Source organism: Peromyscus eremicus, chromosome 3 (assembly GCF_949786415.1).
Source record: "Peromyscus eremicus chromosome 3, PerEre_H2_v1, whole genome shotgun sequence".
NCBI lineage: Eukaryota > Metazoa > Chordata > Mammalia > Rodentia > Cricetidae > Peromyscus > Peromyscus eremicus.
Window position 1 is genome coordinate 113,808,266 of NC_081418.1, and position 72,089 is coordinate 113,880,354.

The window sequence follows — 72,089 nt, forward strand, 5'->3', positions numbered from 1 at the left end:
CATGAATGAATGAACTTCACACAAGATACTTCCCACTACACAAACCTTAATAAAGAAAGCATGAGGAGCATATGTTGGGAGACAAAGATGTGAGGATTTAAGCCTCTGGAAAGGTTGGATGGTGCATGTTACAAACAACTTTGATGTATAAATCAAGACTTCAAGGGATGGATGCTTGGCAGACACTGTTTTTCTGGGGTTACAAGCTGGGTGGCATTTGTTAAGCTCCGATTTTTTATAATCCTCTCATATCTTTTGTTAAAGGGTTTCACCATGTAAAAGTGGTAACATGTCTGTTTTGTACAATGTTTTTTCAATTTTAGTTAGATTATGGGAGTTTCTACAAACCTGGTTCTTCACATATAGTTTTGGGAACATTCTACATATCTGTGCGTTGTTCTTGAAAAACATATTAAAAGGAAGATACGATAAACTAATTTTTGAAATGCCAGCAATTTGACTGCTTTAGGGGTCAGAACAATAGTTATTATTTTAGGAAACATTTGGAAGAGGAGTGGCATATGGAGTTTGTGACAGTCACGCCTCCTATCTTTGATAAGTGATTTAGGAGTTGGTGCTGAAGTGGAGCTATACTCTGCTGTGGGATGGTCTGTATGTCAAGTGTGTTGCTGATTGTTCAATAAATAAATCACCGATTGGCCAGTGCCCAGGCAGGAAGTATAGGCGGGACAAGGAGGAGAATAAAGCTGGGAAGTGGAAGACTGAGTCAGAGAGACACTACCAGCCACCACGATGAGAAACAGCATGTGAAGATGCTGGTACGAGCCACGAGCCATGTGGCAAGGTATAGATTAATGGAAATGGATTAATTTAAGCTGTAAGAAAAGTTAGCAAGAAGCCTGCCACGTCCATACAGTTTGTAACCAATATAAGTCTCTGTGTTTACTTGGTCGGGTCTGAGCGGCTGTGGGACTGGTGGGTGAGAGAGATTTGTCCTGACTGTGGGCCAGGCAGGAGAAAACTCTAGCTACAATACTCCCTATTGTTCATGGTAAATAAAATGGTAAATCCTGTTGCATGGTTAAACAGTGGCCACAACAATATTTGTATTCCATTTTTTTCTATTCTAGGACTTTGGTGTTGTCTATTTCCTCTCACCTGAACTGAGAGCATGTAGATGACCACAACTTCTCATATAGCATGGCCAAGGTGTGGGACTTCTCTGATTAGCTCAGATTTGTTCTGGCTAACATGTGGGATACTGAGTTACCTTGAAGCCCTCATACTGGAGCCATTATATTGAGAGAACAGAATATTGATCGATGAGACCAAAACATTATAGTTTCCAGCTGATTGAGTTTTCCAAGTTCAGGGACAAGATGTTTAAGTGACAGAGCTTTGGCACAGAGAGGTGTCATATTCAAAGGACCTTAACACAATTGTAGAAACATGAAAAAAAGTTATTTTAAGACACCAAATTTTAGAAAGATTACTTTGCAGCTTTGTATAACAAGAAGAGAGCCAAAAATCTTCAAGTGACAATAAATGTTATTGATCAGTGACAGGAACATTTTCTGACTACCTCACATAAAATATTGACTCTTTGATGCCATTCTTTGTATATGTTTACTTTTCAAATGATTTTGCTCCATTGTAATTACCACTGCCTTGTAGGATTTATGTACTTGATTAGTTAGCTATTGTTGCTTTCCTAAATGAATAGAGTAAATTCTGTTCACACAAATACAGATTTTTGACTGGATCACTATAAAGATGTAGAATGTACCAATACACGACACTATAGTGTAGTATATGTTAAAGATAATTTATCCAATATTCATTTTTATCATAAGAGGAAAAAACAAAATCATTTATGAATTTCATGTAACTTCTTTATTTCAGATTGTAGTTGGAAGTTTTCCAGTGTCCTACCCGGTCCCACAGCTGCTCAAACCAAAATAAACACATTACAAACTGTATGGCCATGGTCTATGGCTCAAGCTTCTTGCTAGCTAGCTCTTACATCTTAAATTATCCAATTTCTATTAATCTATAAGTTGCCACAGGTTCCATGGCTTTATCTGTGTGCCATTACATGCTGCTCCCTGGACAGCAGGATGGCGTTTCCTGCCTCTCTTTTCACTTTTCACGCTCTCTCTTGGATCTTCTCACCTGGATCCATCCTGCCCTGCCATAGGCCAAAGCAGCTTTATTTATCAACCAATAAGAGCAACACATATTCACAGCATACAGAAAGATATCCCAGAACATCAGATTGTTTAAGCAATTAGGGTCAAATATTTGGTATATGGTCAAAAGATAACATTCTTAAGCAACTCTATGATAACAAAAATGGGTGAAATAAGACTCTATTTTGACTAATTTTTTCACCCTTCAATCCTATGATAACTACATAAACAATTTGAAAAGGTTTCTTGTCTCTTACATTAAGAAATTTGATGTTTTTTTTAAAGTAAGTATGCCAAATTTCTCAAGAATCTAATAAATGAAATCTTTATAAACACATTAAAGAAACAAACTATTGGATTCATAAAGTCTCACAGGAGCCCTGGGACATTCTAGCTCATGCTACTGGAACATTCATCACAAGAAATGCTTCACAGCATTACACATGAAATTTATGTGTATAAATCTGTACAATATATCAGTAAAGGAAGGCTCAGAGGAAAGTATTGAAATAATAAACGATCTTATTTTTTTCAATTTGAAAATTATATTTATTTATTTAGTTTGTGTGTGGGCATGCATTTATGTATGTGTGGGTCAAAGGACAAAGTGCAGAAGTCATTTCTCTCCTACCATGCTAGTCCTTGGGATCAAACTCAGGCTTAGTAGCAAATGCCTTTATTTGTTGAGCCATCTCTCTGGCACCACACACTCTTATTTAACAGTGACATAAAGCCAATTCTGTTCAATTTTCTTTTCTGATTTCAAATTTCTCAACATTAAGCTCCAAGTCTTCAAACGTTTGCTGAAAAGACTCAGCTAAGCAAGGCTATTAAACTAGAATGGGACAGTTATTTCTTCTGCGTCTGATCTCAGTCACTTCAAATTTTTAGTTCTACTCACAAAGAACAAATGGATAGGTCAGGAGCTTGAAGTAAAGGCTCAATTTTCAAGCCAATGGCCCTGGAAATGATTAAAAGCTTGGAGACCTTTTAAAGGAACTAGGACACTGAACAAGTGAGAATTTGCCTGTGTATGTGTTATTCATACATCACTATGAAGCTTTTAAATTTTATCTAATGCTACTGAGTAATATTGCTATAGAATTCATGATAATGAAATATAAACACTATAACAATTATATGTGCAAGTCATGAGACATAAACCTCAAGGGTTTTATATATTTTTATATTTGGAAACATAAGAAATCAGCCCAGTTTTCTGATTATGCACCCATAACCTTTTCTTGTTTCCTATTAGAAGGTTTGAACAACACGGGAAATTCATCTCCCGAAATGCTGACATAGCATTCACACCCACGCAGCTACTTTGTGAAGGTTAGTAACAACAGTACAAAAAATGACAACAAAATCTTGGAGGAACCATTAATTCATAGATCTTTGTGTTCACTCAAGTTACTTTCACTAGGGAAATTCAATTCCTTAAATTAAAAAAAAATAATATTGTTAGAAATGGGTGTGGTGGCTCATACATGTAATCTTACTAGCTGGGAGGAAGAGGCAGAGAGATTCCATGTTGGAGGCCGGCCTATGATACATGGAAAAATTCTAACTAAAAAAATAAGGTTGATATTTTTAATTCTTATAGCATATTTTCAAAATCCTTTCCAGCTACATATTTATATTTGTTTTTTATCCACAGTGTGTTAGTAGTGTCTACAAAACCTGAATGCTATCAGTATTGAACATCTGCTGTGGGATGTCATTCTGTATGCTGTGAATATGTGTTTCTCTGATTGCTTGATAAATAAAGCTGTTTGGCCAACGGTGAGGCAGAATAAGGTTAGGTAGGACATTCCAACTAGAGAGAGAGAGAGGAAGGAGAAAGTCAGAGCTGAAGAGATGCTGCTAGCTGCTGCCAAAAGAAGCAAGATGTAAAGTACCGGTACACCACAAGCCATGTGGCAAAGTATAGATTTATAGAAATGGGTTAATTTAAGATGTAAGAGCTTGCTAGTGAGAAGCTTGAGCCATTAGGCCATATAGTTTAAAAATAATATAAGCCTCTCTCTATGTGTTTATTTGAGGCAGGATCAGGCAGGACACAGGAAAACTTCCAGCTACAAACATCATATTTTAAAAGTAATTTGTCTACTCATTTAATAATTTCTATTCCTTCACTTAATAGTAAAATGTAACATTTTTACTCTGTATATTCTTAATGACCTTATTATGTGGTAAATACATGTAACATGGGTTACCATTTAACCTTCTCTCTCTCTCTCTCTCTCTCTCTCTCTCTCTCTCTCTCTCTCTCTCTGTGTGTGTGTGTGTGTGTATGTGTGTGTGTGTGTGTGTGTGTGTGTGTGTGTGTGTGTGTATGTGTGTGTGTGTGTGTGGCAGGATCTTTCTACCTAGACCTGAATGTCCTGGAACTTACTACGTAGACCACCCTGGCCTCAACCTCACAGAGGCAGGTAACACGAATTGTTAGAAGGTCTTATTAATAAAAACAAATCCAGAGCCAGGTATTGGGTTAAAGCTGGAAGATCAGAGAAGCAGAACAAGCCACAGATACCTCAACTTGCCGATTCCTCAGCTGATCCTGTTTCCTCAGACTGGAAGCCTCTGGGTCCTCATCCAGAATGAATCTCAGCTGAACTGTTGCTAAAAGCCTAAAAGCTTAACCGACCCTAGTTCCTGGTTTTCATATACCTGCCTCATATACTTTTCTGCTTTCTGCCATCACTTCCTGGGATTAAAGGCGTGAATCACCATGCCTGGCTGTTTCCAATGTGGTTTTGAACGCACAGAGATCCAGATGGATCTCTGCCTCTGGCATGCTAGGATAAATGGTGTGAGTGCCACCATTTTCTGGCCTCTATGTCTGTCTAGTGGCTGTTCTGTCTTCTGACCCCAGACAAGTTTATTAGGGTGCACAATATTTGGGGGAACACAATATCACCACAGAAGTAGGCCTGCCTCTGTCTTCCAAATGCTGGGCTTGGTGGTGTGCACCACCACACTTGGCTGCCATTTAACTATTTTTCAACCATCAGCACCATTCATTCTGAGAACCCTTTCCCTTTTATCATTTCCTACATAAATCTTGCTCCCATTAAATAATAATTTCCCTTGACTACTTCCTCTACCCCCATCCCTAATAGCCTTTACACCGCTTTCTATTGCTGTAAGCTTGCCTACTCTATGTTCCTCATATAGGATTTATAATATTTATGATTCTATGTGTGTTTATTTTACTATCGTGTTTTAAACACCCATCTACTTTGGGCTGTAGATAGAACACAGTGGTGGAGTGCCATTTTCTGGTATGTATCAGAATTAAGGCTAAATAATACCCATTGTATGGATTTATTACATTTTACTTAAATTAAATCAAGGAACATGAGGAGGATGTCCAACCACAACTCCTGAGGGAAGAAGTTTGCTTCTGAAAGGGAAGGAGATGAGTGAATAGCCTGGCTAGCATGGGGAAACCAAGTAGGAAAGATCAAATCTAGAACAGCTTTGTATTCAGTCATATAAGAAGTGTCCTGACTGGAGGACATTGGACACTTTATGAATGGAAAATATTGCTCATTTTAAAACCCTATTTCAAGTTCACTTCTTCTCAACAAATCAAATACCCATTAGAACATGGCATGAGTGTCATTATTCATTCATTTACTTACTTTTTGGTAGTTAAGATGGGGAATGGACTGGACTTTTCTGTCTAATTCTGATAAAGACCTTAAAGAGTTGACCATGAGGTAGTCATCTAATAAGATATTGGAGAGGGTACTGTAGTGAAAAGTCATGGGGGTTAGCCTAATCACGTTAGCATAATAGAGAAATGCATCAGTGTAGCTAGAGTTTTCCTCCTGGTCCACAGTCAGGACAAATCTCTGACACTCGCCAGTCCCACAGCTGCTCAGACCCAACCAAGTAAACACAGAGACTTATATCGCTTACAAACTGTATGGCCATGGCAGGCTTCTTGCTAACTGTTCTTATATCTTAAATTAACCCATTTCCATAAATCTATACCTTGCCACGTGGCTCATGGCTTACTGGCATCTTTACATGCTACTTGTCCTGGCAGGGGCTGGCAGTGTCTCCCCCCACCTTCCTCTTCTCTCAATTCTCCTCAGCACATCAGAGAACTAATATCTAAATGGCAATGCATTTGTGCTTGTTCATTTTGACATAGGGTCATACTATGTATTCTTGTCTGGTCTGAAACTTGCCATGTATTCCAAGATGGCTTCAAATTTAGAGAGATCTACCCATCTTTGCTTACCAAGTGTTGGGATTAAAGGTGAGAGTCACTGTACCAGACTCAATGCATTCTATAAAGGGATGGTTTTTGAGGAATCATTCCACCAAACTAAACTGACCCTATTAAAAAGTTCTTCCTACTTGGAATGCTGTCTACAAGAACCTGAGGGTTGCTGGGGAATGTCCCCTTTAGAGCTCATGCAAATATACTGGGACTTTAACAGTCAACAACACTGGGATTTTAGGAAAATTCTCCTGGCATCTGCTACAAATATTGTTTTGAGGAACTACTCCAACTCGTGTAGTTTTCAGCAAGCATTTCTGGCGCAGAACTCTAGAGCACTTCCTCACAGAAATAGCCTGGCGTGTGGATACGTGTGTGCACTGTGAGGAGAAAACAAAGATTGAGCCAGAGGTTGGCTGAGAGATTACAAAATCACAGGGAAAATACTACTTGATTAGTGACTTGCTTCGGGTTAACCTATTTTCAAAGGGCTTTCACCTCAGTGATGAACATTGTCTGGATATTCTCCTAGTTGACATTTATAATCATTGACACAGGCTTTCTAACTCCTTTTCTCTGTGCTTTTCAGCTTCACACACGTCTTCACCATACGTGCCCCCCCCACATGTTCACACACACATATACACACATTCACACATACACACATACACATACACACTATCACACACATACATACTACATTCTCTCTCTCCCTTTCTCCCCCCCCCCCCTTTATCTCTCATTGTCCTACCCTACGTCTTTGACTGCTTCTTGAAAATACACTTATTCTTGTTATAATCTTCCTCTCTTGTGAATGAGAAAGAATATAACCAGTTAAAATATTGATTTGGACATCATTACCAAGGGGGCCTTGGTGACTGGCACATCTGTACTCACATGTGACTCCTTATCAGCAATCAGACTGATGAAGGGAAGAGGAATTGGGACAAATAAATGCAGGACCTCATTACACTATTTGGAAATGGGATTTTTTGAGTCCTATTCCCAGCAGGCATATTATGGGGCCATGTCACATATTATGTTTATCATCTGCTGCTCTGGGTTAATGTCACTCTCATCCTCAAGTATGGCTCTGAATTACGGGAAAGGTAAGCAGATCTGATAGAGTCATCAGATGCTTTTGCCTAGTGTAATTACTTGACCTCATTTTAGAGTTATTCCTGTTCGGATGACCTTGCTGAATCCCCAGTACACAGCGTAAGTGCTCCCTGTCAGCTGACACACACACCTGAAGAATTCCCACACTGGGAAGAAAAAGAACATAATAAACTGTCCATGACACCATGTCATCTGCATTTTTGTGGTGCATTTCTGGACCTGTATGGCTAGCTCTTAGAGCTACTAGAATGCAGACTTAGGGAAGTTCAGGTTTACATATTGCACATGTAAACTAAATTTCTAAAATCTAAGTAAGTAAACACTTTTCAGTGGAATTTTTTTATCTAGTCTTTTTTCTTTGTCCAGAAAAGATATTAGCCTTTCTAGGAAATATTTAAAGTATTCCCTTTTCTTCTCTTCTATTCCTCTTATAGAAACAGAATATTGAGGCAAATATTTCTATATGATAGGTTCTGATAACTGCTAAGACTGAAAAGCCACACATAAAAGGGGCTGGGAAAAATTACCAGCTGGAAAAGAGCTTTCTGCAAAAGCATTAGGACCCAAGTTTGTCCCTCTAACACCCATGAAAAAAGCCAAGCACAGCAGTGCACACCTGAAATTCAATGTTGAGAGGTAGATTCAGACAGATCTCTGGACCTCACTGCCAGCCAGTCTAGTTAACTGATGCCATACAGGTTCATTGAAAGGTACTGTCTCAAAAACTAATGTGGAAAGCAATCGAGGGAGTCACTCTATGTCTGTCTCTGGCCTCTGTATATATGCACACACATATACATGCACATTCTTATGTACGTGGGGACACACATACACGCAAACACAAAAAAGTCTAATAGTTGAATCTAGGTTGGTATGAAAGATCTTCAAGTAGATCAATTCATCCCACAGACTTATCTTTATCTTATTAGTATTCATGCTTTTCCATTGTCATTCTTCTTTATATTTATTTATTCATAGATGTGAATACAGTTGTCCCTTTGTATCTGCAGGATATTTTTTTTAGGACTCCCCCACCATTGCCCAAATCTGGGGATACTCAAATGTCTTAACATAAAATGGCACAGCATTTGCATATAACCTACAGATGTCCTCTCCCATATACTTTCAATCATCTCTAGATTACTTTTAGTATAAAATACAATGCAAATGCTATGTAAATATTTGTTATACCTCATTGTTTTGACAAGAAAAAGTCAATACATGATCAGCACAGATGCAACTTTTTCTCAGATTATTTTAAATCTAAGATTGGTAGAGTTCACAGAGGAGGAACTTGCAAATACCCAGAGCTGACTGCATAATGTTCAAAAAGAAAGACAGTCACTCTCTTCATGGAGTTGGTAATCTAAAGATAAATAATAGAAATAATTTGTCCCAGAGGCATTTAACATTTATTATTGATTTCATGCTAATATAATCTCAAGTCTAACAATAATGAGGGCTCATATTTCATACACAATTGGCATGAATCTTGGCCCTGGGACTTGGATCTGGGGCTATAAATATATTCAGCTGTTACAGAAATTCCAATATGTGCATTTTTATTATTCTATCTTTTTATATCTGAGAAACTGAGGAAGAAGGTGGTAAACTCTGCTGTTGTCACATACCCCACAAACAGGAGGAACACCCCATGCTTCTATGAATCTAGGCTGTATAATGCTACCTAGTGGTTCATCTGGACTCTCACTATGATGTTGAATATTGTTAACCTTGAATCTGTTTCTTCTTCAAGTTCCATGTTGATTGCAAAGAAGACAGGACACCCAACATCATCATAGAATCTCTAAATGCGGAGACTAACTCAGGAAGCAGTAGAAATACTCAGCAGACAAAATTAAACAGAAGAGGGAAATAGATTTTCATTAAATTTCAACTTAGAAGAAAATCTGAAGATGCTCTATTGTATTTAAGTGGTTATTGAAAACCATCTGTGATTTAACATCTCAATAAATGAAGACCATCTGTGATCTCACATCTCAATAAATCAGGGATATCACTGTGAGCCTCGATTTACCAACAATGATCTTACAGTTACAAAGAGAAAGGAACTTGTTTTAATTCAAGGTCTTGTATCCAGGCAACATTTCCCATCACCCTCTTTATTATGAGACTAGGCATTCTAAGTTTATCTTTGCCCCAGAGCTTTCGGTGACATTGTTGAACTTAAATTTTCTGAGAAGTTGGGAACTCAACCAAATTCAGAGTATTGTATCTAAAACTTGACAAGGTCCATACCACCCACACAGGGTACGACTGACAGAAAGCAAAACATGAGTGGTTTCCATTAGAGGAAACACTACAGCATGCATGAAATTATTTAAAAAGCAAAGATATGATCTTTGCCTATGAGTATGTCTTATGGTAGCAAGCAGACATGTTTTTAAGAATAGGTTATTCTCTTCTATTTCTGGCATGGCAGGCTGGTTTCTTTCTGCATGGCAACTTTGATGCAAACTTAGAATATTTGTGCACGGTGGAGTTGAAAAGAAATATGAGCACAAAAGCATGAGCAAAAGGCAATTTTCAATATTTGTCATAGTTTCCGGATGGCATAGTTGCTCTGGCTTGAATACTGTTTGTCCCTGAAACTCATACATTGAAACTATGAGCCCAAGGTATTGAGAAGTGACTATGTTGGAGGGTTACGACCCCCCTGAGTAGAATTCATGTTCATGGAAGGATACAATAAAAGTAAGCTGTGTGTGATGTGAGATCCTCAAACCCACTCCACTCAGCTTCCTATCACTGTGACAAACCATCTAAGTGGTGACTTGCTTGCTTGCTTTTCTCATGCCTGTGACAAAATAGCTGACTAAAGCCAGCTAACCCCTCACAAGCACAGCCAGAAACTGACCTCATCTAGAGAAAGCCCATCTGCCTGCCTTCTGCGTGATTCTAGAGCCTGTCAACTTGACAATCAACATCCTAGGTAGTCAATTGAAAACAAAGACGGCTATATTTTGGCATGTAGTTCAGAAGTTTCAGTTGATGGTCAGCTGACCCTGCTAGTTTGGGTCCATAGTTAAACAGTATATCACGGTGGAAGCCTGTGGTAGGGAAAATCACCCACTTCATGCCAGTCCTTCAAAATGTACCCCCAACACCCTCCATTCCTTCTACCAGACTGCACCTCCCCCTATTCGTATCATAGGCTAACAAACCTTCCAACTTAAGGCTTGTGTGTGACATTTATGAATTAGTCTAGACAAAGCAACTTCGTCTTGGACTTATCACCCTCTAGAACTTGGAGAAATAAATTGGCATCCTTTACAAGCTACTCTCATCACCATATTTTGTGACATCACCTGGAACCAACTAGTATACTGGCAATAGTACGTAGTCTACAGACTCACTAAGCCTATTCTGTGTCACCAGAACAAAAGACGACTGGCTAATGTATGTTTTTAAACAAACGACGTCTTTCAGAAGTTATAGAAACAGAAATGGCTTCTCTTTTCGTCTTGATTCTGTGACACAGACGTGAAGACAGATGAAAAAGACATTCAAGGAAGTGAAACATTCCACAGTGGGCTCTTTGGGTCTGTAAATTTTTTACCAATGGGACTGTGAAAGGTCACCACAAGTAAAATTTAACCTCAAGCTTATGAATGGCAGCTCTGGGGCTGCAGAGGTGGCTCACAGGTTAAGAGCCCTTGTTCCTCTTTCAAATGAACTGAGCACCCATTTTTACCTGGCTCACAACTGTCTATAACTCCAGCCGCAAGGGGTCCAATGTCTTTCATGGGCACCGGCATTTACATGTGCGCATATGCACACATAGACAGACATACACATAATTAAAAATAATGTATATCTAAACCAAGTAGCAGCTCCATTAACAACTGGAATCTGTGACTATGATAATTATTTTGTTTCCAGTTTTGTTTTGTTTTGTTTTGTTTTGTTTTGTTTGGTGGGGGGAAGGCTCTCTGAGTAGCCCTGGCTGTCCTGGAACTTAGTCTATAGACCAGGCTGGCCTCAAACTCAGAGATCCGCCTGCCTCTGCCTCCCCAGTGCTGGGATCAAAGGTGTGTGCCACCACCACCAGCTATTTCTAGGTGTTTTAAAACTAAATGCACATAAACAGCCTCTCCATTGCAATTTACAGCTACAAAAAGTACAATCAAAGTAGCAAAATAACCAATTTTTCTAGTAACAAAGCCTATATTCCAAGTCCTCTAAAAAGCCTACTGGCAATTCTTGGGGAACTGAAAAGCAATGCAGAAATAGACCAGAATCCTCATTTTACTGCATCATACATGGTGCCAGAAACACACCACAGAGGAAACAGTTCACCTCACTGTATCCAGGAAGCAAGCAAGAGAAAAGGAAGGGGTAGGGTGTGGGTAGGGGTGGGGGATGCGATTTCCCTTCAAAGGCCCCAATGATCAGGTTCCATCTCTTAAAGATAAAGGTTCTTTGAAATAATAAAGATCTTCTGCATAGTATTATTTAAACTATTTTCATCACAATTGTTTTAACCAAAAAGTCCCACTTTCTTGTGGATGTAAAAAGCTTGCAATATGCTGACTTCATGCCTATGCTAAAAGGGAGAAACTGTGGGTGTAATGGTGACATTTCTCCAGCTCTTTGGTATTTTGTCCATTTATATATCATCACCATGGCTACTGTGATAACATTTAAAATCATTCCAATGTAAATCTGACAGCACCTCATTAGGTTCCCTCAGAATCCCATAATTAGGTAAGAAAAGACTGCTGATTGAGAAGGTTAGGGCCAGGCAGGACAGGCTGCATTCCACATTAACAATCACAATGTCCCTTCTCCAAGGTTTTCCCTGATGTGGCCCAGGCTTCTTTCAGGCTGGAATCTAGAGCCTGTGGTTTCCCATGGTTTCCCGGCTGAAGATGTCAGTAGGGGGGAAAGAGCAACACTGAGACTCCATATTCTGTCTTTAGGTGCAGGGAACTAGAGTGAGATTTCCCTTTTCTGCCCCCTGAGTAAGGGACTTGAGGATGCTTCAAAGCTGCTTTCAGAGAAGTTTCTCAATCCAGTAAGGGTTAAGTCCCTGGATCTTATTATTGTAATTTGCCATGTTTGTTTTTCTTTAACAAATGAACATAATTATGAAAGATAAGAGTGCTATTAAGTCAAGATTCTTTCTGGACAAAAAGGCCACCTACCAACAGAACTGGAATGAACCTGATTCATACTCTTAATAACGTTTAAATCTATGGCCCCCAGAGGTGAGTTTAAGTAACGTACAATTTTTACACAAACATATTCTGTGTTCTGATGAGGTGAGCCACATGAAAGCTATTTAAGCCACCACTGCAGCTGAGTTGTTTGCAAAAAGACATCATAAATGCTCAGTTTGACATTCTTTGGGGTTTTAACTAGGGGAGGATGTTTACACTCTTGAAGTCTTCTGTAATGAGGAAGAATTTAGACTAATTGGCAAACCTAATAAGGGAGCTGATTATTTCATACAAATAGTTCAACTCCATTATTTGACACAGAATTCACAACTGTGTCCTGTTTCTAAAATGTTCTGTGCAATTTTATAAGAGAACGAGAGTGAAAGAGAGAATAAACAAGACGGAAGAGCACATGGGCAGAAGCAGTGATTCGTTGGTTTTAAAGGGGCTGTTCTTCACCATGGAATGGCCTTACATAATTTGTGCTTAGAATCAAATTATCCAATCTGAGAGAGGAATCTGCATGGATGCAGCACTCACAGCATGAGAATGAACAGAGGAACTGGCCAAGAATCACACTGTGGTGTGCATGCATAATAGTCAGGACTTAGTGCTTTATATAAAATTCATATTAAGACAGAATGCATTTCTCATTTCCAATATCACATTATTCCCTGTTCTTACTCAAAAGAAGTATGTATTCCCCATATTCACTTACAGAATTTAGAGACATAAAGGCTTGCGATTTTAAACATTTACAACCATAATTGCATTTAACCAGTAGTTAAAGAGAATGTACAATTTGATTATTTCCAGAATTATATTTTGTTGTTACCACTGGGAGAGGTAAATCTACTGGTATCTTAGGTGCAGAGGCTGTGAGTGCTGTGAGACATCCCACAATGTCCAGAGGCAGCCCTGGTAATCTGAAGGCTCAGATCCCTGGAAGCCTCAACAATCTGCCAGGGAACAATATTCTTACCAAAAGCACCTTGTGCCGTGGGAGGCTTTGCTGCTATTCCTCACAAAGACATGAACAAACCCAATTCTAAGGCAAAAGCCAGCTCAGGTGAGAATTTCTTATAATGACTAGAGACAGGTCAGTGGACAGCCTTGAAAATGCCACCAATGATGAGTAGAAAGTGAGAAATCAAAGCAGAAAGGGTCTTTGTTTTAAGACCAAAGGAAAACATCGCTGAAAAAGCACATTGGAGCTGTCCACACATCATTTCTGCTCCAAGACAGAGATGAATCTGATTTAAACCAAAACACTGGGGGAAACGGATGGCTTACATGTCACGACAAACATTAAGTCAGAATAAATTTACTCTTAACACAGCAAGTTCTGTGCTAGTGATTAAATGTGTCTGCTGCCACAGGTCACACCATTCAAATTAACACAAATATGCAAGTATTAAATTATTTCATGAGCAAGGTTAAATAGGTACTGGAAATAGGTACTCGGATCGTATATCTACCTATCCCACCTAACTCCCTGACAAAATGGTTTAGAGTCCACAGGAATTATTGCTCCATAGAGAGGAGGCTTATGAAGTAGGTATTTTAAATTCAAGACTGGAATTAACTTAGCTCAAGTTAATGTTTCAGGATTTATACCAACACTGGTTTCCAGAAAAAGCTGAGCTCACACTGCAGACTGCATTTTTTTATGAAAAAACAAAACAAAACAAAACAACAACAAAAAAACCTCTGTTATCCTGAAAACACAAAGCAGCTCTCTTTGAGCTATAGCTCAAAAGGGTAGACCTCATGCACATAGCTAGATTCAGAAAATGATTAGACTCTACAATGCAAAACTAAATCTTCCACAAATTCAACCATCGTTAAAGCAAAAGGAATAAAGCCCAAGGTTTGTACCCACTGTTAAAAATTAATGGGGTGGTGGTGATAGGAGGGGACAGCTAGATGGCTCATGGGATAATGGCTTTACCAAGCAAGCTTGAGAACCTGTGTTCAGTCCCCAGAACTCACATAGTGAAAGGAGAAAACCAATTTCCACAAGGTGTTCTCTTAGCTCCATAGGTATCCCATGGAATATCTGCACCTTCCACTCTCCTAAATGGAAAATAAAATAAACTATTATACATGGAAAACAATTAATGGAATGCCACAGATTAGTGACTAGCAAGAGTTTCAAACTAATCTCTCTACAAGAGAGCATTATTGCTTCCTCAACTTACCCTCTACCTACATCTCATTACTGTTCTGCAAGCTCTCACTTTTCTCTTTGGCATGGGATAGCTTGGATCTTACTGGACAGGCTTTGCTCAGTTGGAAGAATGAAATTCTTCAGTGTGCAGGCAGCCATGCATTTCTATGCACTGCATTGCACCTTCTTTTCAACACTGTGAATAACACTTGCATTCTGTTACACATTTATCTGACAGTTTTTACAGCTGTAATGGAAGTGCTAGTAAACATAAGAATATGACAAAGGGGAAAAGGAGAGATTTTTACAAAGAAGTGTGGCAATGCTCTTGTAGACCCTCTGACCATGACTAGAAACAAAGATTGTTCTTCCTTTCTTCATGGTGCACCAAGAATATGGGAAGCCTTACTAATGTGGCTGCACATCCGTAGTACAGATGTGCTCTACAACAGGAGGTTGTGTGAAACATTCAGAAACTCAGCAATAAGCTCTACTTTGTTTTTCTAATGGAAAGTTAGCATTGCCCGGGTTATCTGATTCTATGAAATCTTTTCATGCCTTTAAACTACTGCACAACTCTGTGAGCTGTAGAATACCGATAACTGCAAACCATTCCTGTCCCATAGAAATGCAAATTTTGTCCAGTGGAGATCGATTTGATTGTTGTTTCTCTGTGGCTACTGACTGAGCTTACATGTACTAAGCAAATTCATTCCAGCATTTCTGATCTGTGTGTGGATTTCCTGTATGGATTTTCCTGTGGATTAGTAGTTACATGTTATGCTTCTCTATCATTCAATTAACTAAAATATCTGACGTGGATTCATTTTATGTATGCACAACATTTATGGCTACATTTTTCTTTTATAATCATGTTTTAATACAATCAGCATTTTAAGAATGGATGACAGTATCTTCAATCAAGTTTAACATCTCCTTTAAAAAAATCAGGAGTTTTAACAATCAAAAGTGGGCATTTTCTGATGACATAAGTAAGTTTTTCTTGAATGATGGGACTTCATTGTGGGGTGGGGGTGGATACCTCCCCTGCTTTCCACAATCCCCATTAGAATTTAGGTTGTAAAGGTTTTTCAATCTTTATATTCATGTGTGTGTATCTATGTAAATATATGCTACACATGTTAGGGTACCTGCAGAGCTCAGAGGAGGGTACTGGATCCCCCTGGAGCTGGAGTTGCAGGTGGTTGTGAATCACCTGAAGGATGCTGACAATGGAACGTGGGTTCTCTGCAAAAGCAGATGTTCTTAACCATTTGAACCACCCCTCTAGCCACAGTACTATTTCAGTTTACGTACATGGCTTTTCACAGTCAAGATGATTCTCCATTAAAGTTTTAGTTTTAAAGCAAATTCTTTGGCCTTTAGATACACAGAGTTAAGTTCCTTATCTGTTGTGAATTCAAAAAACAGAAGCAACCATCGTTCTCTTCTCTTTTGTTTTAAGTAACACACATTACATGTCTCTATCCTGATCCCCTAACTTTACCTGTGGATCTCAGGCCACATCCTGCTCTAAGTTACTTCATCTTGTGTGGAACAATGGCTTTTAGGCTGGCCCTTGCCCTAAATGATTCTGCTTTACAAAAGAGAAGTTGGCTCCGTTTTGAGTGTGATTGCTGAGACGGAATGTTTCTGTATCCTGTTTATGCAAGTAAACAGCCTCCATCTGTCCAACACAAGTCACAGCACATACTCACAGCTAATTTATTCATGCAAGCATACTATTACCACCTATGAACTCACAGAAGTAAATCAGGAACACATGGGCACATAGACATCAAAACCATATGAAAATTAGGACTTGAAAGATACAACTCTCTCTCCTAGATCATACAGAATGAAGGTCACTAACACCGAACATCAAATAGTGCAGAGCACCTGTCATGAGGTTCCCTAGACAGGTCATAGCATCTCCCCTCTTTACTCGCCATTTTAACTTGAATTTAACTTCCTGCCTTAGGCAGCCCTGTGCATCATTATGTGAACTGGCCTTACCTTCCATAGAGTCTGTTTCCTCCAAGACCTGTGACTAGATTCATTAATAATTTAGCCAAAAACTCACAGTGGCTCTTTTTATCTGTATCAGTTATCTGTTTCAGTAAAGCCTTTTCAAACCCTATAGCCTTTATAACCCTTTCCGTAACACAGACATGTATACACACAAGCACATCACTTTATGAAGTGTAATAAATAGTTCAAATTCATTTTAGTAACTATGATTTGAGTAGAAGAGACTGTGGTCTCCAGTACCACATATAAAGTAAAATTGAGAATACTTGGTGAGATACAGCCCAAAATTTAATATAGTTTGTGAATTTATTGCTATTCAATAAGTGACAACATCGAAGAAGGACATGACATATCTATCCATCTATGTTTCTGACATAGTATTCACAAGACAGCAAAGGTAACCCTTCTAACTGTATTTAACATCCTTCTAATCCACGTTTACAGATTTACTTAGCTATATGGCTCTTTAGATGTATTCATTCAGATATACGGGCACTTGGCAAGGGACATAATTGTCCTATATATAGAAATACATAAATGATAGCACAACACAAATATCATTTTAGAGGACTTTAAAAGACAAATTTCTTTTGAAATCTGTATGGCAGTGCATAAAGTGCATGGTCATGACTGAGGAATAACTCTCTCTATTAGACATACACATTTCTTCCTATCTTTCTCTAGAAACAGACATGAAGTTATCTGTACCACACTGTACTGCATCATCATAGGACATCATAGCACTTGCTGCAGATGTACAGCAGACAGGAAATTCTGTGCCTAGTGGTATTCTTACATGTTATTAGTCTTAGAACAATCAGGTAGATTTATATTAATTAGATACAATTTTCCAAAGTGCACTATATGAGCATCCTAGATCCCATAGTATTTTCAATGACATAAAACTTTTATCATTTTATTTTTGCCACATTTATAATTTACTCAATGGCAACTTTTTTCTGTTTTAATTTGAATTTTCTTTATCTAATTCAATTTTTTCTTGCTCTTAAGATAATAGAAGACAGACAGAGAAGAGAGCTAATAACTGAAAAAATACATACACATCTTATTCAATAAATTAGTTTCCTTCAAGTTTAAGAGCAAGGAATCATTGGTACTATTTTCTTGGATCAGATCCCAAAAGATACAGACTATCTGACTTATTCATTGAAAAACAAAGAATGAAAAAAATACACTTATTTTAAAATGACAGGCAAGTTTATCAAGTATTTAAATATTCTACAAGTAGCCATGAAAACAGATGTAGTTGTATTTTTCACATATTGTGCATACTTATTATACTCTATTTATGCTCATTTTACTATCAAATAAGGTCAACTCTCCCATCAAGGTAGAAATGTCTTTTTTTAGGGGAATAAAATAAATCCTTTTAATTTACACACACACACACACACACACACACACACACACACACACACACACACACACACACTAGGAGGCCTGCTCTTTTTTTAAGGGAAATGAGGAGGAATGGATCTGGGCTAAGGGGATATAGGAAGAGAGGAGGTAGGGGAAACTGGTCAGGAATAATACATGAGAGAAAAATAAATAAATAAATACATATTTTTTAATTGAAGAGACTACTTTAATATATGATTTATTTTTAAAGAGAAAGGGGGCTAGGAAAGCACATGTGCCTATTCCTATACAGTGTAATCATGTGTTATTAGATAATATGGCCATGATTTTATAGTACCATAAAAAGTTAATAATTTGATTGACTACAGAGATGTATAGTTCTATGTGCTTACTTTTATGATATCTGTTTATGATCAGAAAAGCAATTTGTGAGATCATTATTTTTATGGCAAATAAGGTCTCATCTATAACCATATCTCATAAAGCATACATTTTCTAGGAATCTTGTTCAGGGATGCCTGGGTTGGATTGTCTTCAGGGCTTCCTGGTCTGAGGTGCAGCCATACCAGAAGGCAAAGTACATGTCTTTATTATAGAAAATTCTTTTGAGATTTTTTAATGCAAGGTAACACATGACATGTGGATACATAGTATAAATAGTTCCTTGTATGTGCCTCTAAAACCCCTAAAGATTGGCACTTTGAAAGCTTTAAGTGAAAGTGTAGATATTCTTTTGTTTTTCCTATTTAGCTGATTACTGCAAAAGTAAATTACAGGAGTTTGTGTAGTTGGTGGGTCTGAGAATGAGCTTATTTGATAAACATGTGCTCACCTCCACAGCAGAGAATGAAGCAGCCACTGGGAGCAATATCAGATCCATTCAGACTGTCATCAGGAGATACAGAAGTGCATGAGCAAGATGGTTTCAACACTTTCAGCTCACCTTTTGGAATTTTCTGCTCAACTAATTTTGGATCTGTTGACGCAATACCATGAAGCCCACCTGTAAGCTCATGTGGCCACCTCTGTCTCCTGTGCCTTCCACATCTAGGCAAAGCACTCAGAATCACCATCTACACTTAATGTGTCCAATTTCATTCAGATGTCACTATAGCCCTTATCACATTTCTATCTAGATTTTTCTCCCACCACTTTATTGATATTATGGAAGCCAAGCATAAGTCTATCTTAAGAACTATGATCCTTATAGACATTTAGATTATTCATCATTCTTACTATTGAAAAATAAACATTGCTATGAAGACCCCTGAAGATTTTCTCTGAGCATATGTGGGTGTAATTTTTTCTGAGATGAAGTTCTAGAAATTGGAATTGGGCCAAAATAAAAGTTGTGGCAGATACTACCAGAGCCTTCCAAAGGGACCATGCCAATTTATATCTTTCTCTATAGAAACTGGTAATTGAGTATTCTTCACTTTTAGAAGTGCCCAGCTTCACTGATTCCCAGGTTCTACTATAGATGGATCTAATTTTGGAGAACAACTTGAAATAGATTATTGAGCCTCATGTAGGACCAAATCATTGAACACTCTAGGTATAGATGACCCTTTTAAACTAGACAAGATGTAAAAGAAACATCTTGAACAACTTCCTCTTCCTTTTCCTCCTTCCCTACCACCTTCTTCTTCTGTTACTGTCCTGGCCAGTGAAGGCTTGTCTTTTCTCACTTCACACAATATCCCATGACTTCAACTATCACTGAGGTACTACTTTATTTTAATTATTATATCTAACCCTGACCTCTTCCAAGAATATTATATACTCAACATGCTGTATACACATGGGAAGCCACAAAGTACAAAGGACCAAACATCAATCCATCCCCTTCCTTCCTAGATCTAGTCCTTCTATGTTCTCAAGCTCAGTCATTGGTGGCCACACGAGAAACTTCTTTACTTTCTCCCCATGTAATCATTTCTTATCTATTACAAAGTCACACATAAATCTCTTAAACATTTATCTATTTTTTTCTCTACCCTATGCCTGTAATCACTACCCACATTCTTGTTCCTGTCAACTCTCTGAGACTTTTAGGACAGCTTTATAGTTGATACCGAGGTTTTGGACCCTTGCATTTCTCCTGTGGGTTGATGTATCCCACTAAGTACTCTCACAAAGCAGACACAGGCAAGGAAGAACTCTCTATAAAGGCACTCCATGGTTCTGTGCCTAGGCAGTCTTCTCTGATGCCCATTCTCTCTTTAGCATCCATCTTCTATCTCTTTCCACTCACATTCAATGACGAAACCAATCTAGTTCTACTTTCCAGATACAAGATGCTATTTCTTAGACCAGTGAGGAGGCTCAGTGAGTAAAGGTTTAACAACCAGAGTTCAGTCCCTGGAACCCACATAGTGGAAGGAGAGTGCTGACCTTCATAGGCACACCATGGCATGCATGTGCATGAACACACATAGACACAGAGGCGAGGGCATGTAAAAACATTGTTTTTTAAAGTTTCATGACTCTATGTTCATGGTATTTGCTTTATCCATAAAGTCAGACTCCTCTTATGGTAAGAACTTATTTAGGTATAAAGCCTTTTGGGAAGCTTCTTTGCATTTCAGTTTGAATAAAATGTTCTTGTTTTTATTCCAGCATTTCATATTTTTCCTTCTTTCTTTTCTTCTTTCCACAATTGGTAAAAAAAAAAAAATCGTTTCCCATGGGCATCCTTATAAGCATTAGAAAACCCTTGGAGAATGAAACAGAATAGTTCGCATTCAGCAGTGACATCGCAGGACTTGCTACATGAAAGGTATATATGTTTTTGTATCTGTTTCCTCAAACACACTCCTTTGTATTACTAATAGCATCTTACAAATCACCTTTGATCTTTCTTCTTGGAATAGATGCTCAACATTTCAAACCAAAATATAAACATTTTCACAAAAGAAGATCCTAACTATTAGGAGTTAGGAGGCTGCAGAGATGGCTTAGTGAGCAAAACTCTTGCTGCACAAGTATGAGGACCTGAGTTAATATCTCCCAACACCTTCATAAAAGGAGCTGGATACACTGATGCCCACATGTAATTCTAGCACTGAGAGTGGAGACAGGTAGATCTTGGGGCTCACTGAGACAAGCCAGTCTAGCTGAGTCATTCAGCTCTAGGCTCAATGGAAGACCGTTTCTCAAAACATAGGGTGGAAAGAAATAGAGGAAAATACCTGGCATTGGTCTCTGGCCTCCACATGTGCACATGTGTGCATGTACACTAACACATATGTGCATATACAACAATACACAGCAGACATACAAAATAAAAAAAACTGGCTTTAATAAAATAGCTGAAAACTTTATTAGTATTTGTCTTGAGGAGGATTTATAGAGACTTGTGTTAAAAGAAGATTGACTTGGGAAAAGTCTGATCACATCTGGATAGTCCGGAAACATCATAATCTGAATCCTTTAATACACTGGGTCAATTATTATCATTATGTAGATGTTTTTCACCTTCTTTACTCTGCAGTGCAACAGGTACTTCAGCTCTAAAATTTGTTTGTAGAAAATGTGGCACTTAATTATAACTTACAAGAGAAGATCTATAGTCTTTATTGGTTGGTCAAATGTGGCAGCTTATCAGACACATCCACATAGGCCTTGAGTGGAAGTAAAGAGCTAAAACTCAGCTGTATCCAGTGTCAGCAACCCCTCTGAACAATGGTAGGGTATGCTGTTTACCTATGAGTTTATTTAGAGGCCTGCAAAGGTTTGTAAAGTCAGCATATTGGGTTATCTGAAATACCAGCTGCTTCTTCACTATGAGTGTTCAGTGGCTGTGAAGACGGATGTTGCTGAATTGGATTTCTATAATATGAGATTCAGGAATATGACTTCAGGTTTGGGGAAGTGGTATTAGGTCATCTTTTGGTTTAATGTTTTCAAATTGTAAAGGTGTTCTCTGAAGTTTTAGTGCTATCTAGCATTTTAAAGGTGCCTACATTTCCATTTCAAAAAGAAGACAGGACATCTATCATGTCAAGGGGTCTGAACACAGCTGCACAACTTTTTCATAGGGGCATTTACAAGAGTTCTTCAAACAGTAAGAGTGATGTAGCAGATGTTAGTACAAAGGAAAGAGCAAATGAGGTGTGAACTACGGGGTGACGAAGCTTGTATGAATCTCATTTGTTTAACCATCTGAATGGTATACTCCAGGTATTAAATGAGCTAGATACTATTGCACACAATTTTCTGAACAGTCCGGGAAGGTGGCTTAATGAACTATGCCCACTTGAATTTTCTCATATCATCTCACCCCTTCAGCCAGCCATAGCTTACTTAACATTTCTCCCTAAATATTTTAAAGTAATGCTTTGGGTGATTATGACCTTGTCATTCTATATTCCAGGTAATGTAACATGAGGAATTGTTAAATGATTAGTAATTTAATTAGCAGGTATATTAGCAGAGATTCTTTTGCAAATTAGGAATGCACTTTTAATAATCACTGCTTGTGAAAAGAGATGACAGTTTGAGGTGTGTGAATTTATGCATTTTTAGCTCATCATAGCCAGCTGGGCTGCGAGCTTAGCTATCCTTGACTTTGTAAACTATTACTTGTCTGCAAACAACACTAGAGTTTGCACAGTCCTTTCTATGGCTTAATGACTCAATTGCATTAGCCATGCAAAAGTATCAGCCTAGGCTCTCTTCTTCCCTCTTTTCTCTGCTGTCACTCTTACTGATCACATCTGAAATCGGAGGAAACCATTTATTCTTGAGTCGTGGAGAGAGACTATAATTTAGTTTGCCAAGAGTAATGGATAGTTCATGGTACATTTCTCATTTGCTAGATCAGTTCCCTTGCTCACAGGTGAGAATTTTAGTGGTGTGGTGGGAGAAGTTAATTTTAACAGCTCACCCACAGACCTGCTATTCTCCACCTACTTCTGGGAAATCACTGAATAGAAAAGAAACCTTTTAACATACAATGTTTTTGTGTCTGCAAAGCCAACAATTCCAGGAAAAGCATTCTGACTTGTAGACAGTGTGGGTTGTTTAATAATGTTTTAATTAAGAGTAATTTGACTGATGCCATAAATGCCATGTGCTGAACAGGATTATATTTTCCTACTTCATTAATCTTTGCATCTACTTAGAAATCTACTAAAATAGCAGTGCTAGTGTGAGTAGTAAAAAAATGGAATGATTTTACAGATTAATTAATGAAACATGGGTGAACCCTCATGACCTACTTCAAATATTCTGAGAATTAGAAATATGTGGTGTCGGCAGATATCCCTGATTTCTGATAAGTGGAAAGCAAGGGAAAGATGGGAAGACTGAAGGAATTTGGAAAAGAGAAAATTAAGGGTCCAACAAGGTAAAATGGGGTCAGTATACAAGGTTCAGCAGCCACTCAAGGAGGTTAATAACGTAAGAAATCTATTGGAAGCATTCACATCTAATACATACACTGTTAGTCTGCTGGAGCCAGGTCCCAATCCTATGTCTGTTACCATTGGTTGCCTGAAATTGCCAACAGGGGCTATTTTCACTTTGGAAATCAGCATACTATGGGTTTAATTTTTTCTTTTTCTTTTTCTTTCTTTCTTTCTTTGTTTTAACTTTTCCAAGTAGGCCACTGTATCACACCTAACAACAGAGTTTGGGCCTCATCAAAGTAGACTCTGGACCTAAGTTTCTTCTCAGTATCTCTTCGCAGTTCTAATATTCTTCTTTAAAATTTTTATTTTATGTTATTTATTGAGACATAGTGTCATTCTCAGCCCTGGCTGACTTGGACCTTGCATATAGACCAGGCTGGCCTGGAAATTCACAGAAATTAGCCTGTTTTTGTTTCCTGACTAATGGGATTAAAGGTGTATGCTGTGACACCTGGCTCTAATATCTGTTTGCTGATCTATATGTGGACTTACATTGCCTCTGAGTGCAAATCATTTACAGAAAAATAGAGTAAAATATTTTTTTCTTGTAACTAAAATCTTGACAGTACTTAGGGTTGACAAGGAACACCTGATGGTGCTAGAAACTGAATGTTTTTCCATGACATGGCTTTCACTCTTGCCCTCTTGTACAATATTGTCTTTACACAGCAGACAGAACAGTCCTTTAAATGAGGTAATTAATTAATATAACATGTTCTATTTACTCTTACAAATGAATTCCATCAGAGTTAATAACCTTGAATTCCTTGCCGTGTTCCATAGGTTCCCTGCTCTGACCATCTGTCTGTTTTTGGACTTCAGTGGGCACCACTGTCCCCTTTCTCCAACTCATTCTGCTCACTTCTTCCACTTGATATATCTCAGACACATCAGAGTCCACTGCTTGGGGACTATTATAAATGTTACTCCTTTTGCATTGAGCATATACTAAGACAACAAAGTGATATTAATACAGAGAAGGAACAGGACCAGTATCAATCGAGGATCATAGTCTTATTCCTGAATAGAAGATATAAGCAAGTGTCTGAAGAATGAAATGAAAAACAGAGAGAAAACACTAAAGGAAAAGCTAGAACAGCATTGTGGAGCAATTAAATAACTGCTTTGGAAAGGATGATAAGGAAGGGTCCAAATATCGACAAGACAAATAAATGGAACTTGGCTATTACGGTTAAAAGGCTCTTCTTTCAAGAAACATACATTCTTGTGGAGGGAGTCAAGTCATTGTGGATAAGTCAAGCATGAAAGCAGCACATACACTGTTGACAAGTCTTTAAAAAGATTAAAGCCACTAGAAGGAATGCTTTCAAGACAAACAAGGCATCATACTTTTCCAAATCTTACTGTCAGTTGGTATAAAGATAAAGACACATATTGCTCAAAAGTTTTGATGTTGGATTGATTATTACTGAGATAATTAATAGCTACAGTTAGCAACAAATAACCAATAACTATGTGCCAATTACAGTACTAAATGGTAGGCATCTAGCTCCATTTTCAGATACATGTAGATAGAAATCATGATGTATCACATATTAAATATGCACCAGTATGTATTATATATAAGCGATACATTTAAAATATTGTGTGTATCAGAACTCTATGAAACAGATAGTTTTAGATGCCATAATATGGATGAAACAACTGAGACAGTGAATGGTTAATCATAGTCCTAGTTAATTAATTATCACAGGAATTTGTAGTATCTTAGTGACAAGGGGTAGTTTACAGCCAAAGCCCACTATCCTTGCCTTTACATTCTCCTTTTTGCTTTGTTGTCTTCAATATATACTTGTTTTTACCTTTTAAGGTCAATGATTTTACTTGACGAGACTGTTATAAGTTACCCCTACTGTGGCTGGAGTACAGCATACCCACTCCAGGCTCTTGTGTTTAATGTTTGGTTCCCAGATGGTGGTCCTATCTTAGGAGCTGAAAGAAGTTGTAGGAGGTAGGACACAAAAGGAAGAAGTGAGTCACTGAAGACATGCCCTTGAAGGGCACACCTTGCAGAGGCCCTTTACTTGTTCTCTGCTTCCTGGCCACAGGAGGTAGAAAGCCTCCTCCTCCACATGTTGCTGCTTTAGTGATACTCTGTCAAAGTAAATGGCAAAGCTATTATGGGATGAATCCTTTAAAACTATAAGCAAAATAATTCTTTCTTCCCTCAAGCTGTATACGTAAGTTATTTTTTCAAAATGGTACAAAACTCACCAATACAGCACCGTTTCCATTTCTTCAATATCTTCACCTAAGACACTGGCATTCTTTTTATTTGTGTACCAGTTTTCTGCCCATCCTTGTGATAGTCATCCTCTATTACCAAGTCATTTTCTATTACCATGACATTATCCTAATTGGATCCTTTTCAGCCCGAACTGACCTACTCTGGTGATGGAATGGCCAAACACCCTAATTATTGTGCTAGAAACCCCATCCAACGACTGAGGGATCTGGATGCAGAGATCCATGGTTAGGCCCCGGGTGGAGCGCTGGGAGTCCAATTAGCAAGAAAGAGGAGGGTTTATATGAGCAAGAGTTGTTGAGACCAAGGTTGGATAAAGCACAGGGACAAACAGCCAAACAAATGGAAACACATGAACTATGAACCAATGGCTGAGGGGTCCCCAGCTGGATCAGGCCCTCTGAATGGGTGAGACAGTTGATTGGCTTGATCTGTTTGGGAGGCATCCAGGCAGTGGGACCGGGTCCTGTGCTCATTGCATGAGTTGGCTGTTTGAAACCTGGGGCTTATGCAGAGGCGCTTGGCTCGGCCTGGGAGGAGGGGACTGCACCTGCCTGGAATGAGTCTACCAGGTTGATCTCAGTCCGCGGGGAAGGCTTTGCCCTGGAGGAGGTGGGAATGGGAGTGGGCTGGGGGGAAGGTGAGGGGGGCGGGAGGAGGAGAACAAGGGAATCTGTTGCTGATATGTAGAACTGAATTGTATTGCAAAATAAAAAAAAAGAATTAAAAAAAAAGCCACATGGCAGAACACTGATGAATATAAATGGGTTAATTTAAGTTATAAGAGCTAGTGGGATAAGCCAAAGTTAAGGCCAAGCTTTCATAATTAATAGTAAGTCTCTGTGTCATTACTGGGGAGCTGGCAGTCCCAAAAGAAAGTCCAACAAGAAAGATAGCTACAGGGGTCATTCTTATTCTTACTACCACAATACTGAACCAAAACAAAACCAAAAACCCACGGGGAAAACTTTAAATTCTGTATCTCCAAGTTTTATGCCAAAGAGCTCTTCAGAACTACAACTCCTTTCAGCTTTGTTGACTGCAACACAATTCTCTCTTTTGGGCTGGTTCCACACCTTGTCTGCAGCTCTCCTTGGTAGGTATCCCATAATTCTGGCTGTGAAGCAAGTTCCTTGGTTAGAGCAATACAGCATGGAATACCATAATGGTGGGTAAGACATTCTGTAAGTACATATATGGTGTTTTTTGCGAAAGCATTACATGCATGAAAGGCAGATTCACAGTCAGAATAACTATCTACTCAAGTAAAGACAAAGCATTGCCCTTTCCATGGAGGAAGTGGTCCAGTGTAGTCAATGTAGTCAACCTGGTACCAGATCACTAGCTGGTCTCCCTGGGAAATGGAGCCACTTTTAGGGGTCAATGCTGGCCTCTGTTTTTGGCAGATCTGGAACTCAGTAGCAACTATATCCAGGTCAGCTATGTTGATAAGCCCATGTATAACCCCTATCTCTGCCACCATGATCACTTTGTTCGTGGGCCTGCTGGGCAATGACAAAGATGGATGGGGAAAGAGGCTAACTATCCACAGGATGGGTTATCTGATCTACTTGATTATTGAACTCCTCAGCTGAACTTGTGTTTTCTTGCACATTTACATGGGGCACATATATCTTCACATCCTTCACCTATTTGGAGAGTTCTATCCACATATTTTTCCCCAGATATCTTTCTCACTAATTTTCCAATCATGTTCTTTCCAAGTCCTTGACCAGCCAGCCAATCCATTGGCTACAACCCATGAATCATTGAATAATTGCATATCTGGCCATTTATCCTTCCAAACAAAATGTATGATCATGTATACTACCCAAAGTTCTGCTCACTGTGAAGATTTCTCTTTACTGTTAACTTTCAGGGTTGTCCCAGAAAGGGGTTATAATGCTATAACTGTTCACTTCTGGGTGGTAACCGCATAACATGTAGAACCATCAGTAAACCAGACACTAGTCTTCTCTTACTCAATCAACTAATAATAGGGCACACTCCATGAAACTGTAGGTGCATGCTGGGAGCAGATAGCATTGTAACAGGAACAAAAACCATAGGAATTTAGGCAATTTCTTCATGTAACCTGTATGTGCCTTCAGGATCTGCTCAGACCCAATCATGTATGTACTACTTCCATTTGATAATAGATAGATGCTGCGCACATTCTAATTTGTGACTTGGTGGGTCAGATAACACCTAGCTTATGAATGGAAGCTCAGATCACATGGTAATTTGGTAGCCCTTTAATCCCCACTTAAAGCATCCAACCACTTTCCTAGTCCAAAGTCCCAAAGTCTTTCATATTCCTCCAACAAAAAAACATGGTCAGGCCTATCACAGAAATGACCCAGTCCCTGGCACTAACTTCTGTCTTAATCATTGTTTTATTATTGTGAAGAGACACCATGACCATAGCAACTGTTATGAAGGAAAGCAAATAATTGGGGCTTGCTTACAGTTTCAGAGGTTCAGTCCATTATCAACATTATGGGGAGCATGGCAGCTTGCAGGCAGTTGCTGGATCACAGATGAGAGCTACATTTTGGTCTTCAGATGAAGAAGGGAAGAGCCTGAGCCTGGACTTTTGATGCCTCAAAGCCCACCCATAGTAACACACTTCCTCCAAGAAGCCCACCCTTCCTTATCCAGTCCCATCAAAGAGTTCCACTCCCTGGTGACTAAGTTATCAAATATATGAGCCTATGGGGGCCACTCTTATTCAAACCACCACACACACCCAGGGTTTGTCTCCTAGATGACTACAGATGTTGTCAAATTGTCAATCAACATTAACAATATGAATGTATATATACATATATATTGAGACATTACTTTTTAAGTCTTAGTTTGAATACATTTTAAATGCATAACTAATGTCTACTGCACAGGGAGTGTTGTTTGAGAGAATCATTCCTTCATTTACTCATCAAGTATAGATATCTAAAAAGAGATGGCTAAAATATATTTTTTTAGATCTATTCAATTCTGAACTCTAACTGAAATGTTCATCTGTAAACTTCAATGCTATTGAGCTGTTGAGCAAATGATAAAAAACAACTTATATAAAACAGCTTAGCAAAGCACTGCTTATTTCACAGTATATCTCTACTGTTTCAAAAGCAAGCCATGGCACTGGTCCTGCGTCCAAGTGTATTTGAGGAAGAAAAGGGAACACATGCACATCACACAATCGTCTTCCCTGATGTAATTTGACAAAATGCATATTGGCAATTATTTGAAAGTTCTTCAATTTTCTATTCTGGAACTAGATCCATATTAATTCTGTGTCCCCCATCCATACTCCTATGGAATAAATAGATGTCTGATGTTGTGTCTCCTCTTCTGAGTATTGATTATACTGCAAGCATTGTGCTAAACATGCAACATTGAAAAATGTCTTTCTATATAAGCAAATGAGACATCTAATTTCATTGTTATTATGATATGACATACTTCTGAATATGTGATATTATTTCATAATTTTGTAGTTCTCTTGTTTTTGATTTTTAAAAATATAATCTGTGCTAGGCTATTTACAAAGATAGCATAAATATTTTCTGAAGGGGAAAATTATTTCAGTCTCAGAGTACAAGTTCACAATATGCATAAAGTGCTCTTTCAGCAATACATTTTCACATAAATCTCATGGTGTTGTTTACCTCTTCTGGTTTTGTATCAGTTTTTCTTATATGTTAGGGCTACAGTTGTCACTAGTCTAATCAAGTGTGTCTCTTACACATGGCACTCTCTACAGCTGGATGTAAAATACTGTAGAATGGTGAGGATCATTTCTTCTTTCTCTTCACTCTCAACAAAAAGAAAGTGCCAACGTTCCTTTATTAATGATGTTTGTGGCACATGGTAGCTGAATAGTGATATGGGAGTGGTCTGCCAGCTTACAACAGACATACACAAGCTTCAACAATTACAAGACTTAATTTTACCAATTACAATATTCATTTCAAAATATTAAAAATTGAGCAGAATCCTGGACAATTTTCTTGCTACATATTTTTGTCCAAATTGGCACCAAAGTGGATCATTTCTTATAAGCTCTACCAACTTCCAGTAACATAACTGAAATCTTGGTGACAGGTAGACCTGAGTTTAACTCTCATCTTGTGCCACCATGTGATTTAAACTGTGTTACTTTGCAAGTCTCCATTTGAATATTTTAAATGGAAAACTAATGTCAGCTGCACAGGGAGTGTTGTTTGAGAGAATCACTGTTTCCTTTCCTCACCAAATATTTACTAAATGACTACAAACCAAGATGATCTTTTACATGCTGAGTGTCCCTCAGTGAGAAACAGCAGTCTTGATTTGAGTATAAATGATGCTTGCTGATGCCTAGCACAAGGTGGTTTAACAGAACTGGCTTTAATTTCCAAACTATTATATTGTACATTTTTTGCCACCGCAGACTTTAGGCGATGCTTTATATGATTAGCTTTTTTATATACATCTATATAAAGACAAGGCAAGGATTTGAGAGCAAGGATTATAACTTACAATGATCTATATTTCATATACTGTCCAGCAGTGCTGTAGACCTTGGAGGCAATTGGGATATTGGATTAATGTAATCAGCAATGAATGAAGGGCATTTTTGGGCAGAGGGAAAGGAGGGGTAAAATTTGGAGTGCAGTGACTTTCAAATGCATGCTCACTGACAATCTAACACATTTTATTGCACAACCAACAATTCATTTGCTGAAAGATCATTATTATTATTGTGGTATGACTTTGTCCATTGTATTTCTTTATATACCTTAACATGTGTGTGCTAATGTTTGAATCAGGGAAAAAAAAAACCTCTTTTGAGCAACAGAACTATTTTTAAACAATTATTTTTTTAACACAGAGGGATCTAATGTATCTTGTTTCAAAATATAACATTTCATCACTTTTTCTAAATATTTAATTGCAAAATCAATTGTATAGCTAACAAATTTATTTTGCAACTTCCCCTGATTCCTTCATATTTATATGCATACAAATATTTATATCCAGTACCACCTCTCTCCCTCTCTCTCTCTCTCTCTCTCTCTCTCTCTCTCTCTCTCTCTCTCTCTCTCTCTCTCACACACACACACACACACACACACACACACATACACACAATGTTCCTAAGTTCTAAATTTGAGTACTTATCCCTACTTTATTTTATTCCAGTTTAGTTCTAGAGTAGGAGAGTGCTATTAATGAAGTGTTGCATGAGCATTCTATCTACACCTTTTTTGAATGATGAATATACATTTTCAGTACAATATTGTTGAATCATGTTTGGTAGGTATATAAGAATGTTAGGAACATTATCATATATTTTTTTGCTTTATTTGCTTTTCCTCCCCTCTTTTTCAAGACAGAGATTCTTTGTGTAGACCTGGCTGTCCTGGAATTCGTAGACCAGGCTTGTCATGAACTCAGAGATCCACCTGCTTCTGCCTCCTCAGTGTTGAGATTGAATGTGCATTATTATATTTCTAACCACATTTTTTTCTTTAACCAATGTCATAAAAGTAAATTCAAGAAAGAATAAATATCGTTGGAAGGAAAGGATTTATGGAGGCTTCAAAAATGTACTTGCATTTGAAGTGTACCATTTATTTAATTGAAAATCTATCAATTATGGCTGTTCAAGTGTAACTTCTGAAACTAAATTGTACTAGACAAATGAACTTACACGTTTAAGTAGTTTAGCAAGATCCTTTTTCTGAATAATTAAGTTTAAATGGAGATAAATATGACATAATTATAAGACCAAGAAACAGAACTATTAAATATCAACATAATTCTACTCAGAATAATATTTTTCAATGACCAGAGGGATTTCTTTTTCACTTACTTTGTAATTCACATTTTTTTTTTTTTTGTTTTTTTTTTTTTTTGTTTTTTCGAGACAGGGTTTCTCTGTGTAGCTTTGTGCCTTTCCTGGATCTCGCTCTGTAGACCAGGCTGGCCTCGAACTCACAGAGATCCGCCTGGCTCTGCCTCCCGAGTGCTGGGATTAAAGGCGTGCGCCACCACCGCCCGGCTTGTAATTCACATTTTATGTAGATATAAACTGGGTCTTACAAATTTCATTCTAGTACGTGAATGATGACCTCTTTCATTGATTGGCCCTTGCAATTGCCAATGAGATGCTGACGATTGAGCACAAGTGACTTGAAATCAACCTCCTTGATAGTACTTCACCAATAAGTTTTTCTGTCACCCTAATGTTGTCAGAAGTTTTCATGTGTCCCACCTGGTACACAGCCACTCAGACCCCAATAAACACACAGAGGCTTATCTTAATTACAAACTGTATGGCCATTAGCTCAGGCTTATTACTGACTAGCTCTTACACTTAAATTAATCCATAACTCTTATTTATGTTTAGCTGTGTGGTTTGGTACCTTTTCTCAGTTCTTGTCACCTTGTCACCTTGCTTCCTCTGTGTCTGGCTGGAACTCCTGACTCAGCCTTTCTCTTCCCAGAATTCTCCCTGTCTGCTTATCCCACCTATAATTCCTGCCTGGCTGCTGGCCAATCAGTGTTTTATTTTATTTATTTATTTATTATTATTTTTTTGATTTTTTGAGACAGGGTTTCTCTGTGTAGCTTTGCACCTTTCCTGGATCTTGCTCTGTAGACCAGACTGGCCTCGAACGCTCAAAGATCTGCCTGCCTCTGCCTCCCAAGTGCTGGGATTAAAGGCATGTACCACCACTGCCCGGCTATCAGTGTTTTATTTATCAACCAACCAGAGCAACACATAAAGTCATAGCACCCTAACACTGTGATTAGACAGATTAGTCTAGATCTTTACTTTGTTTCCAGACACCTTCTCTCATCTTTGTAAGTAGTATGTGAATATGGTATCTTTCTGAACTATCCTTGACTTTACTGGGGGCAAAGAAGCTTATAAAAATCTACCAATATCCTGAATACATGGATAATAAATCAACATTCGGTGAAGACTTACACATACATCAGGTCCTTTCACAAAGAAGTCTTATTGACATCTAACGTACCTACAGCAAAGGACACACCATTGTATATCTTAATGAAATTCACACAGCAAGCATGTTCACATAATTAGCATCCCAACTCCAGTAGCTTATGTGATATAATCTTCCAAAGGGAGATCTGACAGCTAGAGAGATGTTAGCAGGCTTAGAGGCCACTGAGGATGGATCTGTCTCTCATTATTGGCTTTGGAGCCCACTTCCTGCTTTCCTAGTAGTCCTAAAAAGGGAAACATCACCATTTTGCCATTAAAATATAAGTTGCTATATAAAAAGATGAAGGTTTGTGGGCTCTATTAAGGCCCATTAAGGGAAACCCACTTTTTCCAGGTCAAAAGAATGGGATCTGAATTATACCTCTAGCCCTCTGTAGACATTCTGACCTGCCCCAAAGAATAGTACATAACATCTCTCCTGTTGGGAGTTAATACAACAGACCTTGTCAATAATTTGGCGAGGAGACCTTTTTCAGGAAGGCTGACCCACTGAAAACAAACAAAGGAAATGGGCAGAATAATTATTCCCTTAATGAGATAATGTACTAACACAGAAGTGCTGTGGGATGTTCTGTATGGCAAATGTGTTGCTAATTAGTCAATAAATAAAACACTGATTGGCCATTGGCTAGGCAGGAAGTGTAGGCGGGACAAGGAGGAGAATAAAGCTGGGAAGTGGAAGGCTGAGTCAGAGAGACACTGCCAGCCACCACGATGAGAAACAGCATGTGAAGATGCTGGTAAGCCACGAGCCATGTGGCAAGGTATAGATTAATGAAAATGGATTAATTTAAGCTGTAAGAACAGTTAGCAAGAAGCCTGCCACGGCCATACAGTTTGTAACCAATATAAGTCTCTGTGTTTACTTGGTCGGGTCTGAGGCTGTGGGACTGGCAGGTGATAGAGATTTGTCCTGACTGTGGGCTAGGCAGGAAAACTCTAGCTACACAGAAGCCCCTCCCCCAGTACAGGTATCTAGATATCTTGACTGCTAAGCCTGTCCTCAATTTAAACTCAAAATGTGTTCTTTCTCCTTTCTTTCCTTTCTGTTTTCAAATACTGGCCTGATAGTCCTGCCTTTCTCAATCTTTCTCTGACACCCCCTTCCCTGTCTGCTAGGTAGTTGCTTGCTGAGCTCCCCTGCTGAACATACTTGATTTCTTGGGTCGTAACCCAAAAGAGCATGAGTCTCTCTTCTTTATCTTTTTCCACCTAGCAACTGTTGAGATTAACTTCTTGCCTTCCCTGCTTTTTTTTCCAAACCCTAACTTAAGAGTCCTTAAGTTTCCATTTGAGCTCATTTTTAAATCTTTTTGTAAACAAGACTAAGAGCACAAATAATGGACTCCCTTTATATGATGGCATGTGTTATCCCTGGTGGAACATGCCCAAATTTTTAGTAACAAAATTACCATCAATCAGAAATTGCCTCTTGTATTCTGATGACATTTTTGTAGCCTAAAATAACTGCTTCTCTTTATGCACCCTTAGATTTCTATGTCATCCCCCATCTTCTATCTACCACTTTTCTTTCACTAAGAATATAAGATTCACCAGGCAGTGGTGGCACACACCTTTAACCCCAGCACTCAGGAAGCTGAGGCAGGCAGATCTCTGTGATTTCGAGGCCATTGTGGTCTACAGAGCAAATTCCAGGACAGCTAAGGCTATGAAAAGATACCCTGTCTTGGAAGAACAAACAAACAAAGAAAATAAGACTCAATTACCCATTGCCTATTACATTTTTAAAGATTTTTTTAAAAATTTATGTGCATATATTTATATCTTTGTGTATGTACGTGCATTGAAGGGGCATGCTCTCAGAGGTTAGAAGAGGATGTGGTATCCCTCAGAGCTGGAATTACAGTCAGATATGGGTGCTGAAACTGAACTACAGTCCTCTGGATAAGCAACAATCACTTTCAACCTCTGAGCCATCTCTCCAACTCCTGCCTATGGTAGCAAGCAAAAGGCAGGCTTTAGCATGAAATACTTCTGGGTCCATATTTCAGCTGGCCCACTAATTAGCATTTATGTGTAAGACTCTGAACATTATCCTCATGTGAAAGGTAGATTTACAAATAACTGTGTATTTTAGTTTACCTAAAATATGAAATGCTTGGCCAGTAATGACTGTCTACTACTAAGTATCACTCTTCATAGGTCTTTAATGAATGCTATTCTGTACTCTTTATTTGGCTTTTATTTAAGGTTAATCTAGTAGATTTTTTTTTCATTATTATTCTAAGTTATTGTTGCTTCTTTCTGTTCTAATGCAATTCTGTTCTGTCTGTTCACCGTGGTTGTAAGTGGGTGGTTCGTTTCTTGCAGGGAGGTACTGAGTTCCATGCTTGTGCTTATCTCTCATGGAAAGCTTACACAGCAGCCATGCTCCATGAATTCTTGATTCGTACGCATCCCTATTCCAGGGAAAATCAATGAATGAGAAGATCCTACATTATATGTAAAAATCAGACCTAACAGCAACTTGCACCAAATTTAATATTTTCAATACAATTATTCTCCCAGTTGCCTTGATGAATTTAGGGGAGGAGAAGAGCTGACTTGAATCAAATTCCCTAGTCTCATTTAATTATCTTTTTTACTGTAGTTCTGGACATAAATAAATAAGGGCAATGTGATTCCAAGCCACTAATTTCATTGTTTTAAATAGGAAGAAATTCAGTTTCTGAAGACAAAGCTTCTATTTAGAGACATACACAGGATTCAGTGTTGTTGTCTTTAAATTAATGATCTAACTCTTCAGCTATAAGAACTTATTATACAGGTGTAAAAATGAAGCAAAAGCACCCATGTAGAAAGGAAAGGATTGCATTCCTGGACTGGAAAGTAATCAGTCTAGCAGTCTTAAAACATTGAATAGGAAATGAATGAGAATCTTAACAAAGCATCCACATACTGATTCTTGCCAATGAACCTGTGTATTCAGGAAAGTACTGAGTACTGCAATTTAGGGAAGGAATTCTTTGGACATTTTTACAGAGGAAATCATTTGAAAGTTATTTGAGCAGTGGGTGTTCTAAGTAATCCCACTATTTATTGCTAATATATTATGTGAAATCATTAGAAAGAAAAAATACTAACTTGTAAATAGTTAAAGTATCACCTGAGATGGGATTAGTCCTGCTCAAGACCTCAACACCTGAGCCATCCTGAATGTATCACATCTAAATAATGGAGAAACGAAAATGCCAGTGAAATTAGCAAAGGGAAACTTGCCACTAGAAAAGCATTTATCCAGATAGCAGGAGGAAATGCTACAAAGTAGGTAGAGGTGGATTTAGAGTGGTTTGCTGTGATTTTGAGAAATGTGAAGGCAAGGAGTAGAATACAGTAGGAAAACATATGGGTACAACCATTTGCTGTTTTTTGAGAGGTACATGTAATTAATAATTTAAGACTGGGCAGGATGACACACACCTTTATTCCTGGCACTTTGGAGGCAAAGGCAGGTAGATTTCTATCAGTTTGAGGCCAGCGTGGTCTACATATTGAGTTGTAGGCCAGCCAGGGCTATATAGTGAAACCCTGGCCAAAAGCCAGAAATATCCATACTCCACAGAATCACTCATTTAGGAAATGCATTGTTGTAATAAATCATTGCTGGGCATAAAAGAAGTTGAAGCAGGGTGCCTAAAATATCACAATATGTCAAGATTATAGAAACATTTCATTTTTGGTAGGAACATTTGACAAAACATCTGTAAATTCTCAAAGAAAAAACTAATTAGAGATATGTATTAATGCAGATACTTTCAATATGAGAGCAGTGACATTCATCTTTTGACATTTTATGCAGTGATTAATTTAACTGCTGTTTCCAAAATACCCCTTCTCATTAAGGACCACTCTCAACATAATTATAAGGAGCCAGATCCTCAAGCACTTTTCCATTGTAATGATTACCATGAAACAGTACTGTTACCTTCCCATTTGAACAAAGGTGTTCACCATCTTTTGAGAGGTTGTCTAATTTTCATTTTCACTAGCCACATAAGATTTCTGGAGAACTGCAATTATACTGTAAACATTTGGCTTTGTCATTATTTCTAACATTATTACAATTTCTAACAATAAACCAGAAATTTTTGCACAGACTATAAACACAACCAGCTGTCAAAACCCTTTTTATGTTATGAAGACATAGAAAGAGCCAGCATTCTTGGATATTTCTCAAAAACAAAACAATTCCACGGTTTAAGCATTCTTCTTTGTTTCTACCTTTTAATAAATCTTGTCTTTAATTATAAACTCCATATTCCTGAATGATCATACTACTGTTGTGTTTTAATTTATAGGTATATTCTTTGGCAATTAGCACCGCAATTAACTGTAATTTCAAGGCTTTGATTTACCTCTTAAGAACATGGCTATGTGAAGATTTAGAATAGCATGTGGCTAGTGAAGGAAAGCAAAGCAATGCTGTAAAATTTGGAACAGTCTAGAAACTAATTCAAGTATAGGAGATAACTTAATGGTGTAATCCTCATAGGACTGGCTTTTCCTTTTGACAAACTTACTTTACTTTTAAGTTTAGCTGCATTAGAATGAAATATGTAGTTGCATTGGCATTCTGGTATTTCTGTACATTTGTTAAGAACATGAATGAATACGGAAGGTCCACAGTCTTTGCATGCCCCACTAAGTGCTCCATGGTGGGACTGGCCATGGACTCAATTGTTTTCCCCTGTGAATCCCTTTCTAAGGGGTGTACATGTTATGCCACTGTCCTGCATAGAAGCTAGACCAGTAGAGATGCTACAACGATGGATATACATCAAGAGCAGAGAAGAGGAAAAAGTGGCTGTTATAGAGATGGCAGACACTGCGGAAGGAACGATTCTGGAGTACATGTAAAGGTCACGGGAAGAAGAGAAAGTGAATGCTAAAGTCTTCATGGAGCAAGTTTCAGATAGACAAGTGTTTTTTAGTAAAAGCATGGTTCAGTCATCCACATTTCTCTTTTTTCCCTATTCTTTCATCTTTCTTTTAATTTTTTTTCTAACTTTTGCTCTCATGACTTATCCTTTTGATTAAGAGGTAGGTTCTTTACCATTTAGTTATTGGACTATATTTCTTTGGATGATCTCATTCTGGGACATAGGTAGGCTACATACAGCATTTAAAGAGTTACATTTCCAACTTCTAGAGGTTGAGAAAAACCTGGTCTTGAATACCTTGAATTTGCTTCATTTAGATCTTGGACTCTCAAGGACCTGAATGTTTAGGTATGAATAAGCCAATAATATTTATTAAAAACTTCAAAAGTTCCTAAAGCATACTAATGCTTTACATACTAATGGCATGTACTCCAATAAAAATATTATTTGTTTCTCAGGAAATTATGGAGAGACTTGGATTCATACAGCAAGGTTAACTTAAAAATAATATATCCACTATATCTGGCAGTAGTTCTTTTCAAATGAGGTTCATTTCACAATATAACATGGAATTATTCTATTGAAATTTTATTTACTTATTCCAAAACTTAAATTTGGGGAAGACATTGTGTGCATAAAGATCTTGACCTTTCAGTATGCAGATGAAGACAGGCTTTTCACGAAGTACAAAGCATGGCCACAGATATTGGAATGAATCACAACAGCAATTTCTTAGCATCTTAGGGAAGTATAGACTATCTGTACCATAAGCTTCCAGCCTCAGTCATCTATATTTTACTAATCTAGTATATTAAGCATATATCCAATTATTAAAGGGTTGGATGACTCCTTTCTAATGTTCTCCACATCCCCCAATCTCTGGATTTATCCTTGATTTCTGCTGACAGTCCTTCAACAGACCCCCATGGAACTTGGAAGTGATGCCAAATACTTTTCTTGATTTACAGGGACACTGGCCTTGGAGTACTGTTCACAAGATCTTGGAATGAAGGACAATGGCTATGAGCTTATCCTATGATCCTCTTTAGTTCAGAAACTTTGCAAGTAGTGATTCTTCTGGAAAGAAGACACACCTGTTTACATTTTCACACCCTCATTTGACTAGTTCCTACTTGTTTTACATCTCTCAGGTTAGCTATCACATTTGCATAACTAAGATTAGTCACATTGCTCTATAATTGCTGTCTATATCCTTATCAAATATTAAGCACAGAGATATTGTATTCAGTCACCTGTATTTGCTTATGTTTTGCTAAAGAGAAATGCTTCTTTAGAATTGAGTCTTCTTTACTACTTTATCTCGAGTATTGTAACACACATACACACATACACACACACACACACACACACACACACACACACACCACTAACAACAAAAACAGTCCTCAATAATTATTGGATGAATGGACCAATAAATGATGTTTGTCCTGCTAGGAATTTAATTTGCACTAGAAGGTTTTCCAATGCCAAAATGATTGTCTCAGCAAGGTAAATAACAGCTATTCCAACCGGAAACCATTGAATATTGCTTCAATTAGCAAAAATAGGTAGGATCCAGGCACTGTTTGTTTTTTAAATTACATTTTGGTACAATCTGTCCCTTTGCAAAATCCCCACAGGAAAGTGGCCCATTTTATATGCAGCCAACTGTTTTGTATCTGGTGTCACACATCATGTCTGTGGAATTATATTGGTCTCTGGCACTCCCAAACTGGGAAATATTACTCTCTGTTAAATCTTCTACCTGAGAAAACAGGTGATGGTCAAGCATCTAGATACACTATCCATCAATGGATGATACAATTCTCTTAATTTCCAGTGGTGTTACAACAGAGGCTGTGGGTACAGAGCCAATGTTCAACTACTTGAAGCTTAAATTCTTACTCAGGTTGTTTATTGCTCAATTGCTCGGAAGATAATGCCATTGGCTGCTTTAATAACTAGACTGATACTGCACCTTTTTTTCTGTGTTTCAAAGACTGGATCCAGCAGAGCTATTAACATATACTCAACTGTTCATCAGTGACCAGCCAACACTGGCCTGAAGTAACCATAGAAATTCAGGCAATGGTGATGAGCTAAAAAGAAAAAAAATGGGCCATTCCTGACTGCTTCCTTGTGTCAATATATGTGGTGATATTTTATTTGTGAGGAAATGTGATATTTTATTTGTATGTTAATAAATAAAGTTGCCTGGAGATCAGAGGTCAAATAGCTATTAAGCAGAAGTCTGGTGATGGTAGCACATGCCCTTAATCCAATCACACGGCAGGCAGAGTCTCTGTGTGGTCAAGAACACAGCCAAGCAAGGTGACATGAGCCTTTAATCCCAGTACCAACCATAGAGACCTGGAGGTCTGTATAGAGAGGCAGTGATGAGGAAGTCATGTCACTGAGCTTAGAGCCAATGAGAAGGCAGAACAGAAAGACAATAAAAACACAAGTCAGGCAGGAAAAAAAACTCTCTCTGGGAAAGCTACTGCTGGTGGTAAGCTAAAGTTAGTCATGGCTATTGCTCTGATCTCTTTGGCTATTTCCTCTATATTTGGCTCTGTGTTTCTTATTTACTAAGACTGTTTAGAATTTTGTCTAAAAACATATGTTCCTCAAACAGAGTAGTGCTGTGAAATAATCCTTTTGTATACTGTATGAACATGTCACTATGATTGGTTTATTATATGAGCTGGCTGGCCAATAGCTGAACAGGATAAAGTTAGGTGGGAAAGCCAAACTAAGAATGATGGGATGAGAAAAGGTGAAGTCAGAGAAGTCACTAGCCAGTTGTTGAGGAAGCAGGACTTAAAAAAAGGAGATAACAAGCCACGAGCCACATGGCAAAGCATAGATAAGAAATATAGGTTAATTTAAACGTAAGAGCTAGTTACTAACAAGCTTGAAATATCAGCTGAGCATTTATAATTTATATTGTCTCCGAGTCAGTTATTTGGGAAGCAGCTGCCTGTTATTTGGGAGCAGGCAGTCAGGACAGGAAAACTCTGCCTACAGGGTCGGGCAGAAGAACAAGAAATAAAGAGATTCTTGTTGTTTGAATTTGGCTTTGTTGAGAATTAAAAGGAAAATCCAAAGAACAAATTCAAACTCAATTAAAAAATTTCTTTCTGCTTTCCAAGAACAGTATAGAATATGAATTAACTGATTCATCTCGTAGAACAATCTCAATACTCCTGCATATTCATATGAAACACTCTATGATTAAAAAGTTATTCTGTATCATTCAGGTTCAGTGATAGGCATTACAAGGATTAGACCTTCATTGCTGAGGAACTTAGAAAATTCAACTATTTTAATAATTTACTATTATGACTAAGAAAAGATTCAGCAGTAGGCTGGAGAGGTGATCAGTGGTTAAGTGTGTACATTGTTTCTGCAAAAGATCTGATTTCAGTTCCTAGCTGTGGTAGTTTGAATGTAATTGGCCCCTATAATCTCATAGGGAGTGGCACTATTGGGAGGTGTGGCTTTATGGAGTGGGTGTGGCCTTGTTGGAGGAAGTATGTCACTGTGGGGGCAGGCTTTGAGGTTTCCTATGCTCAGAATACTGTCTAGTGTCTCAGTTGATTTCCTGTTGTCCACAAGATGCAGGACTCGCAGCTACAGCTATAGCACCATATCTGCCTGCATTCTGCCATGCTCTCCGCCAAGATGATAATGGGCTGAACCTCTGAAAATGTAAGCAAGCCATCCCAATTAAATGTTTTCCTTATAAGAGTTGCCATGGTCATGGTGTCTCTTCACAGTGATAGAAACCCTAACTAAGACACTAGCATCTACATCAGGCAGCTCACAGCACCTGTAATTCAAGCTGCAGGGAATCCAATGACTCTGAAATATGGAGACACTTTTACTCATGTACACATACACATCAATAAAAACAAAATTTAAAAATTAAAATCATTTCATTTTGGGGATTATAATATAATTACATAATTTCTTCTTTCCCTTTCCATAGAACACTCCTTGCTCTCTTTCAAAGTCATAGTCTCTTTATTCATTCATTATTGCTATATACATATATGTATATGTATTACATCTATAATACTAAATACATAAATACAAACTGCTTAGTTTGTGTAATGTTACTTGTATGTATGTTCTCATTGGTATTGCATAATACCAATTTACCAATAATACCATAATACCAATAAGACAATTTCTCTCACTATCAGAATTTGGTAGTTTTCTATAGCTTTTTGAGCCCTCAATAAAGATTATTTGGCTTAGAGATGACCTTATATTACTGCTTCATGAGTGGCCTTGCATGTTAGAGAGATTATCAGCTAACTACCCTTGAACTTTTAAGGGAAGCGAAGCAGTAGTTGTAACTGTGAATTTTGTCATAAATTTTGATATAAATTTTACAATTTATCTGTTTTTCTGTGAGTATCATTCATTTGGAATCCCAGTGCTATTATTTTAAAGCTATTTATGAGAAATGAGTTAGATCCTGATGGAATATCTTAAGAAAGAAACAGTGGGTATTGGGAGTGAGAGAGGATTACCTAGGGTTTATTAAGTTGTATTCCTCGAAATATGAGTTTATTTACATTGCTTTTATATTTCCTCAGTCTTATAAATACTGGATTTAATCCAGCTGTACATTTTCATTTTATTTATATTATCTAACTACAGAAGGAATAATCTGTTGATAAACACTAAGCAATCATAAATAATATAAATTAATCTATACATGTGGTCTCCAAGCCTTCAAATTTTCAGCCATGTTGCTGCCTTAAAACCTGCAGTAAGCATTATTACTCTTTTAAATACTGAATTTGATAGATATATAACAGAAAACATTTTAAGAAATGTTTTATTTAAGTTACAATATTAAAAAATATATGTTGTCAAAACACCCCAAGACACATCATTCTGTTTCAGTAGCAATAAAATTTCCTCAGGAAAAACTACTTCTGGTCAAGACAGTAAAATTTCTGGCTTGGGTGTACACCTAACACTCCAGTTAGACTAGATCACACAGTTGGCCAAGGGACCACTCCTAAAAGGCCAACTCACCTTAAGTTTGCTTAAAAGAGAAAGGCAGAATAATTAGTCCTATAGTAAGATAGTGTGTTTTCTTCCCTCCTTGGTGCAGTGCTTATGAGTATGCTATGACTAGGTCTATCAACTTTCTGAGGCCTGAGTCAGAAAGGCATTGTCTTAATTAAGGTTTTTATTACTATGAAGTGACACCATGACCATAGCAATTCTTATGAAAGAAAACATTTAATTGGGGATGGTTTAGTTTCAGAGGTTTAGTCCATTATCATCACGGCACATGCAGGCAGACATGGTGCTGGAGAAGGAGCTAAGAGTTCTAAATCTGAATCAGCAGATAGAAGAAAGAAAATGCCACACTGGGCCTGGCTTGAGCATCTGAGACTTCAAAGCCCACCCCCAGTGACACAGTTCCTCCAACAACAACACACTGACTCCAAAAAGTCCATACCTCCTAATAATTGCTCCTTTTGAGCCTATGGGGGCTATTTTCATTCAAACCACCACATTCCATTCCCTAGCCCCCATAATCTTGTAGCCATATAAGAATGAAGAAATGCATTCAGTCCCACTTCAAAAGTCACCATGGTCTAGAGTCATTTCAACTCTGTTTAAAAGTCCAAAGTCTCTTCTAAGACTCATGGTAATCTCTTAACTGTAATCTCCTATAAAATCAAAATAAAAAAACAGATCACATACTTCCAACATATAATGGCACAGGATATAATATACATTACCATTCCAAAGTGGAGAAAAGGGAGCTTAGTGAGGAAATACTACACCAAATTAAGACTGAAAACCAACTGGGCAAACTCCAAACTCTGCATCTTCATGTCTGATGTCAAAATGATCTTCAGACCTCCAACTCCTCTCAGGTTTGTTGACTGCAACATACTTCTTTCTCTTGGGCTGGTTCCTCTTCTTCTTAGTTTTCCTTTGCAGTTATCCCATGGCTCTGGCATATCCAACATTTTAGGGTCTCCAAGGCAATCCAGACTTCACCTTCACAGTTTCACACAATGACCTCTCTAGGCCTCCATTCATGGACACCCCTGGCACATGCCTGGCCTCAGTTGCTTTCCTTAATGACAGAGGGAGATTCCATAACCCCTTTCTTCTATCCTTGACTATAAAGCCAGAACCATATGGCTGAAACTGCCAAATTCTATTGCTTGCTAGAACTGGAACATGCCCCCCTTATTCAGTCACATCTTTACTAGCTTTTTGGTTTTGATGGTTGCCTTCACTATCTAAGCTTCTCTGTCCTGAAACTCGATTTGTAGACCAAGCTGACCTTACACTCAGAGATCTGTTTCCTAAGTGCTGGAAGTAAAGGTGTGCACCACCACACCTGGATCTAAGCTTTGATTTAATTCCATTACACAAGTTAGAAGCCTAGTTGTGTGGGATGTTTCCCTGAGGTCACCACTCCCTTTATTCAATTTAACATCAGGCTTTCCTTTAATCTCTTTATCTCATTGAACACAAGGATTAGCTGTACTCCATTTCCTGGTGCCCCCTTTCTCCTCAAATTGTACATTTTGTAATTTTCCTTGTTCAGTTTGCTTCTTTTCATTATATATCTACATAATCATGGCCACTAAGAACCACAGGACACAGTCTATACTAGGCTGTGAAATCTCCCCTACAAATGTAATTAATTAAAAACTCTTCAAATGAGCCTCAATTTTTTGGACAGTGGCAGAAAACAGCCACATTCTTCACCAAAATACCATAAGATCAGCCTTTAGGTCACATGCTAACGTTTTCTCCTCTGAAATCTTTTGATCCAGGCCTCCACAGTTCAGATCATCTTCAGCACCACTGTCCTCCATGCTCCCACTAGTATGGCCCATTAAACTCCTCTTTAACCAGTCTGTTGCTTTTCTAATACAAAGTCTCAAAGTCCAAATTCCCCCAAACAATGGCATGGCCAAGCCTATCATAGCAACGTACCAATCTCTGATACCTTAGATAGGGTTTCTATTGACATGATGAAAAACCATGACCACAGCAACATTTAATTGAGGCAGACTTACAGTTTCAGAGGTTTAATCCATTATTGCCATTGTGGGAAGCATGAGAGCATGCAGGAAGTCATGGCACTAGAGAAGGAGCTGGGAGTTCTAAATCCAGAGCAGCAGGCAGCAGAAAAGAACACCACATTGGGCCTGGCTTGAGCATCTGACATCTCAAAATCTGTCCCCAAAGGCATACTTCTTCCAACAATGCCACACCTCCTAAGAGTGTCATCCCTATGAGCCTATGGGGGTCATTTTCTTTCAAACTACCACAGGCACAAACTTTTCTTCTTTTTTCTGCCTTTCTTTCAGATGTTAGCCAGAACTGAAGTATGCTTTTTCTGCTACATTAACTTTCCTTATTCTTTCTCTGAAGCTTCCCTCTCTACCAAGTGATTGCTTTTCTGCTGTTTTTGAATGAAAAAATAAAATAAAAAGGAAAGGAAAGGACACAACTGCTCCTAAGCATGGTGGAGGAGAAAGTTTATTATAGATAAAAGGGAGAGCATAGCCAGAGGCAGAGACATCTGGGACAGTCCAGAGTGAACATGACCCTGAGCCATGTGAGGAAAGTGGGGAGTGGGGAGAGGGAAGAGCAGGGAACCAGGTACTGCAGCCAAGAGGGCCAAAAGGTAAGAAAGGTGTTGTTAACCAAAATGGCTGAATTATATATGGAAGAACCTCTGGGAGAAAGGCAGCCCAGCCCCTGGGCTGGAGAAGTTTATGGTAAGGGGTGGCATATGCCAGCCAGGAGGGCCTATATGAGGTAAGGACTAAAAGATACTGGGAGAACCTATCAACCAGGTTCATTTTGATATATTGAGTAGGAACCTTAGCCATTTGTCCTAGGGTTTGAAACTTAACAGTTTTTGATCTCCTTGTTGTCTTAAACTATATGACTCACCCTACCACCACCCCAAAGCTACCTACTCTTCTCTCATTCATTCTCTCCCCCTCACCTCCCAAGAAGCTGCTGAGATTTATAGTTTGCCTATTCTGGGAGTTTTTCTTTTATACTCTAATAAAATTTCCCTTGAGTTCCCATTTGAGTCTACTATTAAATTATTTTATTAGTAAGACTATGAACCCCAAAAGTGCAGTGGCACAGTGTTATTCATTAAGCGACACTGTTACCATGCAAAAAAAGCCACAAGGTACAACAAAACCCATTATCAGAGTTTATTAGGGAGGGACAGAAGAGGATGTGCTTAGGCCTATGGAAGATATGTGCAGGGAGAGGGGTGGAGAAGAAAAAGGGGGAGGAGTCTGTGACCCACTTTTTATGGATTCCACTGCACATGCGCATATGGGCTTACAGAGCTATGTCACGCATGTGCAGAGATTGTGTGATCATGCAGTGCACGGATTACATAGGACCTAAAGCCCTGGAATGACTAATAGTTTTGCCAGAAACTCTGTTTTGCCAGCAAAAGGGAGTTTCATTTGTTCCAGTATCAATTTCTAGTCATTGTCTCTTAAAAAACAAAAAAACAAAACAAAAAAAACCCCAAAAACTATTAGAGTATATAACTTAAAAATATAAGTTTGGCCTAATTTTGGATCTTTTTGTGATCTCTGGGACATGGTAATCTTTGGAACTGAAAAAATCCTAAAGAACATGACCTCAAAATAATGGGTACTGACTGATTTAGGTAGCGCCTCTACTTGCTGGACTAACATGTTTGGAATAGGAATGTCTCTTGGAAATGCAAATTGGAAATTTCACAAATAACCCCACTAACATCTGTGATTTTCTTTTGCAATACTGCTCTAGATGATCAGAGGACATGCTTCGCTGACCTTGGTCACCACTGGTATTAGGAAGCCTGGGCGACTGTCATTCACAGCCCCTAGGACTGGAAACCGGCAGTTTCTGCATTCCACTCCAAAGTGCAGACATTGTTTAACTGGATCCTTGACCACTTGGATTAAAAATATAACCCTCTCAAAAAACAAGCTAGCTTTCTCTTCCTAACTTTAAAGTTTTTCATTGCGTGAAGTATCATATTAGATATTAAACAGATCACTTGTTGATATATCTCCATGTCTTAGCCACTGTTCTCTTGCCATGAAGAGACACCAGGACAATGGCAACTCTTTCCAAGCAAGGCATTTGATTGTGGTCTTGCTTACAGTTTCAGAGGTTTAGTCCATTATTATCATGGTAGAGGGCATGGCAGCCTGCAGGCAGGTGCTGGAGCATTAGCGGAGTGCTATATCCTGACTCATAGGTAGAGAGAGAGAGAGAGAGAGAGAGAGAGAGAGAGAGACAGAGACAGAGAGAGACAGAGAGACACAGAGACACAGAGAAACAGAGAGGCAGAGACAGACAGAGATGGAGAGACAGAGAGATAGAGATAGGCAGACAGAGAAATACTGGGCCTGGCATGGGCTATTAAAACCTCAAAGTCCACCCCCTAGTGATACACTTTCTCCAAAAAGGCCACACCACCTAATTCTATCAGAGTTCCACTTCTTCGTGATTAAATATTCAAGTATATGAGTCTGTGAGGACCATTCTTATTCAAACCACTGTAATCTTTCACAGGGAAGGTTTCTGATTGTTTTGTTTCATATTTTGTTTTCTTTCCCTTTTCTTGGTTATTTATTTATTTATTTATTTATTTATTTATTTATTTATTTAATCTATTTCGCTTCCAGAAATTAATAATGGAACCTGACATAATCTATGTTGATTGAGTATAAACAAATGACGATTTAAATGTACATTACAATCTAGAACTTTACAAAGCATTTTAGGTATTAGGAAAGGGTCAGCTGGATTAAAAAAGAACAGTATACTATAAGGAAAAGAATGGAACCGGGGAGAATACACAACTGAAAGATTTCTAAATGTCTCAAGAGCAAAGGATAAGTGAGGACAAAGAGCCGGATATGAGGTGCAAGATGAGCTCATATCATCCCTAGACAGTTTGTCAGTAGTCAGTTTTCTGTACTCTGATGGTAGGTTTCTCCACCGATGTGGTAAGTCATATCAAACTGAATTAAAAAGTGAAAGACCAGGTTTATTCTGGGCAAAGCTGCTCCCAGATGACTCCTCCAGAGATTGAGGCAGGAGAAGGGGGCAGGAAAAATCACATGGCTGATCTAAAGCCTGATGTTTATGAAACCTGTAGTCGAGGGATGATGATGTGTCAGCTACAAGCTGGCTTTGTGCCCAAGTATAGTACACTTTTAGGCAGGGTTGTGGGCAGCTAGCAGCTTCAGGGGAGGATCTGCCACAACCGGACTTTCGGGTGGTTTTTCTGAGAGAGCAAGGTTTGGTGAGAGAGAAATGTGGCTAAGCTGGAGATTCCAGCTGAACAGTCAGTGAATGTATCTTCATCTAGGAAGTTTTAGTAGGGAGTGTTGAAGAGGTTTTGTGGGTTTGATAAAGGCTATGTATGGCTGTGGGTGGAAGAAGCCTCACTAGGTTTTGCCAAGGACGTTTGATATAGTCAAATCATCAATCATTCATGAGACAAAGAATGAGAATACAGAGTCTATGTCTGACCTTGTCTTTGGCAAAGGGATATTGTACTTTCAAATCCTATAAAGTGACATGGGAAACAATGGTTCTTTGGAGGAAGCCATTTCTTAATACAAGTGGGGTATAGTTAGTTGTGTCTTAATCTCCAGGATCCTTCTGAAGTACAGTGCTTAGATAAAGTTAAGCATTATCAATGGCCAGCACCACCAAACAGCAAAATAAGGTTACATAGAAAATATCACACAAAAAATATACATATAGATTACATTGTATATCCACCAAGTTCATTCTATTACATTTTTTTCCTCCTTAGAGCTCTGTAGTTCCTCATTCACTTGCCTCATTCACATAGTTATCACACATATTAACCACAAAAGGTACAAGTAAAGATACTGTGTGTGAACATACCACCACTCTTTTCTTAGTGCATCTCCCACATGAACTGTATGTAGGAGACTGGAATGTCACTGCATCAGAGAAACCTTCCTAATAACCCTCTAAAACTGATCAGCACCTTCATCCCCTAGCTCTGCCTTAGTTTTCTTAGTAGCACTATCTGTTATAATCCATTTCATTATCATCTATACCACTCTATTACAGACCTTTTGTTGTCATTCAGTGCTGTGTCTCCAGATCTTGTAACAGCTTCTGACATAGTATAGGAATTCCATAAATATTTGTTTGAAATTTAAACTATACAACTATTTTGATCTGGAATATTAGAAGGAAAAAGAATTGAGAGCCAATGGCCAACATTGTTAAAGTATATTTTTCATTTATTTTCAAGATGATTTCCCCTTGCATTGAAATACTGGTATATTTTTGGTGCAAATTATGATACTAAGACAAATGCTATAATATTCTGCTTACATTTTAAGCTATACTCAAGAGGGTATCATTTTGGATTTCATCTGTCATTATATATTCAGCATCTGTTACATGTTGGCATAATTTAAGCAGAAAATGTTTAGGTTTTTTTTTTCTTTTGAATTTCAATCAATTGGGCCCCTAGTCACTAGACTAGACTTCCAAGAGTGGAGTTTAGAAGAAAAGTTGGTTAAAAAAAAAAATAATAAGGCACAGCTGATAATAGATAGGTTTTGTGAAAGACAAAGCTAGTTACCCATGCTTTCACAAAGTGGAACACTGTAGAAAAATATGATGGTTTAAATGAGAAATGTCCTCCATAAGCTTCGGTATTTGAAAACTTTGTACCCAGTTGGTGATATTGTCTGGGAAAGTTTAGGAGATGAAACTTGGACAGATGTGGACTTTGATACCTTGTATAGGCTTACTCCTACTTCCACTTTGCTATTTCTGTTTCATACTTATGTTCAAGAAATGATTTTTAGCTTCCTGCTGTCATGCCTGCCACTTGCTGTTATCCCTCTTCGCCATGATGGACTCTCATCCTTCTGGAAACATAAACCCAAATAAATCCTTCCTTCTATAGCTTGCCTTGGTCATGGTTTTTATCACAACAGGAAAGTAGCAGCACAAAGAATCACCACAAGAGGTACTGAGACCTGGAACCAGATGGTAGAAGTAGCATAAACTTTGTTTTATGTGCTTAATATTTAAAGATCTGAGCACACATCTCAATATCTTTGAATGAAAACTTTGTCCAGACCCAACTACACAGAAAGTATAAACAGGATTCTATTCTCAAACCTACCCATTGCTGAGAGTTGGACACAGGACCATGAGAAATACCCTCCAGGCACCACAGAACAGATGGAAGTTTTATTTATCAATGAATCAAATGAGTAAGTTCCTCATTTTATCAGCGACTTAGGGAGAATTGGAGTACACAAAAAATATATTTTTCAAACTACCAAAAGTAGTCCAACTATGGACAAACTGTAAAGCATTTTGAATAAGACAAATACTTTTGATCTTAATAATAATGAATTGTGTATATTAAAATTTTCAAGAATTTTTGGTTCACATACACTCATACATTTATCTCCACCTGGTACCAATTGCTTATAAAAAATAGACTATAGTTAATATTGTTTCTAGAAGATAGATTGGTAGGATGCATACCAAACATTTGTAAGTGGCCATCCACTTCTACTATGATATTCTAAGACCCAATGTTAACCTGTAAGCCCCACCCACCCAAGGATCAGGTAACTCCTGGAATGCTGGGAGTTCTAGTTCTTGGAAAATAACAAAGCCTCATAGGAAAATATGGTGGCCATATGTGTTTGTCCTTATAAGCCCTTGAAAAAATGTGTCTTGGGGCCATTCAGCTGAGAAATACCTGGAATGGTCCTGACCAAAGCCCGTTTTGGTCAGTATTTGATTAAAGCTTACTTCAAATTTGTATCAAAATGGTGGAATTGGTTTGTCTCTTTTGAATCTCAGGATTAACAATATCTCCCTCCCTGCCTTTCCAAAATGTAGAGACTTAAGAAATATTGTGAGGGTGCAGAGAAACCACAAAAGTGGGACTTTCCATGAGTAGAAAGAAAGGTTTATTGGGGATCAAACGGGGAAGACTATCTCTCAAGGGGGGTGGAGGGCAGGGGCGGAGGAGGCTGCAGGGGCAGAGAGTAGAGCAAAATGACAGAAAAGTAAGGTGATTTTAGGTGTCAGCAGGGTAGGGTGATGGAGCTGATAGAGACTGTTAGGGACTGACCAGGAATTAGATGTCCTTGCTTCAGGTTATTGACCTTTGGGGTTGATTAAGGGAGGTACCTGGTAAACAGAAACCATCTTGAGAGACCTCCTTTTTCAGGAAACAGAAACTCACATTGTTTATCCAATATTCCTTCTGTTTACCAGACTAAAGTCCTTCTGTTTAGGACAATATCACCAGCACTGTCATTTTGGACCTTACCTCAAGAATGTAAAATGTTCAAATATGGGCTACAACCTTCCAGTTAAAAATCTCTGAAGCTCAACGTAAACACACAGGCCTCCTGCTGGCTGCTTTGATCATTCAGTCTGGAACATTGTCCTGGGCCTCCACCACCCCTGAAACTGTTCATTCTCATACTGTTAAACTTTTCAATAGTTTACTTCATTTCCAACTTCAAAATGCTTGCAATTGCATGTATAAGTTAAGATTTGGGGCATGTATTTCAGACCAGGTGCTCTGTAGAAATAGGCCAGTATTCTGCTGTGGTGCAAATGGACTGAGTCAGATGTACATCAGAATTATTAGCAATGTGTAGGACCCAGCACTGACCAGGCAGAAAAGACTCCTGCCACTGTGCTGAAAACTCGGTTCTTTTTTCATTCTAGCTGCTCCTGGGAGAGGATTCAAGACATCCTTGGAATATGTGGGGAGTTTCAATTTGGTCAGGATAAACCCCCCTTCCCTGGGATGTGTACTTTGTGTTCAAAACTCATTTCAAATGAAAAGATCAGGGCTAATCATGAATTCATGCAGGGCCCCGAGTTGACTCTAAGTTAGTGACCTTTCTGTCCTTTCATTCAATGCACAGGAAGGCCTGAGTGTCACTATGGCATTTGCATGCTAATAGAATATTCAAGAATTTACTGGAGCCAGAAAGCAAGACTTCAAGAATCTGGATGTCCAGGCTAGGAAAGGGGTTGGGTGAATCCAAAAGGTCATGGATTGAAAACAAGGGACAGGTGTCTCAGGTTCTGTCCCTTAGACATATCTAGAGCTGAGGGAGAACAACTATAGGGATTTTTAATGGGTACCATTTGTACTTGGAAGCAAATAGCTTTTTCTGAATTAACATTCAAGGAAACCTTGCTTCTTTCTTTTGCTGGTCTACTGACCATAACAGGTTTTTCGTTCATTTTATGCTGCCCTGCTTTCACATTTAAGCACCATTTTCTCTGTATATTATAAAGTATAAAAATGACAGAAACAAAGTTTCTGAAAGCTTTTTAAGTGCAAGATTTGAACTGTAATATTTCTCTCTTAAAGCATAAATCCAACTTTTCTATTAATCACATTCACATTAAATTATTATAAAAAGTGTCAACTTGTCATGCAAAAGGTAACCAGAGTCAATCTTGAAATCAACATATCATATATATGAATGGAAAAAAAAAAGAAATAAAAAGGAAAGGACATGACTGCCCCTATGTATGGTGCAGAAAAAAGTTAACTCTAGACAAAAGGGAGAGCATAGCCAGAGTCACAGACATCAGAAGAGTTCAGAGTGGACATGACCTTGAGCCATGTGAGGAGCATGGCGGGGGGGGGGGGGGAGGGAAGAGGGGAACCAGGTGTAGCAGCCAAGAGGGATAAGGTACAAAAGGGGTGGTAAACAAATAGCTGGATTATATATGGAAGAGCCTCTGAGGGAAGGGTAACTCAGTCCTTGGACTGGTGAGTTTGGGGGTTTGAGGGTAGTGTATGCCAGCCATACCTTGTAACACATAGGGACTGAGGAATGATGGGAGAACCTGGCAGCTACATCCACTCTGATATGTTAAATAATCACCACAGCCATTTTTCCCAGGGGTTGAGACTTAACAATGTATGTGTGTGTGTGTGTGTGTGTGTGTGTGTGTATAAGATGATCTAAAGATCAATAGAAAATATATGTGTATATATGTATATACTATGTATGTTGTGCAATATGATCTAGATATCCATATCATATAATATGTAATATGATCTAGAAGCCATTATTATAACAATGACTCTTTGATAGCACTGGTTAGCTCAGACAATGATTCAAGACCTTCTGTCTTAGCTGGATATTATGAGATTTAGTCTTAGTTATCTTGGGAAGAAAGTTATTTCTTCTAACAACTCTCAGGTCACATTCCATTACTGAGGGAAATTAGTGCAGGGACCCAAGCAGGGCAGAAACCTGGGACAAGAATTAATTGAAGCAGAGACCATGAAGGAATGCTGCTTACTGGCTTGCTCTTCATTGCTGACTCAGCTCACACACACACACACACACACACACACACACACACACACATATATATACACACATATATACACATATGTATATATATATGTATATATACATATGTATACACACACACACACACACACACACACACACATATATATATATATATATATATATATATATATATATATATATATATACACGTATATATGTATGTATAATCCAGGATCACCTTCCAAGAAATAGCACTGCCCACAGATAGCTAGGCCTTCCCACAACAATCATTAATAAAGAAAATTCCCCACAGGCCAATATATCTGGTGGGAGTATTTTTTCATTGAGGTTCCATCTTCTCAAATGACTAAAGTGGACAAAAAAAAAAATTGGCCAGGACAGAATATTTTACTAGAACCACATAAGATGTATTTACCCAAAGAGATGCCTATGATTCTCTCCTTTCTAATGCAGGAAGCTAGACAGACTGTCCAGCAGTTCTGAGTCTAGAGAGAGGCTAATGCTTGGATCTTCTGACTGTCACCATGTTGGAAGAAGCTGTGCTCCCATCAGCCTTGCTCCTAGACTAGAGCCAGTTTGAACTAAATTTTTTAACATTTGACTAATATATATGGCATTTCAACCTCATAAATATATGTATTATTGTTAGCAATGCCTGATTATGAATAATGACACACAGACCATTAGCTTTAACACACAATTTCAGAATGCTGAAAAGAATTCAATTTTTTTCCCATAAAAGGTGAGTGCTGGGCTCATGAGATAGCAATAGCTCTGTTAATGAAGTACACAAGCATTCCCAGATTCACTTAAAAAAAACAAACAAACAGGATATAGTGATATACATGCCTATATCTCCAGGTAAATCTTTAAGGCTCACTAGTTGTGGTGGTTTGTATCAAAATGGTCCCCATAGGTTCATAGGGAGTGGGACTATTAAGGATGTGTGACCTTGTTGAAGTACACATGGCTTTGTTGGAGGAAATGTGTCACTGGGGATGGACTTTGAGGTCTCAAATGCTCAAGCCAGGTCCAGTGTCATTCTTTCTTCCGGCTGCCTACTAATCCAGATGTACAACTCTCAGCTCCTTCTCCAGTACCATGTCTGCCTGCATGCCTCCATGCTTCCCACCATGATGAGCTTCCTGCCACGGTGATAATGGACTAAACCTCTGAAATAGCAAACCAGCCTCAATTAAATGTTTTCCTTTATAAAAGTTGCTGTGGTCATAGTGTTTCTTCACATCAATAGAAACCCTAACTAAGACAGAAGACTTAGTATTAGGCACTAGGGTATTGCCTTGATAGGTCTGGCCAGGCCTTTGTTTGGAGGAATTTGACTTTGGAACTTTGCATTAGAAAAGCACTTGAATGTTTTAAGTAGGGCTTAATGGGCCATCCTACTAGGAATATGGAGGACAGTGGTGCTGAGGGTGATTTGAACTGTGGAGGCATGGATCAAGAGGTTTCAGAGGAGAATAATATTAGTTTGTGGCCTAGAGACTGTTCTCATATTTTGGTGAAGAACGTGGCTGTTTTTTTGCCCTTGTCCAAAAATCAGCCTGAGACTAAATTGAAGGGTTACAGCTTTTGCAGAGGAGATTTCCAGACAGCCTAGTATTGACTGTTACTTGGTTATTAATGGCCATGCTTATGCAGATCTATAATGAAAAGGAGCAAGCTGAGCAAGGAAAAACACAAAATGTAGAGTTTGAAAAGAAAGGGGGCACTAGGAAGTGTAAGGGAACTAACTCCTAGTGTTCAAGGAGATAAACAGGTAAAAGAAAATCTTGATAATAAATGGAACACAGGGAGTTGTGACTTCAGGGCAAGACCCCATTCAGCTAGGCTTCCAACTTGTGAAAAGGATTAAAGAAAAGCTTAGAGCCAGGTATGGTAGTACACACCTTTACTTCTAGCACTCAGGAGACAGAGGCAGGTAGATTACAGAGTTCCCGGTCAGCCTGGTCTACAGATTGAGTTTTAGGACAGCCAAGTTTAGGCAGTGAAGGAAACAATCAAAACCAGAAATTTGATGAAGATATTCTTGAACGAAGGAGTCATGTCACAGTCCTAGAAAGCAGCATAACTTGGCGGCTTCAGCCATGTGGTTCTGGCTTTAGAGTCAAGGATAGAAAAAAAAAAGTTATAGAATCTCCCTCTGCAACTTCAGAAAGCCATCAAGGCCAGGAGTGTGGCAGAGGTGTCCTTGCTTGGAGGCCCAGAGAGGCTGTTGCAGGAACCTGTGAAGTTGAAGCCTGGATTGCCTTGGAGATTCCAAGATTTTGGAGATGCCAGAGGTATAGGATATATGTCAAGGCAAGCTGCTAACAGGGAGTAGAGCGAGCCCAAGGGAAAGAAATGTGTTACAGTCAACAAAGCTGAAGGGAGTTGGAGATCTGAAGAGAACTTTGGCATCAGATATGGAGATATAGAGTTTGGAGTTTGCCCAGCTGGTTTTCAGTTTTGCTTTGGTCCAGTATTTCCTCACTATGTCCTCTTTCATATTTTTGGAATGGTAATGTATATATAGCCTGTGCCATTGTATGTTGGAAGTATGTGATTTGCTTTTTTCATTTTGCTTTTACTAGTAATTATAATTAAGAGATTGTATGAATTTCAGAAGAAACTTTGAATTTAGGACTTTTAAACAGTGCTGATACTGTTATAGACTATGGGGACTTTTGAGGTTGGATTGAATGCATTTCTTCATTATTATATGGCTACAAGATTATGGGGGCCAGGGAGTGGAATGTAGTTTGAACAAAAATGGCCCCAATAGCCCCATAGGCAGTAGCACTATTAGGGGGTGTGACCTTGTTGGAGTAGGTGTGGCTTTGTTGGAGGAAGTGTGTCGCTGGGGGAGGGCTTTGAGGTCTCAGATGCTCAAGCCAGTCCTGGTGTTGCTCTCTCTTCCTGCTGCCTGCTGATCTGGATTTAGAACTTTCAGTTCCTTCTCCAGCACCATGTTTACCTGCATTTCTCCATGCTTCCTGCCATGATGAAAATGAACTAAACTTCCGAAACTGTAAACCAGCCCCAATTAAATGTTTTCTGTACTAAGAGTTGCCATGATTATGCTGTCCCTTCATAGCACCAGACATCCTGACTAAGACAGTGGCCATCCAGCCTAGCCTATTTGAGTCCCAGGTCAGTGAGAGATCCTACGTCAGAACCAAGGTGTAAAGCAACCAAAGAAAAATATGGATGATTTTTCTCAGATATCTACATACTTACTTACAAATGTAACTTGCTGTGGGATGGTCTGTATATCAAATGTGTTGCTCTGATTGGTCAATAAATAAAACACTGATTGGCCAGTAGCCAGGCAGGAAGTATAGGCAGGACTAACAGAGAGGAGAATTGATAGAACAGGAAGGTGGAGGGAGACACTGTCAGCTTCCGCCATGACAAGCAGCATGTGAAGATACTGGTAAGCCATGAACCACGTGGCAAGGTATAGATTTATAGAAATGGATTAATTTAAGATGTAAGAACTAGATAGCTAGAAGCCTGAGCCATTAGGCCAAACAGTTTAAATAATATAAGCATCTGTGTATTTATTTTATAAGTGGGCTGTTGGACTGTCGGGACTTGGCGGAACCCAGAGAGAAAACTCTCTAGCTATGGTACCTCATATACATATGTACATGTATATATATGAATGCATACAGAAACTATTTTGAGATAAGGGCTTCAGTGAGTAAATATTGCTAAAAGATTCTATTTGTAGACCTTCTAAGATATCTCAGTCAAATCCATAGAATTGCTTATTCTTTTATGATGGAAACTTTGGCATAGTATTTAATTTTTTTCTGTTTTTATATTTCCTCTCTGTATATTATTTTTGTATAGTTATTTAGGTCAGACATTTTATATACACAATGTTATATTCATATTAATAATAGGATAGAAAAAAGTGAATTTATTCTCTTTTTTATACAATTAGAGATTCTATCAAGTTAATTAACCTGCTTGATGCTAAAGATCATAAATATCAAAATGAAAGAAAAACTATATTTAGATTTTCATTCATAAAGTCCTGGGAAATGGGGTCCTTGGTTCTGGTCAAGTAATTCATTATAATAATGATAACAAATAAAAGTGACAAATACAATAAACATTACTATATTTTAAACACTTCCCAAACTTAATGATATTATGATGTGAGTGTATATTTATATCTATTTTAAAGAGGAAACATCTTGCTCAAGATCCCACAGTAATGGGGTAAAAGAGGAATGAAACTCAGGTTAAACTTTAGGAATCCATGACTTTAAGTATTGTATTCTACTGTAACTAAGTTGCTGATTTTTCTCAATCCTTAAACTATTTAATGGTTCTCAGCCATTTGTTTCCTGCCAGCTCCCTGAAGAACTGTGAGTAATCAACTCTCTGCTGGGAATGCCCATCTCTTTTTATGGGTATATATTCTTGGTTGCCATTATAGGGTTATCTCGCTATCATTTCTCTTGGCCCAATTTAATGCTATTTCTCTCTCTCTCTCTCTCTCTCTCTCTCTCTCTCTCTCTCTCTCTCTCTGTGTCCCTTTGTGTGTGTATATATGTGTGTGTGTGTGTGTGTGTGTGTGTGTGTGTGTGTGTGATTATTCTGCTGTGTGTTTATATATGAGACTCCTGGTAGTTGAAATAAGCAACATTTATCACAAAGTGTAAGAAATCTCACAGTCTGGTCAATGGTGTCTTTACTGCACAGTCATGGGTGGAAGGTAGCTTCTCCCCCCGGTTCTTCTAGCATTTAATCATATTGTCTGGAGTATAATAACAATACTATGTATATATGTGTAACATTCAAATACTTCCCCAGCTCTAAATATTTTGTGAAAAACTTGACATTGGGCCATCACAGAGTATAAGTATATTTACCCTGTAACTTAGCAAATTGCTTCCCATTTCTCCAAATAAAAGAAACTATATTGGGGAAGAAACATCATCTTTTTGTTTATTATTTCCCTGTTGTGACTTGGCATCTGTCCAGGAAACATCTGTACTATCCTGTTTCTACATTGCATACAGGATCTACTTACAGAGTAATTTATAATGAATATAGCCTTTGCTTTATTTTATCGCTGGTACTAAAAGATGTACTACAAATTAATGGGGTATTGCTAATTTCATCTCAATCTATAGCATCTTTAATAAGTGAGGACTGTCTAAAAAGAAATTATAAATTGTACTGTAATCATTAATACCTTACACTAAACTCAAAATGAGCTATATATAAAATAAATATTAGAAATTCACTATAAATATCTAGGAATAAACTTACATTCACCTTAGATTTGAGTTATATTTGTTGGCTCCAATCGATATGATAATGAGAGCTATTTTCAAGGCCTCAGGAGCACATTTTGCTGCCAGACACCAGAGAATAAATTTAATGGACGCTTTTCTGATAGACTTGCCTCGTCTGTACAGCCTTCGCATGAATTTTCAATTCAATTTCAACCTCAAATGGGAGCCCCCACAAATCCAAACACCTTGTTGAAGCAGCAGAAAATGAATTATGTGGATAACAATATTTCATCAAGCTCAAGACTCAGCTATGTTGCGTCCACAGCAGTAAAACTGTGTAAATAAATTGCTAAGTCACAATGAAATTGATGACTTGTATCTCATGTTTGAAAATGAGGATGAGTAGTTGAGAGGGGGAGAGAGAAATCATTCTTTTTGCTGGCACATTTTGTTGTCATTTTTAAGTTCAAACAAGTGTTGGAACAAAAATACTCTTCTATTAAGTTCAAATAAATAAGTTTATAATGCTCTATAAGTGGTTATGTGCATGTGTTTATGGATTTTTAAAGTAAGATTTAGGTTTTAAAACTAAGGTTTTTTTCTTGCTTAAAGATTTTAAGAAAAGAATTGAGTGACAGAAGTAACCCTGTACTATGACATGAACATAATTTTTAGCTGATTGTCAATAATTTTTTTTTTAATTTCATGTCTAACATATTGGTCTTGACATACAGGAGAGTACAAGCAGACTAATCTCTCTACTGGTTGTCTTGATATATTTCAGATACCAAACTTGAAATTTTACAATTTTATTTTTTTTAGAAAATTCAAAAATAGCAAACCCCAAAGAGCCAATAACAGCTTCAGACCTTTAAAGGGAAGAAGTCTGGGCTGAATAGAGCTCATTGATAGAGCACTTTTGCCTTCCATGCATAAGCCTCTGGGTCCAGTCCCAACAGTGATTTGAATGAGAAATGTCTCCCATAGTCTCATGTACTTGAACACTTTGTCTCCAGTTGCCAGCAGCTTAGGTAGGTTGTGGAACCTTTAGGAAGGGGGAGGGGGCTTGCTGAGAAAAAGCATTACTACAGGTGGGCTGTGAGGGTTTATAGTTTATCAAACTTCCTGTGCACTACCCCTTACAGATTCTCCTTCTCTCTCTCTTTCCTGTGTAGAAGAAAATATGATCATCCAGCTTCCTCCTCCTGCCACCATACCATGGCTGCCCCACTACTATGGACTCTGTCCCTCTGGAAGCATAAGCTAAAATAAATACTGTATTCTTTAAGTTGCTTTTGGTAGAGGTATGTTACCATAGCCACACCTAGCAATCTAGAAAAATTTCTGATATCCCAAATCCAAGTAAATAAGCAGATAAAACCTGCTTATTTATTAATAACTCTCAAACAAAAATTTAAAAGTTGTTACTGAGATTTGAATCAGTTAGACAAAGAGAATCATTGCCAGCAATGATCTTATACTGTTAAAAATAGCCATTCCTTAGTTAGGTGGAGCTGGGAAAGAAGGAAAATTAACAACCTCAAAATGAGTAGAAATAGGAAAAACACAGTTGTCATCTGTTTATCTAGGGTCCTTGCTATTGTGAAGTGGAAGTAACTGGGTCTCCAAACTGTGTTCTTCATCCAGAAAGTAGGATGGATACCATTATGCACTGAATGATTTACTTGCTACCAGATAACTTTGACAAAGATCTCCCCTATTAGTCAAATAGCCCCATAAGAGTTTTAATCAAATTCTTTCTCTTGTGGCTACGGGGAAGTTGGTCTGAGAAGACAGGGTGTTTTGGAAGGAATGCAATCTGTAGGTTGAAAGTAAATACCCTATGTTGGAGAGGAAAGAGGGAAACGTGAGGCCCCACAGAGAGAACGAGGATGGAAAATAATTCCCACTTACTAAAGGAAGCAGGGACACCAACATCAGCAAGCCCCTTCTCTGACCTTTCAGTCCTCATATTATTTTCACAGATTATATGAGGGGTAGCATGCAGGTTCTGATGAGGAAGCCAGGGTAGGTCTGGTTGCCTATAACAAGGTACTCACTCATTTACACTGACTCCTTTTTGGATTATAGCAACACCTGTCAATAGATGCCTATCACAGAAGAGCAGATAAAAAAAATGCAATATTTTCCAGGTAGTGGTGGTGCATGATTTTTAAAAATTTTTTTTTTATTTTTCTTTTGCAATACAATTCAGTTCTACATATCAGCCACAGATTCCCTTGTTCTCCCCCAGCCCACCCCCGTTCCCACCTCCTCCAGGGCAAAGCCTTCCCCACAGACTGAGATCAACCTGGTAGACTCAGTCCAGGTAGGTCCAGTCCCCTCCTCCCAGGCCGAGCCAAGCGATCCTGCATAGGCCCCAGGTTTCAAACAGCCAACTCATGCAATGAGCACAGGACCCGGTCCCACTGCCTGGATGTCTTCCAAACAGATCAAGCCAATCAACTGTCTCACCCATTCAGAGGGCCTGATCCAGTTGGGGACCCCTCAGGCATTGGTTCATAGTTCATGTGTTTCCATTCGTTTGGCTATTTGTCCCTGTGCTTTATCCAACCTTGGTCTCAACAATTCTCGCTCATATAAACCCTCCTCATTCTTGCTAATTGGACTCCCAGCACTTGGAGTAACACTAACCAAGCAAGTGAAGGACCTATATGACAAGAATTTTAAGTCCCTAAAAAAAGAAATTGAAGAAGATGTCAGAAAATGGAAAGATCTCCCATGCTCATGGACAGGCAGCACTAACATAGTAAAAATGGCAATCTTACCAAAAGCAATCTACAGATTCAATGCAATCCCCATCAAAATACCAACACAATTCTTCACAGACCTGGAAAGAATACTACTCAACTTCATATGGAAAAACAAAAAACCCAGGATTGCCAAAAGAATCCTGTACAATAACACAACCTCTGGAGGCATCATGATCCCTGACTTCAAGCTCTACTATAGAGCTACAGTAATAAAAACAGCTTGGTACTGACTTAAAAACCGACATGTGGACCAATGGAATCGAATTGAAGACCCTGACATTAATCCGCACACCTATGAACATAAAATTTTTGACAAAGAAGCCAAAAGTGCACAATGGAAAAAAGAAAGCATCTTCAACCAATGGTGCTGGCATAACTGGATATCAACATGTAGAAGGCTGCAAATAGATCCATATCTATCACCGTGCACAAAACTTAAGTCCAAGTGGATCAAGGACCTCAACATAAATCCAGCTACTCTGAACCTGCTAGAAGAGAAAGTAGGAAGTAGTCTTGAACTCACTTGCATAGGAGACCACTTCCTAAATAGAACACCAGTAGCACAGACACTGAGAGAAACAATCAATCAATGGGACCTCTTGAAACTGAGAAGCTTTTGTAGAGCAAAGGATACTGTCAACAAGGCAAAGAGACAGCCTACAGAATGGGAAAAGATCTTCACCAACCCCACATCTGACAGAGGACTGATATCCAGAATATATAAGGAACTCAAGAAATTAGACATCAAAATGCCCAACAGTCCAATTAAGAAATGGGCTATAGAACTAAACAGAGAATTCTCAACAGAGGAAACTCAAATGACTGAAAGACATTTAAGGAATTGCTCAACATCCCTAATTATCAGGGAAATGCAAATCAAAACAACTCTGAGGTGGTGCATGATTTTAATTCCAGCAATTAGGAGGCAGAGGCAGGCAGATCTCAGTGAGTTTGAGGCCAGCCTGATCTACAAAATGAGTTCCAGGACAGCCAGGACTGTTACACAGAGAAACTGTGTTGAAAAACCAAAAAACCAGCTGGGCGGTGGTGGCACACACCTTTAATCCCAGCATTTGGGAGGAAGCACCAGGAGGATCTCTGTGAGTTCAAGGCCATCCTGGTCTATATGGCGAGATCCAGGACAGGCACCAAAGCTACACAGAGAAATCCTGCCTCAAAAAACAAACAAACAAAAAAAAAAAAAAAAGAAAGAAAGAAAAATCAAAAACCCAAAATTAAACAAACAAACAAGAAAAAAACCAAACAAAAAAGACAAAGAAAAAAGGAAGGAAGAAAATGTGGTATCTGGGCACAATGGACTTTTTTTTCATATGTTGGTCTTAGGTTTTTATATAGATGCATAAATTCATGTACCGATGACATGACAGTAGAAGAAAAGCTGTCTATGGACAAAAGGAGCCTAGCAGGAGAAGAGATGGGAGAAAAGGGGAGGGCAGTGAATCTCAAGGACTGGTTTATAGTACACTATATACTTGCATGAAAATGTAACCGGGTATGATGAAATGAATAAACATATAAATAAATAAACAAAAAAAATGTTTCTACTACACTGATTGCATTTTATCCTTTTGGGTGTTTTTACTGAGGATAGAACAATCCCTTTTTACACTTCAACTTTTAGATACCTTGTAACGTTTTCCAAATGGGGCACAACTCTTTCTACCTGCTTTTTAAATGTTCTCTCTTCATCTTTCATATCACTTCATTGAGACTCTGGGATGTTAAAAAGAGTCTAAGGGTGCATAGGCACAAACTTGAGAAGTAGGACCAATTTCAGCAGTTTATCATTCCAAATAGTTTGTTTTGTTTAGTAATCGGTTCTATCCACATGCATACTTACTTTATGCTGCTTGTCAACTGTCTTTAGGCAGACACTAAGAGGTAAGACTGGTAATATTTTTGAGCTAGTGTTATGTTGCTTTCAGATACAAGTAATAGTTATTGGGTGCTTATTCTTTGCCAGGTGTTGACCTCAGCTATGGGCATGTGCTAATGCAAATTTGAAGCTTTATAAAGTAGTACTGCAATTGTCCTTATGTCATAGCCTGCCCACTCACCCATGAAATTTGTTTCCTGAGCCCATGTACTTTCTGTTCTTAGACAGTGGGAAGGTCCGTCTAGATTTCTTATATTTATATATCAACTAATATGTAAATCTTTGGTGTATGTATTCTATTCATATATTCATACTGAGTTAATATTAAAGCAAACAAACAAAAATAGAGACCCCTTTCCACCAAGAGACTTTATGTTGTTTGAACTGCACCACTGAACTTCTGCCTCACATACTACAAGAACTGATCTTGCAATTCAGGTTTACTGCACATTTTTTATACTTAAGGCAGAGAAGGCTGGACCTAAGACCTCTATCGGAGAGTATGCAACATTTCTATCAAAAAAATAAAATTTTCTGCTCAGGATGGATTTCCTCTCTTTAACTCCTTACCAGTTTATAATGGAAGAGTTTTCCTCTCTTTTGAAAGCTTATAGCATAGGTGTTACAGGTGGAATGGGGGATGGTGAGGATGGGAGTGGGAGGGATCAGATTAGGGGAGATAGAGGGAGAGAGTGCAGAGAGAAACAGATGGATTTAGGGGGCATTTGGGGTCACCACAGAAACCTAGTGCAGTAGAAACTTCCAGGAATTTATAAGGGTGACCCTAGTGAGGACTCCTAGTAATGGAGGATATAAAGTCTAAACTGGCCATCTTATGTACCCAAGCAAGGGTTTCAGTGATAGGACTGGGTTGCATTTGGTTGAGTTGTTGGCCCAAGGGGTTCTTTGGAGACCCTAAACAACCCAGGGTGATCTGCTAGGACAGAGGGTCATGCTCTGAAAATTGACAGTTGGGGCCCCATTGCAGAGGACAACATTCACACAGTTCATTGAATGTAGAGAGGCTGAGCTGGTGCATGCATGGAGCCTTCACCCCTACAGTCTAGACTTTTTGGTTCAGGAAGGTACTCTGTAGGCTATGGAAAGAGAAAACTGTACACCCACCCAGCCACAATACTCTTGACATACTAACTGTCCTGCCTGCAAGATGTGCTGGGGCAAAACTTGTGGGAGTGGCCAACCAATGACTAGTCTAATTTGAAGCCCATGCCATGAGAGGGAACGCATGCCCAACACTGCCTGGAAGACCAGAAATAAGGGGGTAGATAGCCCAGAGACTTAGGGTGGAACCAAACATGACTGACAAAACAACAAACAATTGCTGTGGGATGGTCTGTATGTCAAGTGTGTTGCTGATTGGTCAGTAAATAAATCACTGATTGGCCATTGGCTAGGCAGGAAGTATAGGCGGGACAAGGAAAAGAATTCTGGGAAGTGGAAGGCTGTGGGGGAGACACTGCCAGCCGCCACCATGACAAGCCGCGTGTGAAGATGCTGGTAAACCACGAGCCATGTGGCAAGGTATAGATTAATAGAAATGGATTAATTTAAGCTGTAAGAACAGTTAGCAAGAAGCCTGCCACGGCCATACAGTTTGTAACCAATATAAGTCTCTGTGTTTACTTGGTCGGGTTTGAGCGGCTGTGGGACTGGCGGGTGACGGAGATTTGTCCTGACTGTGGGCCAGGCAGAAAAACTCTAGCTACAAACAATCAATGAAATGATTCTTAATGTTCCTAATGACATTCTGCCCTACTCATAGATTGGTGCCTAGTCCAGTTGTCATTGGAGAGGCTTCCTCAGACAGCAGGTGGGAGCACATGCAGAGATCCACAGCCAGATGTTATGGGGTGTGGTGGTTTGAATAGGGATGGCCCCCATAGACTGATGTGTTTGAATGCTTGGCCCATATGGAGTGGCACTATTAGGAGGTGCAGCTTTGTTGGAATAGGTATGGCCTTGTTGGAAGAAGGTGTCACTGGGGGGATGGGCTTTGAGATCTCATATGCTCAAATGACACCCCGTGCAGGAAACACAGTCTGCTTCTGCTGCCTGTGGATCAAGATATAGAACTCTCAGCTCCTTCCCCAGCACCATGTCTGCCTCATGCTGCCATGCTTCTCGCCATGATGAGAATGGACTAAACCTCTGAAACTTACAACAGCCCCAATTAAATGTTTTCTTGTATAAGAGTTGCCATGGTTATGGTGTCTCTTAACAGCAATAGAAATCCTAACTAAGACATGGGGAGAGAGAGTGTAAATTGGAGGTCTCCACTGGGTTCCTCCCTTCAGAGCTAGGAAGAGGGGAAAGAAAGATTGTAGGAGTCAGGGGGGATGGAGGGCACCAGAAGAGCACTGCCCACAGAATCACTAATCAGGGCTTGCATGGGCTCACAGAGACTGAAGCTGCAAGCATGGAGCCTATGCGGGTCCACATCAAGCACTGTGCATGTATGTTATGGTTGTTCAGCTTGGTGTTTTGTGGGACTTCTAACAGTGGGAGTGGGTGTGTTTCTGACTCTTTTGCCTGCTCTTGGGACTCTTTTCCTTCTATTGAGTTGCCTTGTCCAGACTGCATGAGGGCTTTTGCCTTGTCTTACTGTATTTTGTTTTGTCATGTTTGTCTTTTGTCTCTTGGAAGCCTGTTCTTTTCTGAAAGGAAACTGGAATCTAAAGAGGGAATGGACCTGAGGCATAGGGCGGGTGGGGTGGGAGGGAGTTGGAAGGACAGGAGGGAGGGGAAACTGTGGTCAGGATGTATTGTATGAGAAAAGAATGTCTTTTCAATAAAAAAGAAATCACACTTTCAAAAAAAGAAATCACTGGGTGGAAACTGTGGTGTTATGTCAAGCTTCTTTTACTATTTCATAATTGGTTATACCTAATTTATATCTTAATGTGTCTTCATGTATTCCTTCTGCCATATTTTTTCCAGCTGTGTGTTTTCTTTCAACATACTCAGTTAAAAAGAGAAATACGTCCCTCCACCCCCCCCCCCGAGTATCTCACCCAGCGTTTGTAAGCTGCAGTCATGTCTCTAACCTCCTTCTGTGGTTCTAGCTTAGTAGGAGTGGGAGGATATAGCTGAGGATTTATTTCTCTTGGTTTACTGAATTTCTACACAATGCCATCGGTCTTGTCAATTTGGCTGCTCTAAGACATGTTGGCAAGTTCTTGCTGCTACATGGCTGACATTATTGCTATTTTGCTTTGCCATCAATTGCTGTGACTTCGAGTCTTCATTCTCAATCATTCTTTGATGTCTCATCAATACTTTGCAAGACATTTTTTTCACTGACATATATTCTATATTTTAAGAACGGTTAGGTGGTAATGGCACTGTGATTGCATTGAGAGTGCCTGGTGTTATGAAGATGATGCATTTACAGGTTCTTACACAATCTAAAGCTTCTATTCTCCTAAGAAAACTAACAAAAGTTGATTGGGTTTTCTGCTTCTCAGTTTGCAATGGTGTTCTCTGTGTGCCGTAGCCTTACCATAACACAACACAAATTACCACAAATTATCATCATAGATAATTTGAAATTCTGAGGATTTTTAAAACTGGAGGTTGTCATTATTTCATTTAAAAACATACAGGTAAACGTCATCAACATTATTGTATTATACAATTTCAAATTGCAATCTAAGTTAAAACAAAATCATATCCCATTTTACTCATCATCAAGTTTTCAAATGGTTTTGTTTGTTTAAAGATTTATTTTTATTTTATGTGAATAAGTGTTTTTCCTGCATGTATGTGTATATACCACATGTGTGCCTAGTTCCTAATAGAGCCACAAAGGGGCTTTTAACTCCCTGGAAAAGGTGGGTCTGAGCTATCATGTAGGAACTAAGCCTGATTTTTCTGCTAGAACAAGTCCTCTTAACTGCTGAGCCATCCCCCTAGCTCCCCGCTCAACCATCAAATTTATCAAGATTAAATCCTGTACATAAACATGAATTTAACTCTTTGTTGTCCTTAACTAATACTGAGAATACAGCAATGAAAGGTGTAAGGGAGGCAACTTCATCTAACACAGTACCTGGAATTTTTGTTCACACTGAACAAGTATATGCTGTTAAGAAATACATGAGTTCATAAATATATATGATTCCACTTAATTATATAATTTTTAAAATATGGTTGTCTTAGACTAAGACTTAACATCTTATAAATCATTTCCTTAATTTTTTTCTATACTTTTTATTTTTTGTTTTTTTTCCTTTGTTTTTGTTTGTTTGTTTATTTGTTTGCTTGTTTGTTTTTGGCTGATTGGATTTTAGCATTTCTAATGTTGCATAGAGAACATGTTACTTATCTCCTCTACTGTTGTCTCCAAATGGAATAAGAGTGAGGCAACATGAACCAGGGAGCCAAACAAATTTCGTTCTTTCTAAGTAAAGTGTTGTTTCCAGAACACAAGAGGAAAACTTTGCTATAGTTCTGGGCCCAACAGGTTGATTCTCAATACCCACTGACTTATGCTTTAAAAATTAGGTACCAGGCCCTTCTCTAAGTACACAAAATATGTTCTTAGCATCATTTGTTGGACAATCCCCAGAGTATATCTTCTACTAACATTCATAGAGTTTACACACAAAGACAGACACATAGGAAAAGTCAATCTCAAGTATACAACTAAACGACAGTTCAGATTCAAACCCGGTTAGCCTGATTCCTTACGTTGTTAACCAGTTGAATGTCTTATTTAAATGGTACCACCTACATATCTTCATGAAGAAATAATGTTGGTGAGAGAGACACAAACATGATGAAGTTACTGTTATTTTTGAGCAATCACTATTATTGTGGTGTTATCCTCATCAACGAAATCTAGGTAGACAGGGAAACTATTTTTAAGTCCCAGAGGGGCTATCATGAAGAAAAATTAGTTTATGCTATTCTACATGATGTCAAGTGTTAGGTATTAGGGTCAAATTTATGTTTTATAATGAGCATGCCAATCTCCACATGAGAAACATTTAATTATCTCTGTGGCAGTAGATTGCAAGCTGCTTAGGCAAGGCAAAAAGGTTCCAGTGAGAAAATGATGATTGCTTGCTAAGATGATTAAGGAAGATGTTTTCAGATGAATAGTTAAAAGGTGAGAATCGCTTAAAAAAACAAAGCTAATATAAGAATTAATGAGAAGAGAAAGAAACTTTCTATAACCATGTAGGTACATCCACTGCTGCCTATACACTCGCATTTAATATTTACCATGAGGTCAATGATGCCCGTGAAATAGGGAACATCTTACACATAACAAAAAATTGAAATGATGATCCCATGCCACAGGCATAAAGAATGAAGCTGAAATCAAGTAACTGACATGTCCAGCTATACATCTGTAAAACAACAAAGGCAGAATGTGAACCTCGGATTGTTTGTGTGTTTTATGAGCTGTGTGGGGGGTTGTGTTCGTACAAATGAATGAGACCACGTGTGCATTCCACAGTGTGTGTATAGAGGTCACATGACAAACTTACGTGTCATTCCTCACTTTCCACCTTGCTGGAGACAAGGTCTCTGCTTTTTTGACACTGCATATACCAGGTTAGCTGGCTTGTAAGCTCCCAGGAGTTCTGTCACCACCTCCTATGTCATCATGAGAACACTAGGAATTCAGAGGTGTGCTACTGCACTCTGATCTAGAAATTCAATTTATGTGGCTCTAGAAATTCAAATTCAAGTCTTTAGGCTTGTGTGACACGTGTTTTACCAACTGAGCCATCTCCTTACCCTAGAACCTCTGATCTTTTCTACTCTAAGCAAAAGTTATGAACTTAGGAAAGAAACTGTGGATGTAAAACAACTGGAAGAGAGACATGGTGAGTAAATTGAAGTTAACAAAGTAAGAGTCTGTATCTGAAGCAATCGCAACCCCAGTTGAGGCCATGTACCTCTTGTGACCTCTGGGAAAGTTTGAAGTCAGTGGAAGCAGAAAGATAGGAGGGCCAGCCACAGGTAATAGTGCCACACAAAGCCAGGCCACCATGGCCTCACATTTAGAGTTCTTGTTTTAAGTATATTACTTTGGAATAGACTTACAGAAACTAAGACTCTTTTTTTTTGTTTGTTTGTTTGTTTGTTTTTGTTTTTGTTTTGTTTTTGTTTTTGTTTTTTCGAGACAGGGTTTCTCTGTGTAGCTTTGTGCCTCTCCTGGAACTCACTTGGTAGCCCAGGCTGGCCTTGAACTCACAGAGATCCGCCTGGCTCTGCCTCCCAAGTGCTGGGATTAAAGGCATGCGCCACCATCGCCCGGCGGAAACTAAGACTCTTTAAAGAGATTAGAGCTGAGGTGGGAGAATCACTGGGGAGAAATTAATATATTTCTAATTTCCTAAATTTACTAGCCATTAACCCAAAACAACTTTATGAGCTGTGTACAAAGAATTTGATTTATACTGATTTCCTATGGACAACTTGGAAGTATAGATGGCAATTATACATTAACTTTTTTTCATCCAATGATTATGTTCTAGTTTCTGAAGACTCATTAGAAAAACAGTTACAAACTTCTCGCTTCATGGATCTTACGTTTGAGGAGTGGAGGAGACAAAAATAATACATAAATATTGATGTATACTGGGAGAAGTGTTATAAGAAAGCAAAATAGAACATGACAAATGGGTTGGCAATCTGCAAAGGAGCTTTACCACTTTCAACCTAGCTGCAGAAATGAAGGTATTTATGCAAAGGCTGAAGGCAGATGGAGAAGCAAGTCATGAAGATATTTCAGGGCAGATTGTTCTAGAGACAAGGAACAGCTGAAGCACACATTGCTCAGAAGTTAATGTGAATTTAGGTTCTAAGAATCGTGAGGCATGGAAGGGAAGGGAACAAATGAGATCTGAGGAGAAAAACATAGTGTCTTATGGACTACTATAAGTACATTATTTTCCTACTTAATGAGGCCATTAACATCTCCTTCACATTCCAAAATACAGACTATAATATGATCATGGGTTAATTTACATACTAGAATTAGAAAATAGATGCCCCAATATTCTAATACAACCAGGAGAAATGGGTAATTGGGGCCGGTGTTTTGAAGAGAGAGGGGAACAATCACTCGTTCCAATCTCATAAAATACATTGAATTAAATGTTCTTCAGATAGCTTATTTCCACCTGCCCGAAAGAAACCCTCTCTGCATTGGTGGAATCATCTCTCTGTCCCCTCTTATTAACACAGCTGCCACAAGGATTCTCTACTATCCCCAGCTTCTACTTTCAATTCAACTGCTGCATTTGACCAGAGATACATTCCATTTGTCTCTAGTGTAAACTTCTATTTTCCAAGGTGGCTCCACAAAAGGCTCTGCTCACCACTCTATCTAAACTTACAAAATGTCCACTCAAGGAAACCAATTCCCTGAAGCTGATTATGCTGCCAAGAAAAGAAAATCGTGTGCACATTGTTACTTGCTGTCCCTAATCTTTAAGTAGGCCAAACAGAACTTGCATCAGGTTTCTTGAGAGGGAAATTGAGGTCTTTGTTGAAGATAGCTCCACCTCTCACTTCAGAAAAAAATAGTGTTTTTGGATGTTGTAAATATCAGTAGAACACTAGATACTAGGTAAAGGGAACAGTTCGTTTTTACTTCTAAACCTAAAACCAGAATACTTTTGAATTATCTGAGCACAGCCACACCGAGGAAGGAGGAAGCTCTTGCTATGTATTACCTAGATGGCATATGACTTTAAAATCTACCTATTCAAAACTTATTTTAATTTAAAATAAAGATGTAGATGCAGAGAGAAGCATGGCACAATGAGATGGTGGCCAGCAGAGGAAGAGATAGTTCTGAATGAGAGAGTGGAGGTGTGGAAGCCAGGCCCAATCCTTTGTGTAACCCTTATCTGTTTGAACATTAAACATTTACCCAATCCTTATCTATTTGAACAGAACAGGAGGCCATGAGATATGGCGCAGAAGCAACCACTTGTCCTAACCTTAGAAAAAGTGGTACCATTAGTAGGATTAACAACCCCACAGACCTACAGTACAGTAAAATCCAGTACCACCATGCCTACGTTACTAGAGATTCTAATCTCAATTCAGGATAGCAAAAAGATAGACACTCAGAAATGTCCCTGTGCACATTCATTCCAGAAACCCAACTGAAGTTTTCCATTCCTGCTACTCTCTCAGTACAGTACTCACACTTGAAGACAGAATCTTGACTCCACAGAAGTCCTTATGAATTTTAATCTAATCTTAATATTGCCAAGTGATTGTTCACACATGAAAACCACACTTTTAGCAACTTGCATCAATAATATCCCAACTGCACCTTAAAATAACTTAGAGAAGTTTTTAAATACAACTGATGAAGGCCATAGCTCATAGTGCATATTGAAATTATCTATACCTTAAAAAATATATCCCAAGTGATTACAATATGTAGCTAACTTTGAAGATCAGAGGCTTAAAGATAATAAGGACATCTGCATTCAAGAGAAAATTGCTCTAAACTTTTATTTATTAGCCACCATTTGGTCTTTCCTCACAACTAACATATTAAAAATCTCAGTGTATCCTAGTGAATAGTTAATGCTCAAATTTCCCAAGTTCTATTGATAATGATTTCAGTTTGTAATATAACTGTAGTGGGGCACAGGTCAGATAAATCCAGGAGGGCTTCTGCATCTCCCCACCAGAAATGTATTTAAATGATCTTTGTTTTTAAATACTGTTTATAATTCAAGGTTGTGCTTAAGGTTGAACGACTTCCTCTCTCCTATTTCTCAAATCATTACTCCACAAGGAAGATGAAGAATCTTGACTCTGCTCAACATTTTCAGGCATGATTATTACACGTGTTCTGCCAGTT